A 71087-nucleotide genomic window follows, 5' to 3' on the forward strand; every position below is an offset into this window, starting at 1 on the left:
AAAGAATAGTTGATGGCGTCCCCAGTGAACATGGTTATCGCACAACAAGCAACTTAATAAGAGATAAAGTGCATAAGTACATATTCAATACCACAATAGTTTTTAAGCTATTTGTCCCATGAGCTATATATTGCAAAGGTGAATGATGGAATTTTAAAGGTAGCACTCAAGCAATTTACTTTGGAATGGCGGAAAATACCATGTAGTAGGTAGGTATGGTGGACACAAATGGCATAGTGTTGTTTGGCTCAAGGATTTGGATGCATGAGAAGTAATCCCTCTCGATACAAGGTTTAGGCTAGCAAGGTTATTTGAAACAAACACAAGGATGAACCGGTGCAGCAAAACTCACATAAAAGACATATTGAAAACATTATAAGACTCTACACCGTCTTCCTTATTGTTCAAACTCAATACTAGAAATTATCTAGACCTTAGAGAAACCAATTATGCAAACCAAATTTTAGCATGCTCTATGTATTTCTTCATTAATGGGTGCAAAGTATATGATGCAAGAGCTTAAACATGAGCACAACAATTGCCAAGTATCACATTACCCAAGACATTTATAGCAATTACTACATGTATTATTTTCCAATTCCAACCATATAACAATTTAACGAAGAGGAAACTTCGCCATGAATATTATGAGCTAAGAACACATGTGTTCATACGAACCAGCGGAGCGTGTCTCTCTCCCACACAAGCATGATGTAATCCAATTTATTCAAACACAAACAAAAATAAGAAACATACAGACGCTCCAAGCAAAGCACATAAGATGTGACCGAATAAAAATATAGTTTCAAGAGAAGGAACCTGATAATTTGTCGATGAAGAAGGGGATGCCTTGGGCATCCCCAAGCTTAGATGCTTGAGTCTTCTTGAAATATGCAGGGGTGAACCACCGGGGCATCCCCAAGCTTAGAGCTTTCACTCTTCTTGATCATAGTATATCATCCTCCTCTCTTGACCCTTGAAAACTTCCTTCACACCAAACTTCTCATAAACTTCATTAGAGGGGTTAGTACATAATCAAAAACTCACATGTTCAGAGGTGACACAATCATTCTTAACACTTCTGGACATTGCTCAAAGCTACTGGAGTTTAATGGAACAAAGAAATCCATCCCACATAGCAAAAGAGGCAATGCGAAATAAAAGGCAGAATCTGTCAAAACAGAATAGTCCGTAAAGACGAATTTTAAAATGGCACCAGACTTGCTCAAATGAAAATGCTCAAATTGAATGAAAGTTGCGTACATATCTGAGGATCATGCACGTAAATTGGCTTAATTTTCTGAGCTACCTACAGGGAGGTAGACCCAGATTCGTGACAGCAAAGAAATCTGGAACTGCGCAGTAATCCAAATCTAGTACTTACTTTTCTATCAACGGCTTAACTTGGCACAATAAAACACTAAACTAAGATAAGGAGAGGTTGCTACAGTAGTAAACAACTTCCAAGACACAAATATAAAACAAAATACTGTAGCAAAATAACACATGGGTTATCTCCCAAGAAGTTCTTTCTTTATAGCCATTAAGATGGGCTCAGCAGTTTTAATGATGCACTCATAAGAAATAGTAATTGAAGCGAAAGAGAGCATCCAGAGGCAAATTCAAAACACATTTAAGTCTAACATGCTTCCTATGCATAGGAATCTTGTAATTAAACAAGTTCATGAAGCATAATGCAACAAACATAGAAAGATAAAACAAGTGTAGCTTCAAAAATTTCAGCACATAGAGAGGTGTTTTAGTAACATGAAAATTTCTACAACCATATTTTCCTCTCTCATAATAACTTTCAGTAGCAACATGAGCAAACTCAACAATATAACTATCACATAAAGCATTCTTATCATGAGTCTCATGCATAAAATAATTACTCTCCTCATAAGCATAATCAATTTTATTAGTAATAGTGGGAGCAAATTCAACAAAGTAGCTATCATCAAATATAGGAGGCATATTGTAATCATAATCAAATTTATCCTCCATAACAGGTGGCACCAAAAGACCACTATCATTATAATCATCATATATGGGAGGCAAAGTATCATCAAAGAAAATTTTCTCCTCAATGCTTGGGGGACTAAAAAGATCATGAAAACCAGCTTCCCCAAGCTTAGAACTTTCTATATCATTATCAACAATGGTGTTCAAAGCGTTCATACTAATATTACTACCAGCATGCAAATAAGATTCCATAGGTTTTTTAATTTTCGCATCAAACAATCCATGTTTTAAATCAGGAAATAGAATAAGAAGCTCATTCTTGTCCATTATGCCAAACTAGTGTAAACAAGAAACAAAAAGTTGCAATTGCAGGATCTAAAGGAAATAGCTTCGAGTACTTACAGTGCCGGAAAATAGCTTAGTAGCCAAGGTCCGGAGTGTGAGTACCTTTTACCTTTCCTCCCCGGCAACGGCGCCAGAAAAGTGCTTGATGTCTACGGGAGCCTTTATTCTTGTAGACAGTGTTGGGCCTCCAAGAGCAGAGGTTTGTAGAACAGCAGCAAGTTTCCCTTAAGTGGATCACCCAAGGTTTATCGATCTCAGGGAGGAAGAGGTCAAAGATATCCCTCTCAAGCAACCCTGCAACCACAAAGCAAGAAGTCTCTTGTGTCCCCAACACACCTAATACAATAGGTGCACTAGTTCGGCGAAGAGATAGTGAGATACAAGTAATATGGATGAGTATGAGTGGTAATAGCAATCTGAATAAAATATGGCAGCGAGCAAACATGTAACAAAACAGTGAACAAACGGAGATTCGATGCTTGGAAGCAAGGCCCAGGGATCCTGCTTTCACTAGTGGACACTCTCAACAATGATCACATAATAGGACTACTCTACACCCTCTTGTTGGATGATGAACACCATTGTGTAGGATTACACGAACCCTCAATGCCGGAGTTAACAAGCTCCACAATATTCAATGTTCATATTTAAATAACCTTAGAGTGCAAGATAGATCAACACAACCAAACCAAGTACTAACATAGCATGCACACTACTACCATCACACTATGAAAGGAGGAATAGATCGCATCAATACCATCATAGTAATAGTTAACTTCATAATCTACAAGAGATCACAATCATAGCATAAACCAAGTACTTCATGATGCACACACTGCCAACATTACATCATGGAGGAGGAATAGACTACTTTAATAACATCACTAGAGTAGCACATAGATGATATTCAACTTGATCACAAAGAGAGAGAGATGAACCACATAGCTACAGCGGAGCCCTCAGCCCCGGGGGTGAATTACTCCCTCCTCATCATGGAGGCAGCAATGGCGGTGAAGATGGCGGTGGAGACGGCGGTGGAGATGGCTCCGGGGGCAATTCCCCGTCCCGGCAGGGTGCCGGAACAGAGACTTCTGTCCCCCGAATTGGAGTTTCGCGATGTGGCGGCGCCCCTGGAGTCTTTCTGGAGTTTCGTCAAGCGGTGTCGAAGTTTTAGGTCACGACGGCTTAAATAGGCGAAGAGTCGGAGTCGGAGGGGCCACGGGCTGCCCAAACCATAGGGGGGCGCGGCCCCGGGGGGGCATGTCCCCCTTCTCTGGCGGTTCTCGTGTGTTCTGGATGCTTCCGGTGAAAATAGGAACTTGGGCGTTGATTTCGTCCGATTCCGAGAATATTTCGTTACTAGGATTTCTGAAACCAAAAACAGCAGAAAACAGGAACTGGCACTTCGGCATCTTGTTAATAGGTTAGTTCCAGAAAATGCACGAATATGACATAAAGTGTGCATAAAACATGTAGATAACATCAATAATGTGGCATGGAACATAAGAAATTATCGATACGTCGGAGACGTATCAATGGTAGGACTAATGTTGATCCTAATAATGTTCCGTTAGCTTCGTTGGCTGCTCAAAAAGAATATGTTGATGTGAATTTCATTAAGAATAACAATTACAGTAACTTTATGCCATATCGTGCTAATGGTAACTCTTATGGTAGATATGTTTCACCTAATGAAGAAAAGATGTTAGAAATTGAAAGATCCACTAAGAGCTTTATGCAATCCCAATATGAGCAAAATAAATTGTTTACTAAAACTATGAATGAACAATCTACCTTGTTGAAGAATATAGGAAATCAACTTGAAAATTTGAATATGGAGATCTCTGGGTTGCAAACTAAACTTGCAAATGCTGAAAACCGAATCTCATACATGTCTGCGTCACAATCTTCTTTAATTAATAAAATGGCTGCTAAACCTGAGGATATTGATAATAAAATTGTTACTACAGCAAATGCCATCCAAGTTAGAATTAATGAGAAAATAAGATTGATGGCCGAATTGCATGCTAGGTGGGAAAGAGAAGAAAATGAAAAAGAAGATAATATAGCTAAAGTTTGGGCTATTACCACCACTAGTAATGCTAATGCTACACATGTTGCTGCACCTCCTACTATTAATGGTAAAATAATTGGTGTTGGCAATGTTTTCACTTCAAATGCAAAGCGCGAAAAACTGCCTGAAATTGCTAAAACTGCTGAAACTGCCTGTGATAAAACTGCTGAAATTTTTTCCAACATTGGGGATGATGATCCATTGCTTTAGATTATAATGGTTTGGATTTTGATGATTGCCACATCTCTGAAGTTATAAAGTTCTTACAAAAACTTGCTAAGAGTCCTAATGCTAGTGCTATAAATTTGGCTTTCACGAAACATATTACAAATGCTCTCATAAAAGCTAGAGAAGAGAAACTAGAACGCGAAACTTCTATTCCTAGGAAGTTAGAGGATGGTTGGGAGCCCATCATTAAGATGAAGGTCAATGACTTTGATTGTAATGCTTTATGTGATCTTGGTGCAAGTATTTCTGTTATGCCTAAGAAAATTTATAATATGCTTAACTTGCCACCATTGAAAAATTGTAATTTGGATGTTAATCTTGCTGATCATTCTACAAAGAAACCTTTGGGGAGAGTTGATAATGTTCGCATTACCGTTAATAATAACCTTGTCCCCGTTGATTTTATTGTCTTGGATATTGAATGCAATGCATCTTTTCCCATTATATTGGGAAGACCTTTTCTTCGAACTGTTGGTGCTATCGTTGATATGAAGGAATGTAATATTAAATATCAATTTTCTCTCAAGAAAGGTATGGAACACTTCCCTAGAAAGAGAATGAAGTTACCTTTTGATTCTATTATTAGAATAAATTATGGTGTTGACACTTCGTCTCTTGATAATACTTGATACACACTTTCTGCGCCTAGCTGAAAGGCGTTAAAGAAAAGCGCTTATGGGAGACAACCCATGTTTTTACTACAGCACTTTGTTTTTATTTTGTGTCTTGGAAGTTGTTTACTACTGTAGCAACTTATCCTTATCTTAGTTTTGTGCATTGTTGTGCCAAGAAAAGTCGTTGATAGTAAGGTTCATACTAGATTTGGATTACTGCGCAGAAACAGATTTCTTTGCTGTCACAAATCTGGGCAAAATTCTCTGTAGGTAACTCAGAAAATTATGCCAATTTACGTGAGTGATCCTCAGATATGTACGCAACTTTCATTCAATTTGAGTATTTTCATTTGAGCAAGTATGGTGCCTCAATAAAATTCGTCATTACGAACTGTTCTGTTTTGACAGATTCTGCCTTTGATTTCGCATTGCCTGTTTTGATATGTTTGATGGATTTTTCGATTCCATTGACTTTCAGTAGCTTTGTGCAATGTCCAGAAGTGTTAAGAATGATTATGTCACCTCTGAACATGTATATTTTGATTGTGCACTAACCCTCTAATGAGTTGTTTTGAGTTTGGTGTGGAGAAAGTTTTCAAGGATCAAGAGAGGGAGATGATACGACATGATCAAGGAGAGTGAAAGCTCTAAGCTTGGGGATGCCCCGGTAGTTCACCCCTGCATATATCAAGAAGACTCAAGCGTCTAAGCTTGGGGATGCCCAAGGCATCCCCTTCTTCATCGACAACATTATCAGGTTCCTCCCCTGAAACTATATTTTTATTCCGTCACATCTTATGTGCTTTGCTTGGAGCGTCGGTTTGTTTTTGTTTTTTGTTTTGTTTGAATAAAATGGATCCTAGCATTCTTTGTGTGGGAGAGAGACACGCTCCGCTGTTGCATATGGACAAATATGTCCTTAGGCTTTACTCATAGTATTCATGGCGAAGTTTCTTCTTCGTTAAATTGTTATATGGTTGGAATTGGAAAATGATACATGTAGTAATTTGCTAAAATGTCTTGGATAATGTGATACTTGGCAATTGTTGTGCTCATGTTTAAGCTCTTGCGTCATATACTTTGCACCTATTAATGAAGAAATACATAGAGCATGCTAAAATTTGGTTTGCATATTTGGTCTCTCTAAAGTCTAGATAATTTCTAGTATTGAGTTTGAACAACAAGGAAGACGGTGTGGAGTCTTATAATGTTTACAATATGTCTTTTATGTGAGTTTTGCTGCACCGCTTCATCCTTGTGTTTGTTTCAAATAAGCCTTGCTAGCCTAAACCTTGTATCGAGAGGGAATACTTCTCATGCATCCAAATACTTGAGCCAACCACTATGCCATTTGTGTCCACCATACCTACCTACTACATGGTATTTCTCCGTCATTCCAAAGTAAATTGCTTGAGTGCTACCTTTAAACAATTCAAAATTTATTACCTCTGATTTGTGTCAATGTTTTATAGCTCATGAGGAAGTATGTGGTGTTTATCTTTCAATCTTGTTGGGCAACTTTCACCAATGGACTAGTGGCTTCATCCGCTTATCCAATAATTTTGCAAAAAGAGCTGGCAATGGGATTCCCAGTCCCAAATTAATTAATAAAAATAGACACTCCTCCATGGTATGTGATTGTTGGACGGCACCCGAAGGATTCGGTTAGCCATGGCTTGAGAAAGCAAAGGTGGGGAGGAGTGTCATCATAATAAAACTAAAATAAAAAGGCACTCCTTCATGGTATGAGATTGTTGGCAGGCACCCGAAGGATTCAGTTAGCCATGGTTTGTGAAAGAAAGGTTGGAAGGAGTGCCACACAAAAATAAAATGGGAGCCGCTCTTTGAAGGTTTGTCTGGCAAGGGGGTTAGAGTACCCACTACCATTCGTTGACAACAACAAACACCTCTCAAAATTTTACTTTTATTGCTCTCTATATGTTTTCAAAATCAAAGCTCTAGCACAAATATAGCAATCGATGCTTTCCTCTTTGAAGGACCATTCTTTTACTTTTATGTTGAGTCAGTTCACCTATCTCTCTCCACCTCAAGAAGCAAACACTTGTGTGAACTGTGCATTGATTCCTACATACTTGCATATTGCACTTGTTATATTACTCTATGTTGACAATATCCATGAGATATACATGTTATGAGTTGAAAGCAACCACTGAAACTTCATCTTCCTTTGTGTTGCTTCAATACCTTTACTTTGAATTATTGCTTTATGAGTTAACTCTTATGCAAGACTTATTGATGCTTGTCTTGAAGTACTATTCATGAAAAGTCTTTGCTATATGATTCATTTGTTTACTCATGTCATTTACATTGTTTTGATCGCTGCATTCATTACATATGCTTTACAATAGTATGATCAAGGTTATGACGGCATGTCACTCCAGAAATTATCTTTTTTATCGTTTACCTGCTCGGGACGAGCAAAAACTAAGCTTGGGGATGCTGATACGTCTCCGACGTATCGATAATTTCTTATGTTCCATGCCACATTATTGATGATATCTACATGTTTTATGCATACTTTATGTCATATTTATGCATTTTCTGGAACTAACCTATTAACAAGATGCCGAAGAGCCAGTTGCTGTTTTCTGCTATTTTTGGTTTCAGAAATCCTAGTAAGGAAATATTCTCGGAATTGGACGAAATCAACGCCCAGGGGCCTATTTTCACACGAAGCTTCCAGACGACCGAAGAGTCAACGAAGTGGGGCCACGAGGTGGCCAGGAGGTAGGGCAGCACGGCCCAAGCCCTGGCCGCGCCGGCCTGTCTCCTGGGCCCCTCGCGACGCCCCTTGACCTGCCCTTCCGCCTACAAATAGCCTTCGTCGCGAAACCCCTAGTACCGAGAGCCACGATACGGAAAACCTTCCAGAGACGCCGCCGCCAATCCCATCTCGGGGGATTCAGGAGATCGCCTCCGGCACCCTGCCGGAGAGGGGATTCATCTCCCGGAGGACTCTACGCCGCCATGGTCGCCTCCGGAGTGATGAGTGAGTAGTTCACCCCTGGACTATGGGTCCATAGCAGTAGCTAGATGGTTGTCTTCTCCCCATTATGCTTCATTGTCGGATCTTGTGAGCTGCCGAACATGATCAAGATCATCTATCTATAATGCTATATGTTGTGTTTGTTGGGATCCGATGAATAGAGAATACTATGTTATGTTGATTATCAATTTATATCTATGTGTTGTTTATGATCTTGCATGCTCTCCGTTATTAGTAGAGGCTCTGGCCAAGTTTTTGCTAGTAACTCCAAGAGGGGGTATTTATGCTCGATAGTGGGTTCATGTCTCCGTGAATCTGGGGGAGTGACAGAAACCTCTAAGGTTATGGATGTGCTGTTGCCACTAGGGATAAAACATTGATGCTATGTCCGAGGATGTAGTTATTGATTACATTATGCGCAATACTTAATGCAATTGTCTGTTGTTAGCAACTTAATACTGGAGGGGGTTCGGATGATAACCTGAAGGTGGACTTTTTAGGCATAGATGCATGCTGGATAGCGGTCTATGTACTTTGTCGTAATGCCCAATTAAATCTCACAATACTCATCATAATATGTATGTGCATGGTCATGCCCTCTCTATTTGTCAATTGCCCAACTGTAATTTGTTCACCCAACATGCTATTTATCTTATGGGAGAGACACCTCTAGTGAACTGTGGACCCCGGTCCAATTCTCTATACTGAAATACAATCTACTGCAATTGTTCTACTATTTTCTGCAAACAATCATCTTCCACACTATACATCTAATCCTTTGTTACAGCAAGCCAGTGAGATTGACAACCTCGCTGTTTCGTTGGGGCAAAGTACTTGGTTTGTGTTGTGCAGGTTCCACGTTGGCGCCGGAATCCCTGGTGTTGCGCCACACTACATCTCGTCGCCATCAACCTTCACGTGCTTCTTGACTCCTACTGGTTCGATAAACCTTGGTTTCTTACTGAGAGAAACTTGCCGCTGTGCGCATCACACCTTCCTCTTGGGGTTCCCAATGGACGCGTGTCGAACGGAAAGACAACACGTCAACCACGCACATCAAGCAAATTTCTGGCGCCGTTGCCGGGGACCTGAAGAAAAGTTACATCACAGGGATCTCTAACTCCCACGTCAACTTTGCGCCAGCAGTCCTCCTCACGGAGGCAGACGGCCGACGCACTGATACATCTCCAACGTATCGATAATTTCTTATGTTCCATGCCACATTATTGATGTTATCTACATGTTTTATGCACACTTTATGTCATATTCGTGCATTTTCTGGAACTAACCTATTAACAAGATGCCGAAGTGCCCGTTGCTGTTTTCTGCTGTTTTTGGTTTCAGAAATCCTAGTAACGAAATATTCTCGGAATTGGACGAAATCAACGCCCAGGGTCCTATTTTGCCACGAAGCTTCCAGAAGTCCGAAAAGGAGACGAAGTGGGGCCACGAGGCAGCCAGAGCATAGGGCGGCGCGGCCCCTGCCCTGGCCGCGTGGCCCTGTCATCTGGGGCCCTCGTGCCGCCTCTTGACCTGCCCTTCCGCCTACAAATAGCCTCCGTTGCGAAAACCCCAGTACCGAGAGCCACGATACGGAAAACCTTCCAGAGACGCCGCCGCCGCCGATCCCATCTCGGGGGATCCAGGAGATCGCCTCCGGCACCCTGCCGGAGAGGGGATTCATCTCCCGGAGGACTCTACGCCGCCATGGTCGCCTCCGGAGTGATGTGTGAGTAGTCTACCCCTGGACTATGGGTCCATAGCAGTAGCTAGATGGTTGTCTTCTCCCCATTGTGCTATCATTGTCGGATCTTGTGAGCTGCCTAACATGATCAAGATCATCTATCTGTAATTCTATATGTTGCGTTTGTTGGGATCCGATGAATAGAGAATACTTGTTATGTTGATTATCAAAGTTATATTTATGTGTTGTTTATGATCTTGCATGCTTTCCGTTACTAGTAGATGCTCTGGCCAAGTAGATGCTTGTAACTCCAAGAGGGAGTATTTATGCTCGATAGTGGGTTCATGCCTGCATTGACACACAGGACGATGTGACAGAAAGTTCTAAGGTTGTGTTGTGCTGTTGCCACTAGGGATAAAACATTGATGCTATGTCTAAGGATGTAGTTGTTGATTACATTACGCACCATACTTAATGCAATTGTCTGTTGCTTTGCAACTTAATACTGGAGGGGGTTCGGATGATAACCTGAAGGTGGACTTTTTAGGCATAGATGCAGTTGGATGGCGGTCTATGTACTTTGTCGTAATGCCCAATTAAATCTCACTATACTCATCATGATATGTATGTGCATGGTCATGCCCTCTTTATTTGTCAATTGCCCAACTGTAATTTGTTCACCCAACATGCTGTTTATTTTATGGGAGAGACACCTCTAGTGAACTGTGGACCCCGGTCCAATTCTCTTTACTGAAATACAATCTACTGCAATATTGTTCTACTGTTTTCTGCAAACAATCATCTTCCACACAATACGGTTAATCCTTTGTTACAGCAAGCCGGTGAGATTGACAACCTCACTGTTTCGTTGGGGCAAAGTACTTTGGTTGTGTTGTGCAGGTTCCACGTTGGCGCCGGAATCCCTGGTGTTGCACCGCACTACATCCCGCCGCCATCAACCTTCAATGTGCTTCTTGGCTCCTACTGGTTCGATAACCTTGGTTTCATACTGAGGGAAACTTGCCGCTGTACGCATCACACCTTCCTCTTGGGGTTCCCAACGGACGCGTGTTGAGCGCGTATCAAGCAGCTTTTTCTGGCGCCGTTGCCGGGGAGATCAAGACATGCTGCAAGGGGAGTCTCCACAATCCAATCTCTTTACTTTGTTTTTGTCTTGCTTTATTTTATTTACTACTTTGTTTGCTGCATTATATCAAAACACAAAAAAATTAGTTGCTAGCTTTACTTTATTTATTGCCTTGCACTCTATATCAAAAACACAAAAAAAAATTAGTTACTTGCATTTACTTTATTTAGTTTGCTTTATTTACTACTGTTAAAATGAATACTCCTGAAAATACTAAGTTGTGTGACTACACTAGTTAGGCATAATGGACAACAATGAGCTTCTTATTCTATTTCCTGATTTAAGACATGGATGGTTTGATGCGAAAATTAAAAAAACCTATGGAACATATTAGTATGAATGCTTTGAACACCATTGTTGCTAATGATATGGAAAATTCTAAGCTTGGGGAAGCTGGCTTTGATGAGCATGATATTTTTAGTCCCCCAAGCATTGAGGAGAAAATTTACTTTGATTATTACAATATGCCTCCTATATTTGATAATGAGAATAATAATGATAGCTACTTTGTTGAATTTGCTCCCACTACAACTAATAAAATTGATTATGCTTATGTGGAGAGTAATGATACTTTTATGCATGTGAATAAGAATGCTTTATGTGATACTTATATTGTTGAGTTTGTTCATGATGTCTCTGAAAATTATTATGAGAGAGGAAAATATGGTTGTAGAAATTTTCATGTTACTAAAACACCTCTCTATATGCTGAAATTTTTGAAGTTACACTTGTTTTATCTTCCTATGTTTGTTACTTTGCTCCTCATGAACTTGTTTATTTACAAGATTCCTAAGCATAGGAAGCATGTTAGACTTAAATGTGTTTTGAATTTGCTTCTTGATGCTCTCTTTTGCTTCAACTCTTATTTCTTGCGAGTACATCATTAAAACTGCTGAGCCCATCTTAATGGCTATAAAGAAAAGCGCTTATGGGAGACAACCCATGTTTTTACTACAGTACTTTGTTTTTATTTTGTGTCTTGGAAGTTGTTTACTACTGTAGCAACCTCTCCTTATCTTAGTTTAGTGTTTTGTTGTGCCAAGTAAAGTCGTTGATAGAAAAGTAAGTACTAGATTTGGATTACTGCGCAGTTCCAGATTTCTTTGCTGTCACGAATCTGGGTCTACCTCCCTGTAGGTAGCACAGAAAATTAAGCCAATTTACGTGCATGATCCTCAGATATGTACGCAACTTTCATTCAATTTGGGCATTTTCATTTGAGCAAGTCTGGTGCCATTTTAAAATTCGTCAATACGAACTGTTCTGTTTTGACAGATTCTGCCTTTTATTTCGCATTGCCTCTTTTGCTATGTTGGATGAATTTCTTTGATCCATTAATGTCCAGTAGCTTTATGCAATGTCCAGAAGTGTTAAGAATAATTGTGTCACCTCTGAATATGTTAATTTTTATTGTGCACTAACTCTCTAATGAGTTGTTTCGAGTTTGGTGTGGAGGAAGTTTTCAAGGATCAAGAGAGGAGTATGATGCAACATGATCAAGGAGAGTGAAAGCTCTAAGCTTGGGGATGCCCCGGTGGTTCACCCCTGCATATTCTAAGAAGACTCAAGCGTCTAAGCTTGGGGATGCCCAAGGCATCCCCTTCTTCATCGACAACATTATCAGGTTCCTCCCCTGAAACTATATTTTTATTCCATCACATCTTATGTGCTTTTCTTGGAGCGTCGGTTTGTTTTTGTTTTTGTTTTGTTTGAATAAAATGGATCCTAGCATTCACTTTATGGGAGAGAGACACGCTCCGCTGTAGCATATGGACAAGTATGTCCTTAGTTTCAACTCATAGTATTCATGGCGAAGTTTCTCCTTCGTTAAATTGTTATATGGTTGGAATTGGAAAATGATACATGTAGTAATTGCTATAAATGTCTTGGGTAATGTGATACTTGGCAATTGTTGTGCTCATGTTTAAGCTCTTGCATCATATGCTTTACACCCATTAATGAAGAAATACATAGAGCATGCTAAAATTTGGTTTGCATATTTGGTCTCTCTAAGGTCTAGATAATTTCTAGTATTGAGTTTGAACAACAAGGAAGACGGTGTAGAGTCTTATAATGTTTTCAATATGTCTTTTATGTGAGTTTTGCTGCACCGGTTCATCCTTGTGTTTGTTTCAAATAAGCCTTGCTAGCCTAAACCTTGTATCGAGAGGGAATACTTCTCATGCATCCAAAATACTTGAGCCAACCACTATGCCATTTGTGTCCACCATACCTACCTACTACATGGTTGCAATATATAGCTCATGGGACAAATAGCTTAAAAACTATTGTGGTATTGAATATGTAATTATGCACTTTATCTCTTATTAAGTTGCTTGTTGTGCGATAACCATGTTCACTGGGGATGCCATCAACTACTCTTTGTTGAATTTCATGTGAGTTGCTATGCATGTCCGTCTTGTCTGAAGTAAGAGAGATCTACCACCTTATGGTTAAGCATGCATATTGTTAGAGAAGAACATTGGGCCGCTAACTAAAGCCATGATCCATGGTGGAAGTTTCAGTTTTGGACATATATCCTCAATCTCAAATGAGAAAATTATTAATTGTTGTTACATGCTTATGCATAAAAGAGGAGTCCATTATCTGTTGTCTATGTTGTCCCGGTATGGATGTCTAAGTTGAGAATAATCAATAGCGAGAAATCCAATGCGAGCTTTCTCCTTAGACCTTTGTACAGGCGGCATAGAGGTACCCCTTTGTGACACTTGGTAAAAACATGTGCATTGTGATAATCCGGTAGTCCAAGCTAATTAGGACAGGGTGCGGGCACTATTAGTATACTATGCATGAGGCTTGCAACTTGTAAGATATAATTTACATGATACATATGCTTTATTACTACCGTTGACAAAATTGTTTCATGTTTTCAAAATCAAAGCTCTAGCACAAATATAGCAATCGATGCTTTTTCCTCTATGGAGGACCATTCTTTTACTTTCAATGTTGAGTCAGTTCACCTATTTCTCTCCACCTCAAGAAGCAAACACTTGTGTGAACTGTGCATTGATTCCTACATACTTGCTTATTGCACTTATTATATTACTCTATGTTGACAATATCCATGAGATATACATGTTATAAGTTGAAAGCAACCGCTGAAACTTAATCTTCTTTTGTGTTGCTTCAATGCTTTTACTATGAATTATTGCTTTATGAGTTAACTCTTATGCAAGACTTATTGATGCTTGTCTTGAAGTGCTATTCATGAAAAGTCTTTGCTTTATGATTCACTTGTTTACTCATGTCATATACATTGTTTTGATCGCTGCATTCACTACATATGCTTTACAAATAGTATGATCAAGGTTATGATGGCATGTCACTCCAGAAATTATCTGTGTTATCGTTTTACCTACTCGGGACGAGCAGAACTAAGCTTGGGGATGCTGATACGTCTCCAACGTATCGATAATTTCTTATGTTCCATGCCACATTATTGATGTTATCTACATGTTTTATGCACACTTTATGTCATATTCGTGCATTTTCTGGAACTAACCTATTAACAAGATGCCGAAGTGCCGATTCTTTGTTTCTGCTGTTTTTGGTTTCAGAAATCCTAGTAACGAAATATTCTCGGAATTGGACGAAATCAACGCCCAGGGTCCTATTTTGCCACGAAGCTTCCAGAAGTCCGAAGAGGAGACGAAGTGGGGCCACGAGGCAGCCAGAGCATAGGGCGGCGCGGCCCCTGCCCTGGCCGCGCGGCCCTGTCATCTGGGGCCCTCGTGCCACCTCTTGACCTGCCCTTCCGCCTACAAATAGCCTCCGTTGCGAAAACCCCAGTACCGAGAGCCACGATACGGAAAACCTTCCAGAGACGCCGCCGCCGCCGATCCCATCTCGGGGGATCCAGGAGATCGCCTCCGGCACCCTGCCGGAGAGGGGATTCATCTCCCGGAGGACTCTACGCCGCCATGGTCGCCTCCGGAGTGATGTGTGAGTAGTTGATACGCCTCCGACGTATCGATAATTTCTTATGTTCCATGCCACATTATTGATGTTATCTACATGTTTTATGCACACTTTATGTCATATTCGTGCATTTTCTGGAACTAACCTATTAACAAGATGCCGAAGTGCAGTTCTGTTTCTGCTGTTTTTGGTTTCAGAAATCCTAGTAACGAAATATTCTCGGAATCGGACGAAATCAACGCCCAAGTTCCTATTTTCACCGGAAGCATCCAGAACACACGAGAACCGCCAGAGAAGGGGGACAGGGCCACCAAACCACACCCCGGCACGGCCAGGGGGGGGGGGCGCGCCCCCCTATAGTGTGGGCCCCCCAGAAGCCCTCCTGCGCCGCCTCTTCGCCTATTTAAAGCCCCTGGATCGAAAACCCTGATACGTTCGACGAAAACCACAGAAACCTTCCAGAGCCGCCGCCATCGCGAGGCCAAGATCTGGGGGACAGGAGTCTCTGTTCCGGCACGCTGCCGGAGCGGGGAAGTGCCCCCGGAAGGCTTCTCCATCGACACCGCTGCCATCTCCACCGCCATCTTCATCACCGCTGCTGCTCCCTTGAGGAGGGAGTAGTTCTCCATCGAGGCTCGGGGCTGTACCGGTAGCTATGTGGTTCATCTCTCCCATGTACCTCAATACAATAATCTCATGAGCTGCTTTACATGATTGAGATTCATATGAGTTTGTATCACAATTTATCTATGTGCTACTCTAGCAAAGTTATTAAAGTAGTTCTATTCCTCCTGCACGTGTGTAAAGGTGACAGTGTGTGCACCGTGTTAGTACTTGGTTTATGCTATGATCATGATCTCTTGTAGATTGCGAAGTTAACTATTGCTATGATAATATTGATGTGATCTATTCCTCCTACATATGCATGAAGGTGACAGTGTGCATGCTATGTTAGTACTTGGTTTAGTCTATTGATCTATCCTACACTATAAGGTTACTTAAATATGAACAAATTGTGGAGCTTGTTAACTCCGGCAGTGAGGGTTCGTGTAATCCTACGCAATGCGTTCATCATCCAACAAGAGTGTAGAGTATGCATTTATCTGTTCTGTTATGTGATCAATGTTGAGAGTGTCCACTAGTGAAAGTCTAATCTCTAGGCCTTGTTCCTAAATACTGCTGCGTTACTCTTTGCTTGTTTCTTGTTTCAACGTGTTACTACTGCTGCAATACTACCACCATCAACTACACGCCAGCAAACTATTTTCTGGCACCGTTGCTACTGCTCATATATATACCACCTGTATTTCACTATCTCTTCGCCGAACTAGTGCACCTATTAGGTGTGTTGGGGACACAAGAGACTTCTTGCTTTGTGGTTGCAGGGTTGCATGAGAGGGATATCTTTGACCTCTTCCTCCCTGAGTTCGATAAACCTTGGGTGATCCACTTAAGGGAAAACTTGCTGCTGTTCTACAAACCTCTGCTCTTGGAGGCCCAACACTGTCTACAGGAAAAGGAGGGGGAAGTAGACATCAAGCTATTTTCTGGCGCCGTTGCCAGGGAGGAAAGGTAAAAGGTACTCACACTCCGGACCTCGGCTACTAAGCTATTTTCCGGCGCCGTAAGTACTCAAAGCTATTTCCTTTAGATTCTGCAATTGCATCTTTTTGTTTCTTGTTTACACTAGTAAGGCATAATGGACAACAATGAGCTTTTTACTCTATTTCCTGATTTAAGACATGGATGGTTTGATCCGAAAATTAAAAAACCCATGGAACATATTAGTATGAACGCTTTGAACACCATTGTTGATAATGATATAGAAAGTTCTAAGCTTGGGGAAGCTGGTTTTCATGATCTTTTTAGTCCCCCAAGCATTGAGGAGAAAATTTTCTTTGATGATACTTTGCCTCCCATATATGATGATTATAATGATAGTGGTCTTTTGGTGCCACCTACTATGGAGAGTAAATTTTGTTGTGATTATACTATGCCTCCAACACTTGATGAGAATAATAATGATAGCTACTTTGTTGAATTTGCTCCCACTACAACTAATAAAATTGATTATGCTTATGTGGAGAGTAATAATTTTATGCATGAGACTCATGATAAGAATGCTTTATGTGATAGTTATATTGTTGAGTTTGCTCATGTTGCTACTGAAAGTTATTATGAGAGAGGAAAATATGGTTGTAGAAATTTTCATGTTACTAAAATACCTCTCTATGTGCTGAAATTTTTGAAGCTATGCTTGTTTTATCTTCCTATGCTTGTTACTTTGCTCTTCATGAACTTGTTTATTTACAAGATTCCTATGCATAGGAAGCATGTTAGACTTAAATGTGTTTTGAATTTGCCTCTTGATGCTCTCTTTTGCTTCAAATACTATTTTTTGCGAGTGCATCATTAAAGCTATTTGAGCCCATCTTAATGGCTATAAAGAAAAGAACTTCTTGGGAGATAACCCATGTGTTATTTTGCTACAGTACTTTGTTTTATATTTGTGTCTTGGAAGTTGTTTACTACTGTAGCAACCTCTCCTTATCTTAGTTTTGTGTTTTGTTGTGCCAAGTGAAGCCTCTAATCGAAGGTTGATACTAGATTTGGATTTCTGCGCAGAAACAGATTTCTATCTGTCACGAATCTGGGCTGTTTTCTCTGTAGAAAAATCAGAAACTTATGCCAATTTACGTGAGTGATCCTCAGATATGTACGCAACTTTCATTCAATTTGAGCATTTTCATTTGAGCAAGTCTGGTGCCATTTTAAAATTCGTCAATATGAACTGTTCTGTTTTGACAGATTCTGCCTTTTATTTCGCATTGCCTCTTTTGCTATGTTGGATGAATTTCTTTGATCCACTAATGTCCATTAGCATTATGCAATGTCCAGAAGTGTTAAGAATGATTGTGTCACCTCTGAATATGTTAATTTTTATTGTCACTAACTCTCTAATGAGTTGTTCTAAGTTTGGTGTGGAGGAAGTTTTTAAGGATCAAGAGAGGAGTATGATGCAACATGATCAAGGAGAGTGAAAGCTCTAAGCTTGGGGATGCCCCGGTGGTTCACCCCTGCATATATCAAGAAGACTCAAGCGTCTAAGCTTGGGGATGCCCAAGGCATCCCCTTCTTCATCGACAATATTATCAGGTTCCTCCCCTGAAACTATATTTTTATTCCATCACATCTTATGTGCTTTGCTTGGAGCGTCGGTTTGTTTTTGTTTTTGTTTTGTTTGAATAAAATGGATCCTAGCATTCACTTTATGGGAGAGAGACACGCTCCGATGTAGCATATGGACAAGTATGTCCTTGGTTTCTACTCATAGTATTCATGGCGAAGTTTCTTCTTCGTTAAATTGTTATATGGTTGGAATTGGAAAATGATACATGTAGTAATTGCTATTAATGTCTTGGGTAATGTGATACTTGGCAATTGTTGTGCTCATGTTTAAGCTCTTGCATCATATGCTTTGCACCCATTAATGAAGAAATACATAGAGCATGCTAAAATTTGGTTTGCATATTTGGTTTCTCTAAGGTCTAGATAATTTCTAGTATTGAGTTTGAACAACAAGGAAGACGGTGTAGAGTCTTATAATGTTTTCAATATGTCTTTTATGTGAGTTTTGCTGTACTAGTTCGTGCTTGTGTTTGCTTCAAACAACCTTGCTAGCCTAAACCTTGTATCGAGAGGGAATACTTCTCATGCATCCAAATCCTTGAGCCAAACAACACTATGCCATTTGTGTCCACCATACCTACCTACTACATGGTATTTCCTGCCATTCCAAAGTAAATTGCTTGAGTGCTACCTTTAAACAATTCAAAATTTATCACCTATGATTTGTGTCAATGTTTTATAGCTCATGAGGAAGTATGTGGTGTTTATCTTTCAATCTTGTTGGGCAACTTTCACCAATGGACTAGTGGCTTCATCCGCTTATCCAATAATTTTGCAAAAAGAGCTGGCAATGGGATTCCCAGTCCCAAATTAATTAACAAAAATAGACACTCCTCCATGGTATGTGATTGTTGGACGGCACCCGAAGGACTCGGTTAGCCATGGCTTGTGTAAGCAAAGGTTGGGAGGAGTGTCATCATCATAATAAAACTAAAATAAAAAGGCACTCCTTCATGGTATGAGATTGTTGGCAGGCACCCGAGGATTCGGTTAGCCATGGTTTGTGAAAGAAAGGTTGGAAGGAGTGCCACCCAAAATAAAATAAAATGGGAGCCGCTCTTTGAAGGTTTGTCTGGCAAGGGGGTTAGAGTACCCGCTACCATTCGTTGACAACAACATACACCTCTCAAAACTTTATTTTTATGCTCTCTTTATGTTTTCAAAATCAAAGCTCTAGCACAAATATAGCAATCGATGCTTTTCCTCTATGGAGGACCATTCTTTTACTTTCAATGTTGAGTCAGTTCACCTATTTCTCTCCACCTCAAGAAGCAAACACTTGTGTGAACTGTGCATTGATTCCTACATACTTGCTTATTGCACTTATTATATTACTCTATGTTGACAATATCAATGAGATATACATGTTACAAGTTGAAAGCAACCGCTGAAACTTAATCTTCCATTGTGTTGCTTCAATGTCTCTACTATGAATTTATTGCTTTATGAGTAACTCTTATGCAAGACTTATTGATGCTTGTCTCGAAAGTACTATTCATGAAAAGTCTTTGCTATATGATTCAATTGTTTACTCATGTCATATACATTGTTTTGATCGCTGCATTCACTACATATGCTTTACAAATAGTATGATCAAGGTTATGATGGCATGTCACTCCAGAAATTATCTGTGTTATCGTTTTACCCTTCGGGACGAGCAGAACTAAGCAGGGATGCTGATACGCCTCCGACGTATCGATAATTTCTTATGTTCCATGCCACATTATTGATGTTATCTACATGTTTTATGCACACTTTATGTCATATTCGTGCATTTTCTGGAACTAACCTATTAACAAGATGCCGAAGTGCCGGTTCTGTTTTCTGTGTTTTGGTTTCGTAAATCCTAGTAACGAAATATTCTCGGAATCGGACGAAATCAACGCCCAAGTTCCTATTTTCACCGGAAGCATCCAGAACACACGAGAACCGCCAGAGAAGGGGGACAGGGCCACCAAACCACACCCCGGCGCGGCCAGGGGGGGGGGGCCGCGCCCCCCTATAGTGTGGGCCCCCCAGAAGCCCTCCTGCGCCGCCTCTTCGCCTATTTAAAGCCCCTGGATCGAAAACCCTGATACGTTCGACGAAAACCACAGAAACCTTCCAGAGCCGCCGCCATCGCGAGGCCAAGATGCAGGGGACAGAGTCTCTGTTCGGCACGGCTGCCGAGCGGGAAGTGCCCCGGAAGGCTTCTCCATCGACACCGCTGCCATCGCCACCGCCAGCTTCATCACCGGTGCTGCGCCCATGAGGAGGGAGTAGTTCTCCATCGAGGCTCGGGGCTGTACCGGTAGCTATGTGGTTCATCTCTCCCATGTACCTCAATACAATAATCTCATGAGCTGCTTTACATGATTGAGATTCATATGAGTTTGTATCACAATTTATCTATGTGCTACTCTAGCAAAGTTATTAAAGTAGTTCTATTCCTCCTGCACGTGTGTAAAGGTGACAGTGTGTGCACCGTGTTAGTACTTGGTTTATGCTATGATCATGATCTCTTGTAGATTGCGAAGTTAACTATTGCTATGATAATATTGATGTGATCTATTCCTCCTACATATGCATGAAGGTGACAGTGTGCATGCTATGTTAGTACTTGGTTTAGTCTATTGATCTATCCTACACTATAAGGTTACTTAAATATGAACAAATTGTGGAGCTTGTTAACTCCGGCAGTGAGGGTTCGTGTAATCCTACGCAATGCGTTCATCATCCAACAAGAGTGTAGAGTATGCATTTATCTGTTCTGTTATGTGATCAATGTTGAGAGTGTCCACTAGTGAAAGTCTAATCCCTAGGCCTTGTTCCTAAATACTGCTGCGTTACTACGCTTGTTTCTTTGTTTCAACGTGTTACTACTGCTGCAATACTACCACCATCAACTACACGCCAGCAAGCTATTTTCTGGCACCGTTGCTACTGCTCATATATATACCACCTGTATTTCACTATCTCTTCGCCGAACTAGTGCACCTATTAGGTGTGTTGGGGACACAAGAGACTTCTTGCTTTGTGGTTGCAGGGTTGCATGAGAGGGATATCTTTGACCTCTTCCTCCCTGAGTTCGATAAACCTTGGGTGATCCACTTAAGGGAAAACTTGCTGCTGTTCTACAAACCTCTGCTCTTGGAGGCCCAACACTGTCTACAGGAAAAGGAGGGGGAAGTAGACATCAGTAGTCTACCCCTGGACTATGGGTCCATAGCAGTAGCTAGATGGTTGTCTTCTCCCCATTGTGCTATCATTGTCGGATCTTGTGAGCTGCCTAACATGATCAAGATCATCTATCTGTAATTCTATATGTTGCGTTTGTTGGGATCCGATGAATAGAGAATACTTGTTATGTTGATTATCAAAGTTATATTTATGTGTTGTTTATGATCTTGCATGCTTTCCGTTACTAGTAGATGCTCTGGCCAAGTAGATGCTTGTAACTCCAAAAGGGAGTATTTATGCTCGATAGTGGGTTCATGCCTGCATTGACACCGGGACAAAGGATGTAAAGTTCTAAGGTTGTGTTGTGCTGTTGCCACTAGGGATAAAACATTGATGCTATGTCTAAGGATGTAGTTGTTGATTACATTACACACCATACTTAATGCAATTGTCTGTTGCTTTGCAACTTAATACTGGAGGGGGTTCGGATGATAACCTGAAGGTGGACTTTTTAGGCATAGATGCAGTTGGATGGCGGTCTATGTACTTTGTCGTAATGCCCAATTAAATCTCACTATACTCATCATGATATGTATGTGCATGGTCATGCCCTCTTTATTTGTCAATTGCCCAACTGTAATTTGTTCACCCAACATGCTGTTTATTTTATGGGAGAGACACCTCTAGTGAACTGTGGACCCCGGTCCAATTCTCTTTACTGAAATACAATCTACTGCAATATTGTTCTACTGTTTTCTGCAAACAATCATCTTCCACACAATACGGTTAATCCTTTGTTACAACAAGCCGGTGAGATTGACAACCTCACTGTTTCGTTGGGGCAAAGTACTTTGGTTGTGTTGTGCAGGTTCCACGTTGGCGCCGGAATCCCTGGTGTTGCGCCGCACTACATCCCGCCGCCATCAACCTTCAACGTGCTTCTTGGCTCCTACTGGTTCGATAACCTTGGTTTCATACTGAGGGAAACTTGCCGCTGTACGCATCACACCTTCCTCTTGGGGTTCCCAACGGACGCGTGTTGAGCGCGTATCAAGCACCAGGGCACTCCACCCTGGCAAGGCGTCCTCCGCGCCGCCGCCCCCAAGAAAGAAGCGTGCGTCTCTGCAACCCGGCCACCTCGCCGCGCCACGCCGACGCCACCAGGGACCATGCGCTCGTCCCCAGCACAGGAGCGGCGGTTGATACGCAGGGCACTCCACCCTGGCCGCGCATCCTCCGCACCGCCTCCCCCGAGATGGGCACTAGCGCCGCTGCCACCTGGCTGCCCCGTCGCGCCCTACCTTTCCCGTCCTTGTTGCCTGCCCGGTTGAGGGCTAGAGCTCATCCTCGAGCTCCGTCGTGCGTCGGCGACGACCTCCGAGAACCACGCCGCCGACCGCTCGACACACAAAACCCACCCGCGCCGCCCCGAAGACGTCTCCTCCCGCGCGAGAGGAACCCGTCAAGGGCACGCCGACCCTGCCCGCCGCCTTAGTCGGCCGGGCGCGGCCGCCACCGCCGCGCCGGCGGCAGCAACGGCTGGAGGGAGTAGATCGGTGCCTCTCGACCCTGCCCGCCGCCTTAGTCGGCCGGGCGCGGCCGCCACCGCCGCGCCGGCGGCAGCAGCGGCTGGAGGGAGTAGATCGGTGCCTCTTTTTGTTAGGTTTGGTGGCGGCGCTGGAGCGGCCCGCGCGAGCCGCTTGAGCGTGTGTCTTGAGAACATGTGTTCATGAAGATGAGTCTGCGCTTATTTGTAAGCATTGCATTTGGCTTTTCATGACAACCTAGGGCCTCTTTGTATTCTACAGAGATGAAAATAAGAACGCAGAAATATCAAAACGCAATATGAGTCGAGAGAAATGCTTGCTAATTAAGAAAAATAGTAATTTTGGATGGAAGAAAGGAAAAGTATACCCTTTTTAACTGAAACAGAAAAAGTATTCATGTAATCAAAAAAAAAAACTTAGAATGCTTACTCTATTTAATGGAGGAAGCAAAGAAAACACAGTGCCCTAAAGCGTTTAGGTCACTCTTCTACTCCCTATGTCCCATATTAAGATGTTTATTTTAATTTTTATTAAATAATAATAATAATAATCCAAATTCGTGTTTGTGAGGACTTGAATCTGAGTGGATGGGTGTCCACTTCCCTAACCAAGTGAACTATGCCCACTTCTTATATTAAGATGGTATTGCAACAAATATACTCTTATGTTTGTTGTACTCCCTCCGGTCGTTTTTTAATTGACTCAATTTTAGTACAACTTTGTACTAAATTCGAGTCAATTAAAAAAGACCGGAGGGAGTAATAAAATTTTATAATGTAGGATGGATGGAGCAAAGATTTAGTTGGATCTTCTTTGCTCTTAACCGTACTTATAATCATCCAGCATGTGTTTGATTACTTACATCATTTTAGCTATGAGGACTGTGAGTCGTGTTTGTGACAGCACAAGTGTTAAGGATATACCAAATGGGTATTAGAAGTGACCCGATATCATATTGGCAAGTCTGGATGGCCAACAGATGGCAGCACAGTTGCTGATGTACAAGCAGGATATCCAATAAGGATGATGGAAGGCGGCGTGCCACCACCTTACGCAAGACGACACCTTGGAGGACATGCCACCGTAGCTATGTATTAGTCTATGACTCTGTTACCGATCCGGGTTGGATTCTCCATGTAACCATATAACTGTGCAGCTATATAAGCCGGCTTACGGGAGCTCTTAGGGCGAGATCTACAATCACAATATTGTAATCGCGCACTTATTGCTATAATAGTGAACTTAAGGCACGAAGTAAGATCTCGCCACCATCGTGAGATCTGAATTTGGGTAACTCGTGTCTCCCATCCTAGTGACTCCCTGCCTCGCGCACCCCTCTCTCCCTGGCTTTAGGTACCCCTCATTGCGTACTCGGCGACACAACCATGACATTGAGTCCTAAGCATACCACAGTGGCCCAGTTGCAACTATACATGAGATATTGTTGGTTGCCTCCATTTGAAAAAACAAGACTTACTTTTGGTTTTCTTGCGTAAGATTGAGCATGGTTACTCAAAAATAAAATTAGATCGGACCTTTGTTGCATGGCCATTCAAGTGTGGCATTTTATTAAAACAAGTATTGCATGCCTTTTATAAGAAATGGGCGTACGGGACATCAACTTCCGTTTAATTTTTCAAATACGAAAAATCCAAATTTGCGAGTGAGTGAACTTGAACACATGTGTCTAGGTTATACACCCACTCCCCTTGTCATTGTATTATCGACGAGTACGCCGTGAGGGATACCTCATATATAGCGGGGAGAAGGAGAGATGGCGTAAGCCATGGAGAGTCCACGACGGCAAGACACGAGTTACCGGGGTTCATATCTCACAACGCCAGCAATATCCTACTTCATGCTACAATTCACTATAAGGGCAACAAGTGCATGATTACAATGAGGGGTTGCATTATGCCCTAAGGGCTCCCATAGGTCGACAGTCGGCTGTCGACTTAAAAAGGCACTCGGACCTAGGGTCACAGCGGAGAGTCCAAGCTGTGAATTCAACACAAAATCCTAGGCTAGCATGACAGATCGTAACTTGTACACCATGTTTCCACCTAGCCTAAGGCGGCAAGGGTCTCACCTTCCGTAGTACTAGCCGGATGTCCACCTTAGTCCATCAGCAATTGGGCCGCCTGATCATGCCATAGGTCCGCCACCTATGTGGACCGCCCGGGCTTGCCGGTTAGCACCATCGTGGATATACCTATTTTGCATATCCCTAACAATAGCCACCGGAGTTCTTCAAGACCCTTCATGTCCCCTTTTTTTCGCAAATTATAATTATGTCTTGGCTCGTCAGAAAGGTCCAAAGGATCTCGAAGAGCTCCAATAATCGCCAATTTTTATCCGCCATGACTCAAGGCGGAATCATGAATTTCTCATTCAGATGTGCTCCCAACGGTCATATGCTTCCAGGTTATTGTTTTTTTTTTCGTTGAGACCGGAGGGGAGGTTGCTCTTTAGCGGATCAGGGTTGTCTCGGCCTGCCGAACCCATAGACCGAGTCATCTCGGAGCCCATCCCAACGATACCGGCCCAAATGCCCAGAGCGAACCCCAAACCAGCGTGGCACATTCGGTCGCTCCCATTGGCCAGGCCACGGCACCACGCCGCGTGGGTCCCACCCGTCCCTTCGAACCCGCACCTCCCACGAACTTTCCTCTCCTTCCTCCCGAAGCAAGCAACCGAGCTACACGCGTCCGTATATAACCGCCGATCGGAGTACACCGAGGCAAAAAGATCTCACCATCACATCTCCCCTCCGCCCATGGACGCCGACCTCGACCTGGACGCCCTCCTCGCCTCCTTCGCCGGCGAATCCGATCTCCTCGTCCCGTCCCCGCCCGATGCGGGGGCGGGGTCGCCGGAGTCGGTGACCTCCCGGGCGAGCCCCGCCGGCGGGGAGGCGCTGTCGGAGATCGAGAGGTTTCTGATGGACGAGGAGGCGGCGGCGGCGGAAGGGGTGGAGGGCGTCAGCGTGGACGAGTTCTTCGACGCGCTGTTCGACGGAGGGGAGGGGGGCGAGGCTGGGGGCAGCACGGATGGGGACTCCGGGAGGGTGGAGGATGTGGTGGAGGTGGTGACCCCGGAGACGGAGGCGGAGGCGGAGGTGGTGGAGACGCCGGAGACGGAGGTGGATGGCGATGATCCTATCAGCAAGAAGAAGAGGAGGTATGCTGATTTTTAATTTGTCGTACCAGCATATCATCTGATACTGGGGGGATTTCTTGTGATATTGCCTCTCTGTAGAGCTTACGAATTTGCATCGGATTATCTAGGGGTGGTACTTAGGTTCCAATTGAATTAGTTATCTATAGATTCAATTACCTAAGTAACCTAGATTATGCCATGCTCTTCCGCTTTCAGACATGTGTCCTTCAGGCGAGTGTACATTTTCATAACAGTAAAATCACAAAATTGTCATAACTGCATCACTTGTCAGTTGCGATGTGGGGGTTTGATCCCTGGGCTAATACGACCTCAGTTGTACACACACCTCTTGCTTAATCTGTAACCTTTTCTTGTTGAAAGAAGCACCCATGTTTTAGAGTTAGAATTTTTTTCACAAGATAGGAACTACCCAGCACTCTCTTTGTTTAACAACCGGAGATGTTTGTGTCTTCAGTGTCAAGTGTAATTGCGCCATATAGCCTAATAAAAGTTGCATGTGTGCTGAATTTGTCAGGCAAATGAGGAACAGGGATTCTGCCATGAAGTCGAGGGAGAGGAAGAAGTCATATGTGAAGGATTTGGAGACGAAGAACAAGTACCTTGATGCTGAGTGCCGCCGCCTCAGCTACGCGCTTCAGTGCTGCGTAGCTGAGAACATGGCACTGCGACAGAGCATGATAAAGGATAGGCCCGTTGGTGCTCCCACAGCCACGCAGGAGTCTGCCGTACTCACCGGTAAGAAGATGCATCGACATATATGCTTCACCATAAGCTGAATGAACAAATTATCGCGTGCTAATATGTTACTATGATTGCTCAACCATGCTGACGAACAACTAGCATCTTACATTGCCTTGTGCTCATGCCACTTGAAATCATGGATAGTATGAATTGTTCAAGCTAATTAGGTTATGGAACCCTCATCCACTCTGCAGATCTTGTTACTGTTGGTGATACCTGACCATTTACTCTGTTCTGTACAAAGGATGTATTCCTTTTATTAATCACACCTGCTTAGCTTGCATTTTCTTACTCTGGGCTGGACCGCTCACCATTTACTGATAGAAGTTTGAACTGCATCTAGGATTACTACAATCTTGCATGATGGTCTAAATCATTACCCCTGTGCTAAATGAAGTTGTTTCCTGTTTGCAGAAACCCTGCCGTTGGTTTCCCTGCTTTGGCTAGTGAGCATCGTGTGCCTATTCCTAATGCCCGGTCTACCCAACCGAAGTCCGGTGGCTCCAAGGAGCGCCGAAAGAGAACTCGTGATGGTAGCCGGAAAGCTAAGCAGTGATAAACCAGAGACTTTGGAGCTTCTGCTTCATGGAAGGCGGTGCAGGGGCACGAGGGCGAGGATCAAGCTAGATACCTCGCCATTGCATGCAGCAGCAGCTTGCTAGGCTAGTGAGACCTTCTTTGCAAGTTCCCAGAATGTAGTGTAATTAGCAATGCTTATTATGTGTGGTTCTCTTGCCGCCACCGTGGCTTTATCCAATATCCATGGACCATGTTTTTTTCTCTCTTTTTTCTCCTCCTGTTCAATGATCTTCTAATCAAAGGCTAGTTTTGAAATCTGGCCGTAAGTATTTCTTTGTCTCAGCATAAGTTTGGGCACATGGGTTCTCCCGGATTATGCAGTTATGTGAAAATAAGGCAAATTTCTACTGAATTTCTAGGGAAGTTCTCAGAGAGTACATGGGTGAACTCACAAGGTAGTAGTCACAAATTTACAAGTGCATCTCCACGCTATTGGACTCCAGAGACCAACATTGTTCTTGGTCCTTGATTGAGTGGCCTCATGTACTGGTATTTCATACCTAAAAGCTTGTCGTTGATGTCGATACAAAGTGTCATTTTTTTAGCATAACAACCAACGTCTACAGAGATAAGTACGACCCTCGTTCATGGCTGAACACAGCCTCACGAAACTCAGCCTCACGAAACTTCTGCTTCTGAATGCTAATCTCCTTGAGAATCATCCCCCATCGGGCCATCGGTGGTTCTCCAGTGATCAGTTTAAAAAATATAGAAATAAAAACACATATATATAGTATCAGCCATAATTCAAAGTACCGGCTACCAAAACGCTGCCAAGTCTAGCCACACATATTGTAACGCCTCATGAAATGGCGCCTCAGGCGCTCCTGTTGTTCAAAAAAAAAAAAAAAAAATGAATAGAATGGAAATCAAATGGAAGATGGCTCATCCACCGTTGGTACTGACTCTTCCATGGACAATGATCCTTCCAACGTTGGAGTTGATGCTGGTGTTGGCGCCACCATTGGCAGTGGTGCCCTCCTTCGTTGCAAGATGGTATCCCGCTGGTCCATATACCACTCCTTCACCTCAAGGTCCATGTTCGGTGTGTCGTCCGTCAAGATCACGAACTTCTCTTTCATTTTCTTCGCCGCAACTCGTTCCTTCTCGAGCTCGATCTTCAGATCTCGCTTCTCCATCATGACCGCCCACCTTTGCATCACTCTTGAGATATTTGGAGGTCTTGTTCGATGTGACCTCAACGAGGAAATTGTTAACCACCGATTGCACCCTCATGATGCTACCGCCACAACAACGAATGTCTTTGCCTTCTTGTTCCTATTGGGGCGTCCCGCCACCCCTTGGAGGGTCCATCTTTTCCATTGTTCTCGAGCGTCCTCCGAACGGCCCTGCATTTCTCGCAATCCTAGCATTTTTTTTAAGGAATGCATTAAGTTGGCACGCTGAAACATGTTTGGCGCGGTCTTCAGCTTCAGCTTCGCTGCCTGTTGTGGCATGACGACAAACAATGTGTGTCGGCAATGGGGACATGGGATGTGTGCAAACAGGAGTGACTGCGAGATAAAGGAAAGGCGGAAGAAGAAATGGGAGGAAAGAAGAAAAGGGAAAGTGAAATAGTTTCCTGCTGTGCCACTAACATGGCTAGCCTAGCCAGTGTTGCTGTAACAACCTAGGTTTTGAGACAAACGCGGGGTAGATTTAGAAAAGGGCTGTACATTTCATCGCACAATAACACAACTAACCATAGAAAATATATACTGTACATCACCTCTAGCCCGCTTAGGATACTCTGATACACCTATCGCAGGACTGATGATCGATGAGTTATTTCGTTTGGCTGTTTCAGAAATATATAATCCAGAAAAAGACGACGTGTATACACACAGCTAGTGCCTAGTGTGGCCCGTGGTTTGGAATCATGTCGGTTGGCAAACACTCTGCACTACTCCATTCGTCCACAAATAAGTGGATATCTAGGCCTAAACTTTATCCACAAAAGAGTGTACTCCTATCTTCTCAATGCACTTTAATTGCTTCTCTTTTATCGCACGGAAATCAAATCCAATAATATTGAGCATATATTATCCTTGTTTTCTACAAGCATTTAGTTCATTGGAGGTAAACTAATTAAAGAGGGGAGATGCACCTTCCTAATGCATTTTTTACTTCACTTCATAATGTATCTTAAAATTTGTGGACGGAGGAGTATGTCCAGTGAAGTGCCACGAGCCCACGACATATCCATGTCTGGCACCCCGCATCGATCTAACACAAGGATATAAAACTGCACCGCACCGATCGATAGTTGAGCTCCAACAGTTCATGGCCTCTGACCATGAGCGCCTCCGCGCTCTCAAGGCCTTCGACGGCACCAAGGCCGGCGTCAAAGGCCTGGTCGACGCCGGCGTCACCGCCGTCCCCTCCATCTTCCACCACCCACCCGAGCCCCTCCCAGTCGACGCCGAGCGTCATCACTTCGCCATCCCGGTCATCGACCTCGCTGGCGCCGAGCGAGCCGAGCTGGTCGCCCAGCTGAAGGCAGCAGCGGAGACGGTGGGCTTCTTCCAGGTTGTGAACCACGGCGTGCCGGAGGGCCTGCTCGCCGAGATGCTCGCGGCGGTGCGGAGCTTCATCGAGGAGCCGGCGGAGGCCAAGGCGCCGTACTACACCAGGGACTTCGGCCGGCGCGTGCGGTACCAGAGCAACTTCGACCTGTTCCAGTCGCCCGCGGCCAACTGGCGCGACAGCCTGTACATGGAGATGGCGCCGGATCCGCCGGCGCCCGAGGAGATCCCGCCGGCGTGCAGGGGCGTCGCGCCGGAGTACGTGAGGCTCGTGCGGGAGCTGTACCGTGCGCTGCTCGGGCTGCTCTCCGAAGCGCTGGGCCTCCGGCGAGGGTACCTTGAGCAGGACGCCGCGTGCCTGGACGGGCTCAACTTCGCAGGCCACTACTACCCGGCGTGCCCGGAGCCGCACCTCACGCTGGGCACCACCAGGCACTCCGACCCCAGCTTCCTCACCGTGCTCCTTCAAGACGCCGTCGGCGGCCTCCAGGTCCTCGTCGACGGGAAGAAGTGGGTGGAGGTGCCGCCGGTGTCGGGGGCGCTGGTGGTGAACGTCGGTGACTTCCTGCAGCTGGTGTCAAACGACAGGTTCAAGAGCGTGGAGCACCGCGTGGTGGCCAGCGGCGTGGGGCCGAGAATCTCGGTGGCATGCTTCTTCCGGACAAGCGGCGCGGCCGCGTCCACGAGAGTGCTGCGGCCGATCGTCACCGGCGGTGAAAGCGAGGCGCGGTACAGGAGTACCACGGTGGAGGAGCTGCTGCGGCACTACAGGGCCAAAGGCCTCGACGGCACCTCTGCGCTCCAGCACTTCAAGCTCTGAAAGTCTAAATCTATCCGCCTGCAAAGAATAAATAGAAAATGTAATCGAATTCACTATTCTGCTTCTATTTTTTTTTGTAGGAGATGTCGCATCTCCAGTATTAACCGTTGGTCATGCTTCTTTTCTTCCGGTATTCTACATGTTGAAATTACCAAAACGCTTGTAGATGCCGAAATGAAGTACCCATTCCAATGAATAAAATGAATAAGACTGTTCTTGTTTTACGTGTTTTTTCTTTGACTAAAAATTACTATGAATACATAGAGATTGCTGGTTTAAAACTAGCATCATTAGAAGTATTTTTCAATATGAATCTAAGGATATCAGTTATGTATAATATAATCAAGATTTTGTTACTCAATTTGTTTGGTCAAAACTCATCTTAAAATACGTGTGCGCCTTATCCATTGAAACAGAGGTAGTATAAACTATTGTCTGAATAGCAAAGTTTCATGTAGTACTTCCTCCTTTCCAAATTAAGATACCTATAGTTTTTATCGAAGTCACATTTCAAAGTCTGATTGTCAACATTTATAGTCTTAAATTAATATTGTTAGAATCATCATCAAATATATTTTATATTATTTACATTTGGTATTATTGATGTTGATACATTTTATCTATATAGTTGATCAAACTTTGAAAGGTTTGACTTTGACCAAAATTTATTTTGAGAATGAGGGAGTATATGTCTTCCGCGGGTCAGCCTTTTTCTCTTCTCGAATCCTACATGTTGAAATTAGCAACAATGACATAAAACCCTTGTAGATGCCCAAATGAAAAAAAAAACTCCGTCCGTTCCTGAAGGCCACTACCTTTTCATGTCAAACTTTGACTAATAATTAAGTCAATCAAATAGTGTGAGTTATAAGTCATCCATATATTGGAAAGTTATTTGAAACATGCGTCCAATCATATACTTTTAGATGGCATGTAACTTATATTTAGTTGACTAAATTATTAATCAAAATTTGCCTCAAAGAATAAAGTGGCCTTGTATTCCCAGAAGGAGAGAGTATAAATCATGTGTTGAATGAAATATGATTGTTGTGTTTGCTGCCACGTAAATAGTCTGTCTTCATCACATGTGGTCATACTTGGTGGTCCTTGGGGATCACAAATTAAGACCATGTTTGTTTGAAACACAATAATTTGAAGAAATTTACAAACTTCGGCCTAGTGGAATAGCCGCGGGGTGTGTGGGTGGGATGGGTGGGGGTGGGAGGGGGAGGGTGCAAGCGGCGAACCAAGGAGGGAGGATAGTAGGCATCTAGATCATCATCGATGGGCCTTGTCATTCACGAGCGGAGGGGTAGTGTAGCCAGATCTAGCGGTTTGGAGATGAAAGAAGGACGGCTTTGCCAATTGCTAGTGGGAAATCACTTCCGGTGGCTTTTCTAGCGGCTGCCAGTTAATCCTGCATTATTTGTTAACTGCACCGTTGACAATGAGTTTTAAGACCACACCATTATTTTTTATGAAACATCAGAAATCCTGCATTCCCAATGGCGGATAGGGGTTAGTTTTTTCGACTATTAATTTGTAAACATCACCCTTTTGTAATATAATTCATTTTAGCAAACTAAAATAGTTTGCTAAAAAGGTTCATATTATGGAACGAAGATAGTACACGTTAAATGATTCCCTACATGTCAAATTTAGCAACGATGGCATAAACACCTGTAGATGTTCAAATAGAAAAAGTATAAACAATGTGCAGACAGAGAAACTTTTAGTTTTACTACCTCTGTCCTAAAGTAAGTGTCTCATTTTTTTAGATATAGATATATATATATATATATATAGATATATTTTAATTATAGATACATCCATATCTAAAAAAATTAAGACACTTATTTTTGGACGGAGGAAATATGCATGAAGAGTCGCCTTCATCGCCTCCAGTGTTATTTTGAGGTCCGTGAGATCACAAATCAAACGCCACTCGCATGACTATGTTTGTTCTTTTTTCTTCAAATTAAGTCAGCTTTAGGTCCCGATTTAATTCATAATGAAATCAAAGGTTCACTCGCATGACTATATTTGCTGAGAGGTAGTACATTTTATACTTGTGTCGTTCCATAATTCTTGTCGTGACAAAATTATAGAAATACGGAGAGAGTACAAAACATTGGCCTATGACGTGGCCGCATCGGAGCAGGGGCAATTCACAGATTCAGGTGGCCCTAGGTTCGTTCTAGTCTTCTAGAACTGTCCCAGGGACCCAAGATGACTTCAAGTTTACTGCTCCCGTGTTCCGTGTGCTCGCCTCCGCTGTTGCCTGCTGATCTGTTGTTGCAATTTCCTTTCCCTTTCGCTTCCCCGCTCCTTCCACAGCTACTACCAGCAAGGCAGCAGCAAGCGTCAGACTCGAGCTCCACCGCCAACTCAACTCCCAGATCTCCCATCCCCACCCACCGCCGATGAGCTCTGCCGCCGCCGCCGCCGCATCCACATAGCCGGACCGCACCACCCACCCTAATGTCGTCCTCCGCGAGCGACGCCGATGCCGATCCCCTCGGCGGCGCCTCCCCGGCCGCGCGCGTGCTCGGCCGCGCCCTCGACAAGGTCATCAAGCACTCCTCCTGGCGCAAGCACTCGGCGCTCGTCTCCGCCGCCAAGTCCGCCATCGACCTCCTCTCCTCCGCCCCCACCCCCACCTCCACCCCCACCCCCTCCCCCATCCCCACCCTCCCCGCCCCGGTCGCCTCGGCGGCGCTCCAGGCTCTCCTCCTCGCGCTCGATCCCGGCTCCCCGAAGGTCGCCTCCCCCGCGCTCGACTGCGTCACCTCCCTCCTCTCCCTCCGCCTCCTCCACGGCGACGTCACCCCCGCCTCCCCGTCCCCGCTCTCCGCCCTCTTCGCCGCGGCCCTCGCCTGCGCGGGCCTCGGCGACGAGGCCCTCGAGCTGGCCGCGCTGCGCGCGCTCCTCGCCTTCGCGCGCTGCCCCGCGGCCCCCGTCCGCGGGGACTGCCTCGGCCAGCTCCTCAGGGCCTGCTACAACCTCTACCTCGGCAGCGCCAGCGGCGGGACCCAGCTCTGCGCCAAGCTCGCGCTCGCGCAGGTGCTGCTCCTCGCCTTCGCGCGCGTCGAGGCGGATGCCATGGACGTGCGCGTGCGCACTGTTTCGGCTGCCGACATGATGGACCTCTCCGACCGCAGCCTCAACGACTCCAGCGTCGTGCAGGCCGCGCAGGCGTTCATTAACGAGGCCATGGAGGGCAGCGACGAGCCCGAGGAGGCTCCCTCGGAGGCGGCGTCTGGGCCGGCCGAGGGGGAGGACGAGGGGATGAGCAGGATCAGGGAGGATGGGCTCGCCTTGTTCAAAAACCTATGCAAACTGTCCATGAAGTTTGCCACGCCCGATAACCCGGACGAGCCCCTACTTCTCCGGGGGAAGGTGCTGTCGCTCGAGCTACTCCGGATGGTCATTGACAATGCAGGGCCGTTCTGGAAGACGAGCGACAAGTATGTACACGCATACCTATATATGCTTCTTCTCATTATATACTTCACATGAACTCAGTGCATTCCCTATTTCCTTCGAAGTTATTATTCCACTGAGTTTTGATGTGCCAAAAATGGTAGGGGAGGGATGTTAACATGGAAAATGTAGACAACTACACTTGCCAACAGCGAGAGTGTTTGTATTTTTTCCGGAAAATATTGTGTTACATTTTCGGATATAGATTACATCTGCTCATGTTGGCTATGCGTAGTCTGCTTGATTGACTGCCCTTAGCCCTTAGGGTGTTGAAAGAAGGTTCTAATCGAACCAGGGGAAATAGTTATTCATTTTACACTAACTCTGCCACCCTGGTTGAGGTTAACGAAAGAATATGAACTGCTTCACTGGTCGGCGGTTTCCACGGTTTGTGTTCAACCTGTGGTTGGACACCCCTAATTGCCATATAAGTTGGTCACATGAGGATTTGTCTGACAAAGGAGATTTTGTTTCTGGATTTGGCTGTGTTTGGATCATATATTTGTAGCTATATGTCATGCAGGAATTCGTGATCATACTAAATTTTAGAGCTACTGATGCTAGATTTTCTTTTCTTTTGTAACTAGAATGTAATATTCATGATAGTACAGAAAGGCAGTGCTTCTGCCGGTTACTCGAAAAAGAAAAGATGCTATTGATGGATAATGAACAAGTTTATACAGCTGGAATTTCCGAATGATGTACTACTAGTTACTTATCACTTGATTAGCTGATGCCTGCCTGCATTGGAGTTATATTTAATCCAATTCGTTGTGGTTCTTCCAGCAAATAATGCATGAACAAAGAACATCATTAAGGGCACCAAGCAGGTTGGTGAGAACTGAGAAGTGAATGTAATAGCTACATAGCCTATGCGTGTAACAGTCGATGTAGAGACAGTGCTTAAGTTTGGCGATGCCACTTTGGCAGTGGGCACTAACAATAATAATCTAAGTTAGTCTTTATTCATACGGAAATATTTCATCTAATCATTCTAAAAGAAGTCCACACTTGAAGCTGGTTAACTAATCTGATCATTTCATGTAGGAACGTTAATTGAGTATGTAGTTCAACAGATAAGAACATCCCACTAATATCATATTTTTTTGCTCTGCTGGTGCAGGTATGTTGAAGCAATTAAGCAGTACCTTTGTCTATCCTTATTGAAGAACAGTGCCATGTCAGCTATGAGCGTTTACCAGCTTTTGTGCTCCATTTTTATGGGTCTTTTGTTAAGGTTTAGATCTGCTTTGAAAGAGGAAATTGGAATATTTTTTCCTATGCTTGTTCTGAGAGTTCTTGAAAATGTCCTTCAGCCTAGTTTCTTGCAAAAAATGACAGTTCTGAACTTTCTGGAGAAGATCTGTAAAGAACCTCAGGTTACTATCGATATCTTTGTGAACTATGATTGTGATGTTGATGCACCAAACATTTTTGAAAGGTATGCTAGTTTTATTCTTCACGCACTGTTCTTAAGATTCATTGCTATTCTGTATCAAATATACCAAAATAGTCTGTACAAAGGGCACAGTTCTACATGTGCAACATCTACTGACAAAAATATGGCATTCTTTCTAATTTTAAAATCGTTCTTCACAGGATTGTCAACGGACTTCTAAAAACAGCTTTGGGTGTCCCTGATGGATCAACAACGACACTGACTGTGGCACAAGACCAAACTTTTCGGATTGAATCTGTGAAGTGCCTTGCCACTGTTATTAAGTCAATGGGTTCATGGATGGACCAGCAACTGAGAATTGGTGAAAGTTCTGAAGTACTAAGTTCAGTGGACAATCATAACAGCCAAAATGGAGAAGAAGGGACAGGAATGGATCATGACATGCAATCTGAGTCTAGTAGCTCTGATGTGTCTGATTCTTCCACACTCGAGCAACGGCGTGCTTATAAAATAGAACTTCAGGTGTAAATGATTGCCTACTTTAAATCATTTATGTTCTAGGTAGGCATTGTTTCTGTTAAAGAAATTCTGATAGGTCTATCCATTGTTTCACAGAAAGGAATTGCCCTGTTTAACAGAAAACCGTCCAAAGGTATTGACTTTCTCATTCGAAGCAAGAAGATAGGCCAGTTGCCGGCAGATGTGGCTTCTTTTTTGATAAGCACTGCTGGCCTAAATGCAACAATGGTTGGAGACTATTTGGGTGAAAGAGACGAGTTTCCCCTCAAAGTGATGCATGCTTATGTGGATGCACTAAACTTTGATGGGATGGATTTTGGTGAGGCAATTAGATTCTTCTTGCAAGGTTTCAGGTTACCAGGGGAAGCACAGAAAATTGACAGAATCATGGAAAAATTTGCTGAACGCTACTGCAAATGCAACCCAAATGTTTTTACCAGTGCAGATACCGCTTATATTCTTGCTTATTCCGTGATCTTGCTAAACACTGATGCTCACAGTGTCATGGTGAAGGATAAGGTAAGTCAATTAAGATCTGCCAGTGTTATCGTCTGGGAGTGGCCTCACTTAATTATGGAGACTTTGTTGTGCAGATGTCTAAGGCTGATTTTATGCGCAATAATCGGGGAATTGATGATGGGAAGGATTTGCCTGAAGCTTACTTAAGTACATTGTACGACCAAATTGTCAGCAATGAGATCAAAATGACTGCTGATTCTTCGGCCGCACAAACCAAGCAAACCAACAGCATGAGTAAGCTTCTAGGCTTAGATAACATCATCAACTTTGTCAACTGGGGACAGGCAGAAGACAAGGCGCACGGGGCAAATGACTTGCTCATTAAGCACATACAGGACAAATTTAAAGCAAAACACGGGAAATCAGAGTAAGATCAGCATCTTTTTCTCTTTGTTACGATACGTATATATTGAATGAGACTTTATGAACTTAAGCGGCTTGTGCATGATGCAGGTCCGTGTTTTATGTTGTTGCTGATGCAACAATTTTAAGGTTCATGATGGAGGCCTGTTGGGCTCCTTTGATGGCTGCATTCACAGTGACTCTAGACCAAAGTAATGATAAGGCTGCTACATCTCAGTGTTTAAAAGGATTGAGATCTGCGGTGCATGTCACCTCTGTCATGTGCCTGCAGACACAAAGAGATGCTTTTTTGACATCCATAGCCAAATTCACATCCCTCCATTCTGCTGCAGACATGAAACAAAAAAACGTTGATGCTGTTAAGGTAGGAGGCACTGAAACTGTATTTCTTTTGTGGAATTTATTAAATGGTTTTCTATATCAGTTTTACGAAACTGTGCATATTAGATTCCTGGATCTTTGGAACTTATATTTTAGTTTATTACCAGCAAAGGCCTACTTTCGCCACGTCTCCTGCAAAATGGTTGCATTGGGTGCAAATTCAGAAATTCCATATCTTATGACAACACTGTGATGAAAACATCTGGTGTTTTTACCCTTTCGGTGTTTCAGTGCTCTCCTTGAAAAAATGAAACATACAAACTTTAGACACGTTGTACAAGGGTCATAATTGCAACCATCCACTGATCAAGTACAAATACTGCTGCTGCAGGTCTTGTGCAATTGAAACTTCTAGGGAATATGGTAGAACTGCTGACTTGAGCAGATTGGAATTTAAACCATCCAAAAGATGATTTTGCAGATTATTTATGATGCTATTTTTCGAAAAAACAATCCCCATTAAATATGCCAACCTGTACCTACTTGTGTTGAATAATCCTTTTTGTGAGGGTATATTCAATATTGGAGATACAAACCAGTCTTGTTCGTTAATGATGTACTTTACCAGTAAGCAGCTAGGCATATTCAGACTGTTTCAAAGTTGCTCAGTGATATATTTACTTTTTTTTTCTTCTTCTAAACAGGCTATAATTTCCATCGCAATCGAAGATGGAAATTATTTGCAGGAAGCTTGGGAGCACGTATTAACATGTTTATCACGGTTTGAACATTTACATTTGCTTGGAGAAGGGGTGCCTACTGATGCTTCATTTCTTACAGTACCTATCGTTGAGTCAGAAGGAAAAAACCAGATATCTGCTTCTGTTGTACCTCCAAAGAGAGCCAATGCTCTTCAGAATCCTGCCATGATGGCTGCTGTTAGAGGGGGTTCTTATGACAGCACTGTGGCAAAAACCAGTGCTTCAGATATGGTTTCTCCTGAACAGATCAATAATTTCATATCAAACATACATTTGTTGGATCAGATAGGCATTGTTGAGTTAAATCACATATTTGCCCACAGTCAGAGGTTAAACAGTGATGCCATTGTTGCTTTTGTGAAAGCTCTTTGCAAGGTCTCAATGACTGAGTTGCAGTCTCCGTCAGATCCTCGTATCTTCTGCCTTACAAAAATAGTAGAGATTGCGTAAGAAAATCTTAAGACCCACTCACAAAACTAATCATTTTAAGTACCATGCAGCAGCCGTGACTCAGTACTTATACTCTAATTCTCGATTTTTTTGTGTGCAGGCATTACAATATCAACCGCATACGCTTGGTGTGGTCTCGAATTTGGAAAGTTCTGTCAGAATTTTTCGTTTCTGTTGGATTACTAGAAAATCTTTCTGTTGCAATATTTGTAATGGACTCTCTGAGGCAGCTGTCAATGAAGTTTTTGGAAAGAGAAGAACTGGCAAATTACAACTTTCAAAATGAGTTCCTTAAACCCTTTGTGGTTGTTATGGAGAAGAGTGATGTTCCAGAAGTACGAGAGCTCATTGTTCGGTGTGTCTCACAGATGGTTCTAAGTCGGGTTAACAACATAAAATCTGGCTGGAAGGGTGTTTTTACGGTATGTATTGCTTCATTTGGTTAATTGTTAGTTTACTCAGAATGCCTTGGATAAGTTCTCATCTTGAGGTACCGTGGCTTGTCCAGGAAAGTTATGAAGTTAACCTGACAATCTTATGTCATTCATTGTTTTTTTGTCAATGTACAGGTTTTTACTGCTGCTGCAGCTGATGGTACGAAAAGTACTGTCCTAGTGGCATTTGGGACTATGGAAAGAATTGTCCGTGACTACTTTCGATACATAACTGAGACAGATGCCACAACATTTACTGATTGTGTCCACTGTCTTATTGCATTTACAAGTAGCCAGTTCAATAGCGAGGCCAGTCTCAATGCTATTGCATTTCTCCGATTCTGTGCTGTTAAACTTGCCGAAGAAGGGTTTGTTTGTCAGGATAGGCCTAGTACCGACATGTTAGATGGAAATGCCACTCTGAACAAGAATGATTCTGTTTCCTTCTGGGTTCCTCTCCTTGCAGGTACAGCATTAGTTTCTTATTTGCAAAAGGCTAGTTACTTTTATCACGCAGTGTGAACCTTGCTAGATGAAAATATGAAGGTACAGACGTTTTTTTTAGATCGATCAATTGTCATATTAATGTTTTTTTCCTTTGGGTTTCCCTTGCCTTTTCAGGTTTAGCCAGATTGACAACTGATCCGAGGCTTACTATTGGGAAAAGTGCTGTAGGCGTGCTTTTTGACATTTTGAAGGATCATGGACACCTCTTCTCGCAGTCCTTTTGGACTAACATATTTGAATCTGTCATTTATCCTCTATTTAGCAGTCAAATATCTAGGGTCAGTGATCGGACCTTAACATCAAATGGTACCGAGGATGAGTTTTCAACACTTGAAACACAAACATTGGCGGTGAAATCTTTAGTGGTTGTATTTGTCAATTTCTTTGAGGTGACGCGGCCAGAACTTGCTAGAATTGCATCTGTTGTCACGTATTTTATCAGAAGTCCATATAAACATTCTGCTACCATTGGTGTATCTGCTTGGATGCGTTTAGCAGAGGGAGTTGGTAATAAACTGTCAAAGGAGGAATGGAAAGATATTCTTCTATGCTTCAAAGAATCGTCGTCACATACCTTTGTTGTATTCTCTAAAATTGTAAGGATGATGCAAGACATTGACATTCCAGATAAAACAGAATCTTATTCAGAAACCGATCAGTATTCAGATCAAGAAAATTATAGTAATGATGAAGAGGAAGCTAATATGGAGACAACTTCTTACGCTATTGTCAAACTGAAGAATCATATGGCCCTACAACTCTTAGTTGTTCAGGTACTTATTTTTTGTTAATTACATCATGCACATTATCTTGCCTAGGACTACAAGGACTAGCAACTTATTTGTTGTTAATTTCATCATGTTCAGTCACGCATCTAATCAAGTAGCGAGACTCGGTTCTCATGTACATAATCTTGCTAAGACACACATACTTGTACGTGCTTTAAGTTTAGCTCAGAGATCTTACGTGAATGGTAAAAGTGCAAAAATATGTAGAACTACGAGCATCTTTTACACAGCTTGAATGATCCTGGCCCACTTCCTACACGTGTGCCTTGGAATCTGATACGGAGTAGTGTTTTGTGGTTAGGCCTAGTGGGTTTGTCCACAATTAAGGCACCAACTTTTGAAAGAGCAGAGGGGGTGAGTTGTTAGGACAACAGAGGAAGTTGATAGAGATATTTAAAGGGCAGTTTTCTTCTACATAGAGGTATCGATGCCAGTTTTCTTGTCAAAGTAAGCTCTAAAGGCTTATTAAACATCTTCCTTTGCTGGATATAATAGCTAAAATCTCGTGCCAAAGTGATCTAGACAAGACAGTCTTTTCATCCAGTCTTCCCACATCATACTCAGTTTTTTCCTTTTACACAGGGCATTATTAAATTGTATGAGGAGCAGGGAAAATATCTTCATGCGGAGCACATTAGCATTCTTTTGGAGATGATATCAGCGATTGCAACACATGCAAGTGAAGTGAGCTCCGATTCCTTATTACAGATGAAATTCCATAAGGCATGTTCCCTTTTGGAGGCATCTGAGCCAGCAGTTGTCCATTTTGAGAATGAGACATACCAGAGCTACCTCAAGCTTCTCCAATCTCTGCTCCATGGGTATCCATTCTTATCGGAAGACATGAAGATAGAGTCAAGAATACTTGATGCTTGTGAGCAAATACTGCGGACATATCTAAAGTGTGCAGGGCATGGACAATCTGATGAAGCTTCTGACAGTGATCCAGCTTTGCATCGCGTAGTGCCACTGGGCCCTGCCAAGAAAGAGGAACTGGCTGCTAGGACTCCGTTGGTTCTTCAAGTGATGCAGTTACTGTCTAACCTAGAGAAGAAATCGTTTAGGAGAGTACTGCCCCGCTTTTTCCCTGTGTTCGTTGATCTGATTCGCTGTGAGCATAGCTCAGGAGATGTTCAACATGCGCTGTACACAATCTTCAGATCATCAATAGGTCCCATGATACAAGTATAATTGCACACTCCCATTCAGCAAGGTGTACAATTGTTTGACTCCATTTTGACGACTAGTCCAATAACCTACAGTGGACCATACATACATTTGGGTATCCTGGTTGAGGCCTTTCCTTCAGGGTCCTAGAGTTCAAGGTGAAAATTCTCACTAGTTCCGACCAACTTCCATGATGTGGTATACATATGTTATTCAGCTGAGAACTAATCATTGTATGTCTTAACTTATTGCAGTGCCATATTACTTGTCCAGATATCCGGCAGAAAGAAAAGTATCCTTTTTGCCTACATTCACTTCGAACAATGAGTTGCATCGGCTGGATATGACTTGGCACTTTTGTGAGCGTGGTATGTGCTGAGGTAATTAATTCATGTCCTTGTGATGCGGAAGGATTTCGTGCTCCCATTCCATCAATAGCATTTCCCTTAAACTTAGGGCAAACTGTACATAGTAATGTTGTCCCAAGGCATTGGCTGTGCTACTAGAGAAATCCATTTGAAGCTACGATTGTTTTGTAATATCCTATTTCCCCCACACAATACGATTTTATCAATGGTAGGTTGTGTTTGTAATTCTTTTTTGTCCATATATAAATGGACGACAATAGTACAGGAAATAGTTGTTGTTTGGTCATGTAAATGGATGAAAATACTAGCTGTTGTTTAGGCAGATGAGCTATGACGACCTTTGATTTTTTTTTTTTGACATGACCTTGGATAAATTCTTAAGAACATGCACGCCAGTTAAATTCACAGCCTAAAAAATGCCCATCTGTCTGATGTGAAGGTTGTCAAAGTACGACCAATCTTTGGATTTGAATCATTGATAAGCCCTTCTATCTGAAATCACAGCTTACCATGCAACAATATCTCTTGAATCCTCCATAAAACGATGCTATTATCTAAAGTGTATTCTCTCTACCCGGATACAATTCGTACTCTAGCATCTATTTCATGTATTTTTTTTCATTTATGCTCTCAACATGTACAACATGTAGACGATCACCATTCTTCCATGTGTTGCAACTTGCAACAAATCATATTATTTTACAGGGTAGAATTGGCCTTATTTACTTACACGCTGCATGCAACTGATATACAGTTTGAGTTTAGAAATAATAATTTACACAGCCAACCGAAGACACTATGACTATGACACCGAAAGACCTGTACAACACATGCAGATATGCTACGAAGAAGACTGAGAATGGGTATACACAGCATGAACCAGATGCAGCACTTAGAAAGAATTGAGCTGTTCTACGACTTAAAACCCTACATGAGCTACTACTACTATACACAGGTTGGACGTCCGGACTCCTTTTCCGACGTCCAGTTTGGTCCATGCACAGACCACCAGCTATCAGAATTCCTGGCAGGGGATGGAGAATGTACAAGACAGAAGACACTGACAGAAGCAGAGCAAGAGTGGCTTCAGTCTCCAGCTCTCACTTGCTTCCCGCCCCATCCAATGGAGCGGTTTAACATTCACATTATAAGCATTGCGGGTAACCATGGATCAAGGATAACCTGAAATAAGAGTTAAGAAACAATATAATTCAGCCCATGCAGCCCTTACGATAAAAGGATTGGCACATTAAGATCAATGTCGTGACCAACCTTTAAAAATGCAAAAGAAGACAGTTTGCAAGAAAAGAAGCATGCCGCCCAATTAGCAGTACTGCTGCTCTTAGTCCTGCTGCAGAGTAGGGAGGATATCCTGCAACATGGAAAGCTATATTTTAAGTCTGACAACAAGGGACTGTAGTTTTGACAAGGTAAAAACACACCTCAAATTTGTCACCGTTTTTTTTTTTGTCATCCCGACATTTGCTCGGAGATGTTGTTTGGCGGGAACTGTGGTGCACGAGTAGGGAGCAAGACCTGTTGCTGAGGACGTGGGGCTCCTGTTTCCACACATGAGGCACACATTAAAACTTCGACGAATACAACATGGTTGGGTTGACATAGTAGGTTTAATTCACCCATCACCAATCGATTTCTTGCCTGGAGGATATTGCTGTTGAACTGTTGATGCGCGAACATTTGCAGCATTCTGATTAGATAGTGGAAGAAGGTGACCTGGTACATAGCCAGGTGAATAAGAATGATCACTTGGCACAGGTTGGCCGAACTGCCCATATGGGTAAGCTGCTGGGCCTACAGTTCTGGGACCACCATATACTGGGACATACTGTTGTCCAACATATGGACCATAGGCATTCTACAAAACTAAAAATATAATAAATTAGTGAAAGCAAAAAGTAAAAAAAAAAAAATTTGTGGACGAGTTCTCAACCTGTGGGTACAAGTATTCTGGTCCATACGTTGATGGCCTGCAATGACAAAAACAATGTATCATTACTTGCAGCAGCCAGGCTGTTCACTTGGAAATAAGAAGATATTCTAGCACCACAACATTATATACACTACAATCATGTAAAGTATAAATTCCAGACTAGCTACAGCTTTAATCAGTGTGCCAGACAACCTAACAGATCACAGCATTAGCTGTGCATGATTTTGCCAACAATGCATCGAATGAACTTGTTAACCTACCCATAAGGAGGATACACAAGAGCCTGTGAGTAGTTGTAGGGGGGTTGCTGATATGTTGGGCTTGGTACATACATGCTCCCTGGAACCGCCGCACCTCCGTTGTATGGCATGACCGGCCTTACAGGTGCTATTACCACATTACAAAGGAGGAAAATTATCAAAAATTATGAATATACACAAGGCACACGCATAAACCAGTAAGCACTTTGTAACAATATGGTTTTACTAGAGTCCTGCTTGCCAAATGACGAACATAGAAGAACCCGATTAAAACTTAATTGGGGGATACATTTTGGGGGTGTCCATTGACCACGGAGCTACATCTTAACATATAAAGCGGCCCATTATATTGCATTTGTCCTGGTCTGCATATTTGATTTTTTCTTGAGAGAACTAATACTGATTCAGTGTGACCATTATTTTTCAAGCTAATTTTAAATATCTTTGAAAACTTATTGCCAACTACACATCTTATTCTCTCCTATTTAAAGAGTGACAGCCCAAGAATGAAGTCTTAATTGGCACATACATTTTGGAAGTGTCCATTGACCACGGAGCTACATCTCAACATAGAATTCGGCATTCTATTGGATGTGTCCTAGTCTGCCTATTTGATTTTTCTGTGAAGTAATACTGATTCAGCACAACCATTATGTTTCAAGCTAATTTTGAATATCTTTGAAAACTTATTGGTAACAACAAATGTCTATGCATTCCATCAGAGATATTCAAAGAAAAATCAGAAAAGATGTTTACGTTTGGACACATTGTTTATCTTTGTGACCATTTACATCTTTCATCGGACTACGAACTATGCAAAAGATGTCCAAATTGTAGACGAACAGTTTCTTATCCAAAAACCAACATGATTGTCCCACGCTTTCTACTACCCACCAGCTCATGAGTAGTCCACTATCTGTTACCTAATCGTCCTTTCATTCGAGTCGTGCACTAACTCTACCACTCATCCAATCCCCCACAAACACGACTGGCATATGACTAGTAGCTCTCAAGCTACTTTCTTTTGTCCAATTTTTAGAACTAACTTCTTTTCATAGTTGATCCCATAATTCCTTTAGCAGTTTAGCCCTCTGACATTGAAAAATTGGGCGAGGAACTACGCATCAACTAAATCAGTATTGTAAAGTCGCTTTTATTTTCTTCTACTGCGAGTTACAGACTGTTAGCAGTTAAAAACATATAGGAAAGACCAACTCTGAATTCATAGAAAATGATAGGTTATGATAACTCTGATACACTGGCAATAGACATTGATTTTAAAATTAAACCCAATGGGCAAAATGTTAAGCCACGAGAAAGAAATTTATATACATTTGACAGTTCACAAAGTTGTAATTAGGACGATAGAAAACCAGGTCAGAGGCTTACAAAAAGGCACAGCTGGGCCAGGTCGCCCCAGGATGGCAAGATTACAGTTCGCACGCCTCCCGTCGATTACTGGATAGGGATCCATGCAGGCCATCCTGGCCGAATCCGGGTCCCGAAAGGTCACCTGCACACGCATCCACATCCACACAGAATTAAGACGAATTCACATCGTGACACAACTGAACACTTTCCCCTCGATTTCCTCCCCCCAAACCGAATTGCTAGTGCATTCCCTTCAAATAGTTCCGCAATTCATGAGGAAATACCTAAATTTTACTCCGATTTTGGAGGTATAGAAATTTCCCAAGCAGCCGAAATATGTTTTTAACAAGGATAACCTCAGGCCTCGTGAGAAGCAAATTTGGGGATGAATCCCCGTGCTAAAGTCGAACTATTTCCCCTGCTTCTATCCAGAGCAACCAGTTTCCCAATTTTTCTGCAGAACCCCCAAATTTGGACTGTCCTCACCACCGTTTGAAGTCACGGAACTCCCAATTGAACCCCAAACCCCCTGATCCGCGACAAATACATGGCACACACAAATCACAAACTCTAGACCCGACCCTCCCCGTGATCCCGAAATAGCAAGCGGAGCAGAGAGATGAGGAGAAGCGTGCTCACGAATCCGTATCCCTTGGACCTCCCGGTGGCGCGGTCGGTGATGACGACGGCCTCGAGGATGTCCCCGTAGACCTCGAAGTGCGCGCGCAGGCCCTCGCTGCGGGTCTCCCAGGCGAGGCCGCCCACGAAGACCTTGGTGTAGGTGGTGTCCCCGTAGGGCCCGCTGAGGTAGTGCAGCGCCGGCGTCCCGCCCCCGCCCCCTCCTCCGCCCCCGCCTCCCCCCATCACCGCCGGCGACCGCTGCGGCGTCATCATCCCACGCGCATGCGCTCGCTCGCGAACCCTAACCCTAGGTCGCCGGCCGCGCGAGCTAGCTAGCTGACTACTAACTGACAGCCCAAACACAGCGCGAGGCGTGTCGCGTTGGGATTAAGGCAGTGGCTAGCTGCTAGCAGCCGGTATTATAGCGGCGCGGCCGGTGGTAATCGGAGAAGCGGTTAGTTAATCTGGCGGGAGAGGGGAGGGGAGCTGGAAGTTGGTGCGAAGGGAGAAGGATCACGCGCGGAGCGGAAGAGGACAAGGGTGGCCAACTGGGGGGTGGTTTGGGCTTTTTGTGGATGGGACGGGACGCTTGGGGGGAAATGGCTGGCATCCCCGCTCAACTGATGCTTTTGCTCCCGCGCCTCAGCATCTTCTGCGCTGCGGGGCCCCTGTTCAGGTCTCCAAATCTGTTTTGGGGCTGAGACCAGCAGGGCTTCCACTCGTGCCCTAAAACAAAATGGCCAGCCCTAGGCATCAGAGCATCTCCGCCCTGAGCCTAGATAGATACTCTACGAGATCATATTGTAGTTGAGCGTGAACATTGCTGCCATGAATCCCCGTACACATGGCGAGGAAATCAGCAAACTCTGGAGGCATCTGGTGATCAACCTCCGCAAGACGTCCCTAACACTCGTAGGGACCAACATGCCTGGCTCGAGTCCCGCGGTCATTCCCGATGATCATACTGTGCATGATCACACAAGCTTGCATCAGCTCCCACAGTTGGTCCTGAGACCAGGAAAGAGCAGGATGCCAAACAATAGCAAATTTAGCTTCAAGCAGACCAAATGCTCACTCGACATCCGTCCGCCTAGTGCTCAGCAAAGTGGCAATTCTTCTGACACGTTGGTGCGGGGACTGTCTTGTCAAATGTCATCCATGTTGGATAGATACCATCGGCTAGATAGTAGCCTTTGGTGTATTGGTTGACATTGACCTCATAGTTGCATGGTGGAGCATCACCTTCCACAAGTTTCGAGAACACCGGAGAGCACTGCAGCACGTTGATGTCATTATGTTCTTCCATGACCAATGCATAAAATTGATGCTTTCAAGCATTCCAGGAAATCACTCTCGCTGCATTCTGTGCCATGATCCTAGCAGTATCTACTTCGGTTGGCCCTCTCAAATAGTACATGTCAAACTTCCCTACCACGGCTCGGTAGAATCAGTACATGCACTCAATGGCAATGGACTCACTCGCGCGAAGGTAGTCGTCTTGTGCATCGGAAGGTGCTCCATATGCAAGCATCCTCATGGCGGCGGTGCATTTCTAGTTCGACGAGAAGCCAGCCGCGCCAACGACATCGTACTTCAACCTTAAGTAGGGGTCGAACTCTCTCACGCCATGAAGGATATCCATGAACAAGTCCTTTCTCATCCTATATCGCCGCCGAAAATTGTTGGCATGTGTTGCATTGTCTGAAAAGTAGTCGTTCTACATACACCTAGGCAAAGTTTGGGCCGGGTCGGGCTTAAAAAAGCTCGGTGGTAAAAAGTCTGGCCTGAGCCCGGCCCGCCCCGACTATCGGGCCTGTAATTTAAGCCCGAACCTAGCCTGACCAGGCTAAAATACGCAAAATGAAGGCCTGAGCCCGGCCCTGCCCGACGTTCAGGCTCAGATTTCAGGCCCGAGCCTGACCCGGGATTTTCGGGCCAGTTCGGGCTGGGCCATCCGGGCCGTGTTGCCCATGCCCAGCTGTAGTTCTACAACATAGTATGACCCTCCAACCTCTGCCAGGGCTTCAAATTTTTTTCTTCCCGGCCTTGAACCTCCACGGCGCGGCCTCTTCTTCTCCTCGGCTTCATCAAGCATTTTTTGAAGGCAAGCAATGATCGCCAAGTGCTCGTGATCGTCGTTGTCGTAGGCTACTTCGTCAACACTCATTTGTTGGATCATCTCGTCGTCCTATCCATGTCTATGACACAAATCAATAGTTAGAAATCCGCGGTGGCAATGGGGACAACGAATGGCGATGGGCGGCGCCTACCAAATGTTAAAAAACATTTTGGTATATATTAATTTTTTCATGGTAGAGGATTTCACAAAACCATTATCTTGAGCATCCATGGTGGAGGTGCACTAGCCCATAGTGGGGCGAGCAGCAGGTTGCAAGGTCAAGGACGAGCAACAGGCGGCAGCCGGGGAGGCGCGAGGCGTGTGGTGGTGTGGCGATTGTTGGCGACCAGTCAGGCGAGCCCGATCTAGGTAGCATGCTGGCTCGATCTGGGCCACATGGACCCAATCTAGGTCGTGCGGGTCGTGGCTGTTGCACGTACCTCGTCAACCCTGGGGGTTATGGCTGGTTGTGCTATGATGGTGGGCACCATGTTGCATATGTCGATGATGCGTCTGTCGTTTCGTACTGTGGTGGAGGTTGTCTTAACTAGCTTCGTTATCACTAGGCGGCGGATGGCGACATGTGGGGCTCTTCGTTGTCATCTAAGAATAAAGGTGTCAGTCCTCGGGTTTCTCTCGCGACAAGATGAAGATCTGTTGGATGCTTGTCCTCCTTGATCTTGTCGGAGTGCGAGTTCCGGAAGGCTCTGAAGACGAACTCACTTGGGCAACTCATGCCTGGAGATTGCTGGATCAGATGACATTCGGTCGTGCGTTCTGACCGCGTGGTTTCATAAGGAGCGGCGCGAAGATGTGCCATATGTTGTCATCGTGGGAAACGTATTTTTTTGGTTCCATTGTGAAGTCGGAGACGGAGAATGGCATGGAAGACATGCTTTGAGGACTGGTGCCGATGGTTCGAGGCTTTGGGTCGAAGGTGAACTTGCTTTCTGTTTCGGGCTTCATAGCAAGGACATGCGTGTGAGGGCGTCAACACATGAGAAGTTCAATGTCCTACCTTTCAGGGCGAAAACCGAAAGTCTAGCCTTAACTGATTGTGCCTGGGTATTGTTTTGAGAGCGGTGATTTTCTTTTGGGTGAAAACCTACGATCTATAATCGGGTGATGACGATGCTTGTGCATTGCTTTCTTCTTGAAGACCTCATATAGGGAGAACTTGGACTTTGTGTTGTCTTGGTGTTGTTTGTGTTACTGTTGTAAGGACTAAAATATTACAGCGGATTTTTTTTCTTTCATCTTGTGCATCCATACTAGCAGCGTTGTTGCAGATGCTACATGTAATGGACATCTTCATGATATTAATACGTTTCCTTCTACTAAAGAGAAGACAACCAGTCCAAACATGAGCGTGTCTCTTTGATAGCAAGAAGTGGACGGATTGTGCTAAATTGAACACACGGAAGGAACATGAGCTGACGGCAATCGAGAGGCTCTGTAGCGAAATCTTCATGGTCCACGCCCGTCCTACTCGCGCTAAAGAAGGGGAGGACGAGTTCCATTAAAGTTTCAGAAAATGGACAGGGGCTCCGCTCGACCAACGGACATGACCGATGCATTCTTATCCACAGGGAATGGAGGCACACCCAACACTTGAGCTGCTAGCTCGTGTTGTGGCGGTGACATGTGCGGCATGCACATTTAGCATTATAAACTTGGAGAAAAAAATGATATGTTCTGCCAAGCAGCATGCGAGTGAGTAGCTTTATTGTGTGCAAAAACCTTTAATACCATCTCATCCGGGAGGTTTATTCGGCCATATTGGTGCTCAGAATGAATTTTCGAGTGGAGTGATCGATACATGTCAACTCTCGGTGTAGGGTAATGGAAAGGAAGATATGGTGCGAAGCGCTGCTGCTGTCACACCATGGTTCCGGCTCCACCTTTTTTTAATCTCTTTTGGTGGCAATATAATTTGCTGGAGGAAGGATGGAAGAAGATGATACGCGGTCACGTCGACGCCAACCTCGAAGGCTTTACGAGGAGATCAAGGTTGGCATATACGAACGCGTGTAAATATTAGCATAAATAACTTTTTAATGGATGTTCAATATAAAATAATCTTACCTCGAAAATAATTTGATGAGTAACACTCCGCTGGCCTAGGGCGGCATGCTCTATAGCATGCCTCCATGGTTAATAAATAGTGCTACTTGGAGGTTTAGAATGGCTCCAAGCACTTCGTTTGGTTGCCTGCATCTCCCTTGGCTCGCATCGGGCCAGCAATTTTCCGTCCGTTTAGTTGCCTGAGCCGAGCCGCGTTCTTGCATTAACCGGTACTCAAAGCACCCCTGGGATAGGCCTGGAGGAACGCCCGAAATGGCAGTTTCTCTAGGGCCAGGCCCGTTGCGGCCAGAAGGCTGCACGCGTGGGGAAGGGAGGCGGAGACGCCGCGTCCCTTCGGGAACAGCGCCATAATTAGCCTCACCGTTCCCCTCTCCTTCCTCTCACTCGCGACCACACTCTCACCCCCCAAACTGTCACATCACCCAGCGGTTCCCCTCCCGCCGACCAATCCTCCGCACCGCCGCACGGATGAGCACCGGTACCGGAGGAGGAGACATCGGCGAGCAGCACCGCGACATCGGCCGCAATCTGCTCCGCAGTCTTCATCGCCATCTCGACTTCGCCCGCGCCCTTGAGCTCGTCCTCGGCCGGAACAATGGCGGTAACGACCTCTCCTTCTCACATTCGTACTCGTTCTGGCAGAACATGTCATTCTCGGGCATTTCCGATGACATGCACATTAGATATGTTAGGGTTTCCATTAGGATAGCGGTCGGATTGACGTTTGCAAGGTGTTCGTCCCCATTTCTTGCTGTTCTTGTCCAGTTCTTGCTTTTCAAGGTCTCGATTTGCTTAGATCCGTTACTATAGTGTCGGATTGCGGTAGATCCTTCCTAGACCGGGCTTTGGATTGCTGAAACTGGTAGATCTTACTGTGCATGCATAGAGGCGAATGTTTTTTGTGCTCGGGTTTACCATGTTGTCATTATTGTGCGAAAGATTAAGCCGAGTCGCGCTAGTTTCTTCTGACGCAAGAGGAGTGGGAGGACTTGAAGAAGGAAGTTGCAATGCTTAAGAATATGCAGAGAACACAAGCACAAGTGATGAGAGCTAAGAAACAGGAATGTGAGGCAGAAAAAAAGGATTTGGAGGCTGAGAAGAGAAAGCTAGAGTATGACATATACGATCTGCTTCAAGTGAACTTTGAAATCAAGGACAAGCTCAAGAGGATCAGAGCTACTTGTGACGAGTGATGAATGTGATGTAGATGTACTGTACGAGAATTTGTCATGTGGCCTAAGTATAATTTGTAATGTACCCTAAGTACCACTCGTAATGTACTCAATTTGAAGTGCTACTTGTGTTGTTTCTTGATTGAACTAGGCCAATGATTATAACCTGGGATCATAGTATGAGAAGATGATTGATCAGAACCTATGACATGACTTAACATGACCAAGCCATTGGTTCTGTTCAAACATCTCCTACATATGTTCTTATTGTATGAGGCCTCTGATACCCTGCTTTGCATGTTTCTGCTTCTTCAGTTCTGCATTGGCCAATGATTCAACTATGGCACAACGGCAGGCATGGTACTGCCCTCAAACTTAGTCATGTGTGCCATATTACTGGCACACTAGACTTAGTTTGGGGACAGTCCCTTTGCCTGCAGAGTGATCCTACATATGAGGCCTCATTTTCGTATGTCTGGTGCATTGGCCAATGATTCAACAAAGGCACAATGGAAGGATAGGTGGTGGCCTCAAACTTAGTCATTTGTGCCACTGTCGTAGCACACTACACTTAGTTTGTGGTCACTCCCTATGTCTGTCGTGTGAGCAAATGTATGAGGCCTTACTAATGTTATCAATGTCCATTTTCATCTACACTACTTTTGAGCAGGCACACCTCTAATTGCTTGTGTTGTTCTGGCAAATTGAGAAGATCATGCTTGTGTTACCTGCCGAGGTTCCCGGCGAGGGACCGACGAAGAAGCGTCGTGGAAGGCCGGCTAAGGTCGGCCACTTCCACGAGGAGCCAGGGCCGGACCACTTCCTCAAAATCATCTTCAAGCCCACCTTCGACCGGCTCATGATCCATAATGCTTTCGTCAAGTGGTTCGGAGAAATCCCTTCCAACATCATCGTCACCACCAACACCGGATGCAACTCGAGGATGACTACGAGGAGAGAAGGCGATGACGCATTCATCGACCAGGGATGGACGGCCTTCGCCGTCTCCCATCAGCTGAAGGTAGGCCAGTTCGTCACCTTCAGGAAGGTGTCCTCCTTGGAGTACAGTGTGGTCATCTTCGACAACACCTGCACTGAGGTGGTGAGCAGGTGCCCGTACCATGGCGATGACACCAGGTGCGTCGTCTTCGAGCACCATGTCTGAAGCTAACCTGGTACCAGGTCGTGTCAAGTGTGTTGAACTATGATCCTGTCTGTCGTGCCTAGAACTATGATCGTGTCTGTAAAATATTGTGTCGTGAACTTGTGTCGTCTATGATCACTGCTAAGTTCTCTATCGTCTATGATTATGTTCTTACTTGTGCTGTTGACCGCTGGTAACCTCACCAATGAAGGGAAGAGGTTACCAGAACCGGATTATGGGTTGCAACCAAACAGCAGAGACGCCGTTCTGGGCTGCTACAAGGCCTACCAAACGGCCAGAGCTCAAATCTCCACGGGGCCGAGAAATCTCCGCCACCAAACAAAGTCACTTTTATTGCCCATGGCCCGTCTTGAACACGCACGGGTCCTTTCCGCTGCGCCAGTGACGCAGGAAATCGGCCCAGACAACCAAACACGCCCTTAATTACAAGAATGTAGGTGTGTCGAACAACGCTGGTACTTGAAGCCGAGCTGGTGTGCAAAATAGGTATCAACACCTCACTAGCCATCCGGGCTAGGCTTGGTTCACTTGTTAGCATGCTCAATTGCATGGCTACATGGTTTAAAGCTTCATGAGCATGACTTGTAGGGCCAGGGAGCCAGACTATTGATCATGACTCCTTGGCTAGAGCGTCATGCTATGAAGGGGAAGTGCCGCTCCTGCTGGCACACCCCTGTTCAGGCTACGCCTGTTTATATCTTTCGCAACAATAATTTGTTGGAGGAAGGGCGTAATGAGACGACACACGATCACGTTGGACGCTTGGGCTTTTCGAGGAGATCAAGCTTGGGGCGATCATGTGTGAATTTTGGCAAAAATATTTTATGAAAGTTCAACATAAAATAAACTTGCCTCGAAAACAATTTGGTGAGTAACCCTTTTCATGACGTCGTGGCCTAGGGTGGCATATGCTCTATAGCATGGCTCCATGGTTCATGTTGGCATGTTAAATTTCATGGCTGATGGCTCTGTGCCGTCAGGGTGTCATGCTACTAAGTATTACTCCTTGGGGACAAGAGTTATGCATAAGAGTTTTTTTAATATTATTATTTAAATAGGGCTATTGTGCCAAATTTCCAAGCAAAGTTTATCTTTGTTCGAAAGTTTTGGGTGCGTGCCTGCATTCGGGATGGAATAAAGCATCGACCCACATTGTTCCACACTTGTAGATGGTACTTTCGGTGCTAAAAGGTAATTACAGCGTACAAAATCATGTAAATAAAAAAGTTATCTTTATCGAAAAAAAGTTATTAAATTTTATGCAACAACATATTTAATTAATTACTCACTTCTATGCAAATTATGTGTCGCTGATTACTATATGGATGGGAGGGGATAGCTCTTTTCTGCAAGTTGCTTGAAACTAATAGGCGTGGTAAACTGGGCCGGGCCACGGAAGAATGCCTGGGCCGCAAGCTCGGCCGCCCGCTGGGTGGCATGGATCCAATCCCAGTAGATGTAGCCATCACGGTTCTCACATATTCTCGAGGTTGGCAAGCAATCGCCCTCCGCACCCAGCTTCCCGCTCCCGCAGCACGCGCTAGCCGTGTCAACGAAACCTGCGGCCTGCGGGTGAGCGATGATGTCTAGCCTGTGGGCGAAGTTGTCGGCGAGCGAGTAGGCGAGGCCCGGGAGTTTGGGCGCTAGGCCGCCGGCGAGGAAGGAGCTGAGGGCGCCATTGAACCCCACCACGAGCTCGTTTAGGCCATTGTCGCACGCGCCGGTCGCTGTGTGCGCGCGTACCCGAGGGATGCACCCGGTTGCGCCCGCGTTGATGATCCCGATCTTCCTCGCACCCATCGTGTACAGATCCTATACATATGATTGGTTAGAAGCGGTTAGCTGTTTGATCTTTTGGACTACTATATTCAAGCAATAACCGTGATGGTGGCGGAGTAGTTGGACATGAGGCTGTCGTAGAGCGCGGCGGCGTCGCTCTGTGTCGCCGACTTGTTCTTGGCTTGCTGCTCCAGCACGAACTGGTACAGGTCGTTGCTGCCGATGCCGAGGATGAAGAAGGATCTGGCGAGGTGGTCGCTCACAACTTGGGATCCTTCCTTGGCCTCCATCGCCAGTTTTGACAGATGAAAGTACTTGACCTGCTTCGACAACGGGATGTTGTTCCCGGCGTTCTGCACCCAAATTTCCAGATGAATAATATCTCTCTCGATCTGGCTTAACTTAATAGTTTGGTACTAATATACTACAGTACCAATTCTTTGTAAGTAGTAGCTAGCACTTACCGTTGAATCGAGAATCCCAGCTCCGGCGGAAGCGTAGCTTACTCCTCCATGTAGAGCACTCCGGACCAGCTGACGATGATGCGCTTCCAGGGACAGGTACGCCGGAGGGCTCCTCTTGAACCCCAGATTTTTTGCTGCATGATGAGTTACAGAAATTAGTACATCATCATTTCTCCACGAATTGATATGATCGGCTGATCAAAAGCACGTGCATACGTACCGATGTAGTCGGCGATGTTGTAGCCATTGCTGTACCTTCCGGTGGGCATAGGTCCTCCGGGGAAGTCGACGCCATAGAAGGGCCTGAGGGCATTTGGGACACTTTTCCCCAGCAAGTAGTTGTTGTTGCCCACGTCGAGTGTCGAATCCCCCAGCACATAAATCGCTGGCACAGCTCTTGCGCTCTTAAAAGAAGGCTGGAACCCGGCGACGGCACAAAGCACCATGATAATGCCAGCAACAACACCCTTCATGGCCTTGTTAAAAGATGGCTAGGGGGAGCTTAACTCTAAAGCTTCTGTACAGTATTTAGCTATTTAATCAAGTACTCAGCACTGATTGAAATAAGGTAGTAGCTAGGCAAGAGGCAGCTACTTATAGGCCCGAGCTAGTTTTGGGTCGACCCTACAAAGGTCCTTATCGTCAGGTACAATAGTTTACAGATCATCTTCAGGTGAGTGCTGAACCACCGCAAAAGTAGGAAAATAAACGAACACACAAGCGGACTCATACAGTACTATGTACAAATAAAACCAAGTGTCTCGCTTTATTAGTCTCTTAATAAGGTTAGCACCCACGATTACTCGGTTGGAGCGTCTGCAGTCTCCCTGACAACTGTTGAGATCGTCCTTTCCATCATTTGATATTTTCGTTTTGGTTGGTTTGAGATAGCTTATCACATGCACCACGTGATGCATCATTTGATATTTTGGTTTAACAACTAACGTACTTATTCCTCAGCTGACGGAGGTGTGATGCCCCGACATGTCCGTTGGTGAAATGATACTTTTGAAATACCTCTTTTGGTTCAAGAAGAAGTGATGCATGCATCTTTCTAGTTCAGTTAGATGATGCCTTTTGGCCCTTTGTATGGGGCAGTTACTATGTTAGCAAGCCTTGTAATATCACTCAGTTTCACTGCCAAGTGCCAGCCTTTCTCTTAGGGTGCTATATTTTGGACTTCCATATATATATGCATGTAATGGATACTTTAAGTTGGATGTGTTGATCATGGTATATGCTTTCTCTGTCAGCTTGAGTTTGACAGTTTGTCTCACAATTTATGTGTGTTTTCGATGCATAAGATCATCTGGAAAGTCTTGAACTGGAATATTAGGGGTCTTAATGACCCAGCTAAATGGACACTCATTTTTGATAAAATTCGAGAGAGTGTCATGTTATCTTTTTGCAGGAATAAAAAAGGGAACATGTTGACATCACATTCCTCAGACAGTTCTGTCCTAGAAACTTTGACTCATTTGCCTTCTTTCCTTCTGTTGGCCGATCAGGAGGTATCATAACTATTTGGGATAGTTTAGTATTTTCTGGAGCTGAAGTTTTCCAGAATAAATATGCCCTCTCAGTAAAGTTTCATGCCACCAAATATGATACTTATTGGACTTTGACCAATATTTATGCTCCTTGTACTGATAATAAACAATTACAGTTCTTGCAGTGGATGCATGACTACATATTCCCTTAGCTGAAAATTATATGATGGTTGCTGATTTTAATCTTATTAGATCACCACAAGATAGTAACAGATCATGTGACAATATTAATGAAATGATTTTTATTCAATGAGACAATTAGTCATCTTGGTTTAGTTGATATCCCCCTTAAGGGAAGAAAATATACTTGGAGCAACATGCAAAATACTCCCTGCTTCAGAGACTGGATTGGTTTTTTTTTTCTTCCGGCTTGGACTGAAAATTTCCCAAATACTATGGCTGCTCCTCTTGCTATGACCACCTCAGACCATGTCCCATGTGTAATTTCTATAGAAACTGCCATCCCCAAGTCTCGGGACTTCAGATTTGAAAATCATTGGTTAAATATGAAGGATTTTTACCATTAGTTCAAGGAGCTTGGACTCAGTCTATTCATTATGCAGATGCAGCTAAGAGAATCGCTGCTAAGTTTAAGATTTTCGCAAAGATCTTAAGACATGGGCTAGAAAGCTATCATCCATTAAGAAAGATATAGCTGATTTGGATTCACATCTCCCTCATGGATGCCATTGAAAATTTCAGAGACCTCTATGCTATGAAAATTTCATTCTGAGCTGCCATGAAAAGGCACTTTGCCACTCTTCTGCAAAAACAATTGTCCTACTAGAAACAGAGGGGGGAAATTAAATGGGTGACTTTGGGGGATGAAAATTCTATGTTATTTCATTCTACGGCCTCAAGTCAGAAAAGAAAGAATCATATAGCTACTATCACTGATACCTCTGGTGCTCCTGTAAGTGATCATAATTCTAAGGCCACTTTGCTTCTACAAGCCTATAAGGAGAGTCTGGGACAGACTGAGAACACTGCCTCTATCTCTCCCTTTGCACATTTGTTGCATAATGACATTGATCTTGCTTTTTAGAAGCCCCTTTCACTCATGATGAAATTGATGCATTCATTAAGGATTTTTCCCAATAACAACTCTCCAAGGCCTGATGGGTTCAATGCTGAATTTCTTAGAAAATGTTGGCCTATCATCAAGAAAGATTTCTATGATCTTTTTGATCAATTCCATCAAGGCAATCTCTGTCTCCAGAGTATAAATAGTTGTTACATTACTCTTGTGCCAAAGAAAGATAATGCTGAGACTGTGCATGACTTCAGACCAATTTCTCTCTTGAACTGTACTCTAAAGCTAATCACCAAGCTACTAGCTAATAGGCTCCAAACTATCATCTGGAGCATCATTCACGAAAATCAGTATGAATTTATCAAGTCTAGAACTATACAGGATTGCTTAGCCTGGGTTTATGAGTACCTGCATTACTATCATAAATCTAGAAAGGAGGTTGTAGCGCTCCCTCAAAATTGACTTTGAAAAGGCATTTGATAAAGTGAATCACTCTTTCATTTTGGCAGTACTAGAGGCTAAGGGTTTTGGACCAATTTGGTGCTCCTGGATTAAACAGATACTTGATTCAGCAACCTCTTCTGTTCTCCTAAATGGCATTCCTGGATTCTTTTTTCAGTGTAAGAGAGGGATAAGGCAGGGTGACCCCCTTTCACTTCTGCTTTTTTTCCTGGCTGCTGATGTGCTTCAGTCTCTTGTTAATGAAGCAATGGTTGATGGTCTTCTCACTAGACCTCTGGCTTTACAATGCTCCCCTTCCTTTCCTATCCTGCAATATGCTGATGACACTCTTATCATTCTTCAGGCAGATGTGCAACAGCTTAGGCATCTATAGCAGTTGCTTCAGGTTTTTGGGGATGCTTCTGGCTTGAGAGTCAGTTTTTTTTTTTTCCAAATCCAGCCTAATACCAATCAATGTTGCTGAGTATAGGGTAACTCTTTTCACTACATCACTTGATTGTCAACAAGGGAGTTTGCCCATCACCTATTTGGGGCTGCCTTTAAGCACAACTAAGCCTAGAAAAGAATTTTTCCTGCCCCTAATACAAATTGTTCAGAGAAGACTACCAGCATGTGCAATGTACTTGAATTATGGCAGTAAACTCAGGATGGTTAATTCAGTTCTTTCATCTCTACACATGTTCTATCTTTTCTCTCTCAAGATTTACCAATGGGTGATAGATGAAGTTGATAAATATAAAAGGCATTGTCTCTGGAGGGATAAAGGTTTACAGAAAAAATCTCCTCCTCTGGCTGCATGGGAGTTAGTCTGCAGGCCAAAAGATCAAGGGGGATTGGGGGTTCTTAACCTTTCTGTTCAGAATGATTACCTGCTTATGAAACATATGCATAAATTCTACAACAAATCTGACCTGCCTTGGGTTAAAATGTCATGGGAATTATACTATTCGATCTCCCTACCTCCTGCTAGAACAAGAGAAGTCTCTTTTTGGTGGAGAGATTGTTTAAAGATGCTCCCAGCCTTCAAAAATGTGGCTGTGTGTGATTTCATCCAAGGAAATTCTATTCTTCTTTGGTAGCATAAATGGGTTGTTGCTCCTTTAATGAAACCTGGCCTCATCTTTATTCCTTTTGCAAGGATGAGGACATTTCTATTAATCAAGCTCTTATTGCACAAGAGGTGTCTAATCTATTTCATCTACCTCTTTCCGAAGAAGCTCTGCCACAATTTCACCTTTTTCAAGCCCTGCTTTTGAATCTTGAACCGGCTGCTGGTTCTGATGTTTGGACAGTTTTCGGGAATTCTGTAAGCACTAAGGCATCTAAAGTGTATAAATCCCTCACGGACTTGGGTGGCTCTGTACCAACCCTGAAATGGATGTTGTCAGCAGAAGCACAAAGTTTTCTGTTGGCTTTTGATTCATAATCGTCTCAATACAAGAGCAATGCTGCAAAGGAAGAATTTTTTTCATGGAAAATTATTCTTGCATTCTCTGTGGCCAAGATGAGTTGGAATCCAGATACTACTTATCTTTTAAATGTCCCTTTGCTAAGATGTGTTGGCATTTTCTTTTCCTAGATTGGACACCTCCTCAGCAAATGGATATTCAGAGTATTATCACAAGTTTAAAATTGTCCCGCAAAGTACCTTTTTTTCATGGAATTGATTATGCTGACTACTTGGGATATTTGGACGACTAGAAATAATTTCATCTTCAAAAGCATTGCACCTAATATCTACAGATGTAGAAGAAAATTCAAGGAAGGTATTTCTCTTCTTCTGCACAAGGCTCCTAGAAAGTCTTATGTTGTTCTCCATACATGGGTTGAGAGATTTTGATAATACTGGATTTTTTTTTCTTTCTTCTCGTTTTAGGTCTATGGCCTTCTAGATAGCCAGCCATTGCTTATCTCTAGCAATTGCTTCTCATGTACATAAACTCTTTAAAAAATTATAAATATACATAGTGGGGAAACCCACTGATTTGCCTTTAAAATACCCCTTTTAACACAAAATCTTCTAGAGGGATTATTGTATTCTCCGTTTCATCAAACAATGGAATGGATGATGAAACTGATTTGCGTATAACATCCTCTTTATAAGATCGGAAAACTTGACCCCTAAGCATCTCTAACACTGGTACTATAGTTGTCCATCTATTGTTGATTCTTGGATAGACGTGTTTAACGAGCATGAACATCAAACAAATTAAGCATTATTCATATAATCATACAATCTGATATCACAGCTCAGCTAAGATGCGGTTTTTCCCTACTCGTTATCATTTCTCACAATGGATTTGTATTTTTGATCTTGTTTTGATCTACTATAGAGCGATGGCGTCCAACTTGTAGTGGTGCATTATGAATAAAAAGAACGGCTGCAAGTTATAGGCAACACGACCGTAGCTTTATGCTGAATTAGCAATTTAGCAGCTGGCTCATGCATGCGTGATTCAGTGAGCAATTTAACCAGCACAAGTGCCCACGAATTGCACAAGGATCGCTTCCAAATGTGTTAGATATCTTTACTATTATATTTCAGTTGGTCGTACGTCATACAACGCGTTTGGTGAAGGAGATTGGGACTATCCCATCCATCCAAACTAGATCTGATGGTGATGGTACGTAGCATCCTCACTCAATAGTTAGATTAGCTAATTACGTTGGCCTGCCACCGATAAGTGGAAAAGTACCGATTCGTCATATTAGAATATATGCAACAAAAAAGAAGGGCCTTGTAAAAAAAAACGAAAAGAGAAGGGCAGCCCATCGTGACCTCCTCACAGGATCCCTAGAACAGGTCTCGCCGCCGCCACCCCCACCCCTACCATCTCACGGACTCAGTCATGCCGAGCGAGACCCCCAACGACCGCCGTCAGAAATCCACCGCGCTCGACCAGGGAAGTTCAAATGCACTTGCTGTTGGAGATATGCCCAAGAGGCAATAATAAAATGGTTATTATAATATATCTTTGTGTTTATGATAATGTTTACATACCATGCTATAATTGTATTAACCGAAACATTGATACATGTGTGTTATGTGAACAACAAGGAGTCCCTAGTAAGCCTCTTGTATAACTAGCTTATTGATTAATAGATGATCATGGTTTCGTGATCATGAACATTGGATGTTATTAATAACAAGGTTATGTCATTATATGAATGATGTAATGGACACACCCAATTAAGCGTAGCATAAGATCACGTCATTAAGTTATTTGCTATAAGCTTTTGATACATAGTTACCTAGTCCTTATGACCATGAGATCATGTAAATCACTTATACCGGAAAGGTACTTTGATTACATCAAATGCCACTGCGTAAATGGGTGCTTATAAAGGTGGGATTAAGTATCCGGAAAGTATGAGTTGAGGCATATGGATCAACAGTGGGATTTGTCCATCCCGATGACGGATAGATATACTCTGGGCCCTCTCGGTGGAATGTCGTCTAATGTCTTGCAAGCATATGAATAAGTTCATAAGAGACCACATACCACGGTACGAGTAAAGAGTACTTGTCAGGAGACGAGGTTGAACAAGGTATAGAGTGATACCGATGATCAAACCTCGGACAAGTAAAATATCGCGTGACAAAGGGAATTGGTATCGTATGTGAATGGTTCATTCGATCACTAAAGTCATCGTTGAATATGTGGGAGCCATTATGGATCTCCAGATCCCGCTATTGGTTATTGGTCGGAGAAAGTTCTCACCCATGTCCACATAGTTCACGAACCGTAGGGTGACACACTTAAAGTTTGATGTTGTAATGGTAGAACTTGAATATGGAATGGAGTTCGAAGTATTGTTCGAAGTCTCGGATGGGATCCCGGACATCACGAGGAGTTCCAGAATGGTCCGGAGAATAAGATTCATATATAGGAAGTCATTTTATAAGTTTGAAAATGATCCGGTGATTTTACGGAAGGTTCTAGAAGGTTCTAGAAAAGTCCGGAAGGAATCACTAAGGAAGGAGGAGTCCCGGAGGGACTCCACCTCCCCATGGCCGGCCAACCCTAGAGGGGAGAGTCCAAGGTGGACTCCACCTAAGGGGGCCGGCCACCCCCCCACATGGAAGGGGGGAATCCCACTTGAGGTGGGAGTCCCACCTTGGGTAGGTTTCCCTACTACATGGAAGGTTCTTGTGTTGGGGTTTTATTCGAAGACTTGTAGTCCAACACTTGGGGATCCACCTATATAATGAGGGGCATAGGGGAGGGGGCCGGCCACCACAAAGCCCTAGCTTGGCCACACCCCCTAAGTGGCCGGCCACCACTCTCCCAAACCCTAGCCGCCCCCCTCTCCTCCACCTCTCCCGCACGCTTAGCGAAGCTCCGCCGGAGTTCTCCATCGCCACCGCCACCACGCCGTCGTGCTGCCGGATTCAAGGAGGAGCTACTACTTCCGCTGCCCGCTGGAACGGGGAGAAGGACGTCGTCTTCATCAACACCGAACGTGTGACCGAGTACGGAGGTGCTGCCCGATCGTGGCACCGTGATCAAGATCTTCTACGCGCTTTTGCAAGCGGCAAGTGATCGTCTACCGTAGCAATAAGAGCCTACTCTTATAGGCTTTGGAAATCTTCAAGGGTGAGTCTCGATCATCCCCTCGTTGCTCCCGTCTTCTAGATTGCATCTTGGCTTGGATTGCGTTCTCGCGGTAGGAATTTTTTTGTTTTCTATGCAACGAATCCCTACAGTGGTATCAGAGCCAGGTCTATGCATAGATGGTTGCACGAGTAGAACACAATGGTTTTGTGGGCGTTGATGCTCTTGTTGTCTTTAGTTTGAGTATTTTGCATCTTTGTGGCATAGTGGGATGAAGCGGCTCGGACTAACTTTACATGACCGTGTTCATGAGACTTGTTCCTCATTCGACATGCAACTTGTATTGCATAAGAGGCTTTGCGGGTGTCTGTCTCTCCTACTATAGTGAAGATTCAATTTACTCTTCTATTGACAACACTAGTATCACCGTTGTGGTTCATGTTCGTAGGTAGATTAGATCTCTCTCGAAAACCCTAAACCACGTAAAATATGCAAACCAAATTAGAGACGTCTAACTTGTTTTTGCAGGGTTTGGTGATGTGATATGGCCATAATGTGATGATGTATATGTATGAGATGATCATTATTGTATTGTGGCAACCGGCAGGAGCCTTATGGTTGTCTTTAAATTTCATGTTGAGTAGTATTTCAAAGTAGTTGTAATAGTTGCTACATGAGGTGAACAACCATGAAGACGGCGCCATGGACCTTGACGCTACGCCGACGATGATGGATATCATGCCCGTTAATGATGGAGATCATGTCCGTGCTTTGGAGATGAAGATCAAAGTGCAAAGACAAAAGGGCCATATCATATCACATATGAACTGCATGTGATGTTAATCCTTTATGCATCTTATTTTGCTTAGAACGCGACGGTAGCATTATAAGATGATCCCTCACATTAATATCAAGATAATAAAGTGTTCTTCCCTCGTATGCACCGTTGTAACAGTTCGTCGTTTCGAAGCATCTCGTGATGATCGGATGTGATAGACTCAACGTTCACATACAACGGGTGTAAGCCATGTTGCACACGCGGAATACTTGGGTTTGCTTGACGAGCCTAGCATGTACAGACATGGCCTCGGGACAACGGAAACCGAAAGGTTGAACACGAGTCATATGGATGATATGATCAACATGTTGATGTTCACCATTGAAGCTACATCATCTCACGTGATGATCGGTTTTGGTGTAGTGGATGTGGATCGTGTACCACTTAACAACTATGAGGGATGTTGTATTAAGTGGGAGTTCATTAGTAATTAGATTAAAACATGAACTAATTATCATAAACATAGTCTAAGTAGTATTTTGAATTAATTTTGTAGTATTGGCATCCGTTTTCTACCATGCGCTAGTCTTGTAATTGAGATAGAAATACTGTTAAAATCTGACAAGAAACTTTACGGATTGGTACCGTATTGTTAAAGAATCAAGAATTGATTAACTCCTATTGCAAACTTTTAGTAAACCTCACATTGTTGATTCAAAGAGCTATGGTTTCAATTAGTACCTAAAGTTATCTTGTCTCCGTGAAACTTGAAGTTCAAATATGTTTGAAAAGTAAGGAGCTGAAAATTTAGTTTTCAGAAATAATCAAGGTATGAGATATATGTGATATCTAAGACCTTATTGCAAGATGATAGAATATAATTTGGTGAGACTACATAAACTCATAAGTTTTATGGGAATGTACGAAGGTTGAAGACGCAAGGCGTCCCAATCCTCCAACTATTGGGGCACTAACGATATTCGCATATCCATGAAGTGATCGTCCTTAGTATGCACCGTTGCTAAGACTCGTCGTTTCGAAGCATCACGTGATGATCGGGTGTTACAGATTCTACGTGTGCATACAACGGGTACAAGCCAGATTTGCACATGCGAATACTGAGGTTAAAACTTTACGAGCCTAGCATGTATAGACATGGTCTCGGAAAGTCATCATGATACGATGGATAAAATTATGAGTGAAATTGTTCATCATATTACAAGGTTACTAATAGTGAAATCCGGAACACTTGTCATATGATGATCAACTTCAAAGTAAGAAACTCAAGGTTATTGGTATTTGACCAACAAACCTAGAAGTTATTGATGTTGAAGTGTCTTTCTGAATAATGAGGAAAGCTAAAAGAGAAACTACAAAAAATTATTGGCAGAAAGATAGAAAAGACTAGAAAGTCTAGCTCAGGTGTATATAAATGATATACATGTTATGAATATATTCCTCGTTTGGTCACACAATGAAATTCTTGGGTATTTGTACCATATTGGTTGGTATGAAGTATCATACAAAACAACGCAATACAAGAATACAATGGCCTAAGTGACTGATAAGGAATATGATAGGAATGCACATCTGGAACAAAAATAAAGTGTTATTATGTTCGTCGTTGGTATTCTATCTAGCCCTTAGAATTTATAATAAAGAACTTAATAATTGTTATTTTGCTCTGGTCAGATGAAAACAATGAGTTGTTCAAATTATGACATTACTCCATGTACGTGAAGGAGATATGCCCTAGAGGCAATAATAAAGTAGTTATTATTTATATCTTTATGTTTATGATAAATGTTTATATATCATGCTATAATTGTATTAACCGAAACATTAGTACATGTGTGATATGTAGACAACAAAGAAGTCCCTAGTATGCCTCTTAACTAGCTTGTTGATTAATGGATGATTAGTTTCATAATCATGAACATTGGATGTTATTAATAACAAGGTTATATCATTGTATGAATGATGTAATGGACACACCCAATTAAGCGTAGCATAAGATCTCGTCATTAAGTTATTTGCTATAAGCTTTCGATACATAGTTACCTAGTCCTTATGACCATGAGATCATGTAAATCACTTATACCGGAAAGGTACTTTGATTACACCAAACACCACTGCGTAAATGGGTGGTTATAAAGGTGGGATTAAGTATCAAGAAAGTATGAGTTGAGGCATATGGATCAACAGTGGGATTTGTCCATCCCGATGACGGATAGATATACTCTGGGCCCTCTCGGTGGAATGTCGTCTAATGTCTTGCAAGCATATGAATGAGTTCATAAGAGACCACATACCACGGTACGAGTAAAGAGTACTTGTCAGGAGACGAGGTTGAACAAGGTATAGAGTGATACCGAAGATCAAACCTCGGACAAGTAAAATATCGCGTGACAAAGGGAATTGGTATCGTATGTGAATGGTTCATTCGATCACTAAAGTCATCGATGAATATGTGGGAGCCATTATGGATCTCCAGATCCCGCTATTGGTTATTGGTCGGAGTGAGTACTCAACCATGTCCGCATAGTTCACGAACCGTAGGGTGACACACTTAAAGTTGGATGTTGAAATGGTAGAACTTGAATATGGAATGGAGTTCGAATATTTGTTCGGAGTCCCGGATGAGATCCCGGACATCACGAGGAGTTCCGGAATGGTCCGGAGAATAAGATTCATATATAGGAAGTCATATTCCAAGTTTGGAAATGATCCGGTGCATTTATGGCAGGTTCTAGAAAAGTCCGGAAGAAACGCACTATGGAAGGTGGAGTCCCGGAAGGACTCCACAAGCTTGACCAGCCAAACCCTAAAGGAGGAGTCCCAGGTGGGCTCCACTTAGAGGTGGCCGGCCACCCCACCTCAAGGAAAGGTGGGAGTCCCACCTTGAGTGGGACTCCCTCCTTGAGTAGGTTTCCCACATATGGGAGGTTTTAGTGTTGGGGTCTTATTCGAAGACTTGGACTAGAACTCTTGGGGCTTCCACCTATATAATGAGGAGGAGAGGGAGGGGGGCAGCCACTCTTTGGCTCAGCCTTGGCCGCACCCCTTAGAGGGCCGGCGCCCAACCCCCCTCTCTCCCCAAACCCTAGCTTCTTCTCCTCCTCCACTTCTCCCGCATATGCTTAGCGAAGCTCCGCCGGAGATCTCCACCACCACCGACACCACGCCGTCGTGCTGTCGGATTCAAGAGGAGCTACTACTTCCGCTGCCCGCTGGAACGGGAGGTGGACGTCGTCTTCATCAACAACCGAACGTGTGACCGAGTACGGAGGTGCTGCCCGTTCGTGGCGCCGGAAGCGATCGTGATCAAGATCTTCTACGCGCTTTTGCAAGCGGCAAGTGAACGTCTACCGCAGCAACAAGAGCCTACTCTTGTAGGCTTTGGAATCTCTTCAAGGGTGAGACTCGATAAACCCCTCGTTGCTACCGTCTTCTAGATTGCATCTTGGCTTGGATTGCGTGTTCGCGGTATGAAATTTTTTGTTTTCTATGCAACGTTATCCTACAGTGGTATCAGAGCCGTGTCTATGCATAGATGGTTGCACGAGTAGAACACAATGGTTTTGTGGGCGTTGATGCTATTGTTATCTTTAGTTTGAGTACTTTGCATCTTTGTGGCATAGTGGGATGAAGCGGCCCGGACTAACTTTACATGACCGCGTTCATGAGACTTGTTCCTCGTTCGACATGCAACTTGTATTGCATAAGAGGCTTTGCGGGTGTCTGTTTCTCCTACTATAGTGAAGATTCAATTTACTCTTCTATTGACAACACTAGTATCACCGTTGTGGTTCATGTTCGTAGGTAGATTAGATCTTACTCGAAAACCCTAAACCACGTAAAATATGCAAACCAAATTAGAGGCGTCTAACTTGTTTTTGCAGGGTTTGGTGATGTGATATGGCCATAATATGATGATGAATATGTATGAGATGATCATTATTGTATTGTGGCAACCGGCAGGAGCCTTATGGTTGTCTTTAATTTTCATGTTGAGTAGTATTTCAAAGTAGTTGTAATAGTTGCTACATGAGGTGAACAACCATGAAGACGGCGCCATGGACCTTGACGCTACGCCGACGATGATGGAGATCATGCCCGAAGATGATGGAGATCATGTCCGTGCTTTGGAGATGAAGATCAAAGGCGCAAAGACAAAAGGGCCATATCATATCACATATGAACTGCATGTGATGTTAATCCTTTATGCATCTTATTTTGCTTAGATCGCGACGGTAGCATTATAAGATGATCCCTCACATTAATATCAAGATAATAAAGTGTTCTCCCCTCGTATGCACCGTTGTACAGTTCGTCGTTTCGAAGCATCTCGTGATGATCGGATGTGATAGATTCAATGTTCACATACAACGGGTGTAAGCCATGTTGCACACGCGGAATACTTGGGTTTGCTTGACGAGCCTAGCATGTACAGACATGGCCTCGGAACAATGGAAACCGAAAGGTTGAACACGAGTCATATGGATGATATGATCAACATGTTGATGTTCACTATTGAAGCTACATCATCTCACGTGATGATCGGTTTTGGTGTAGTGGATTTGGATCGTGTACCACTTAACAACTATGAGGGATGTTGTATTAAGTGGGAGTTCATTAGTAATTAGATTAGAACATGAACTAATTATCATAAACATAGTCTGAGTAGTATTTTGAATTAATTTTGTATTATTGGCATCCGTTTTCTACCATGCGCTAGTCTTGTTATTGAGATAGAAATACTGTTAAAATCTGACAAGAAACTTTACGGATTGGTACCGTATTGTTAAAGAATCAAGAATTGATTAAGTCCTATTGCAAACTTTTAGTAAACCTCACATTGTTGATTCAAAGAGCTATGGTTTCAATTAGTACCTAAAGTTATCTTGTCTCCGTGAAACTTGAAGTTCAAATCTGTTTGAAAAGTAAGGAGCTGAAAATTTAGTTTTCAGAAATAATCAAGGTATGAGATATATGTGATATCTAAGACCTTATTGCAAGATGATAGAATATAATTTGGTGAGACTACATAAACTCATAAGTTTTATGGGAATGTATGAAGGTTGAAGACGCCAGGCGTCACAATCCTCCAACTATTGGGGCACTAACGATATTCGCATATCCATGAAGTGATCATCCTTAGTATGCACCGTTGCTAAGACTCGTCGTATCGAAGCATCACGTGATGATCGGGTGTGATAGATTCTACGTGTGCATACAACGGGTGCAAGCCAGATTTGCACATGCGAATACTAAGGTTAAACTTTATGAGCCTAGCATGTACAGACATGTTCTCAGAAAGTTGTCATGAATTGATGGATAAAATTATGAGTGAAATTGTTCATCGTATTACAAAGTTACTAATGGTGAAATCTAGAACACTTGTCATATGATGATCAACTTCAAAATAAGAACCTCAAGGTTATTGGTATTAGACCAACAAACCTAGAAATTATTGATGTTGAAGTGTTTTTCTGAATAATGAGGAAAACTAAAAGAGAAACTGCAAAAGATATTTTTGGCAGAAAGAAAGAAAAGACTAGAAAGTCTAGCTCAGGTGTATATAAATGATATACATGTTATGGTTGTATTCCTAGTTAGGTCACACTATGAAATTCTTGGGTATTAGTACTATATTGATTGGTATGAAGTGTCATACAAAACACCGCAATACAAGAATACAATGGCCTAAGTGACTGACAAGGAATATGATAGGAATGCACGTCTAGAACAAAATAAAGTGTTATTATGTTCGTCGTTGGCATTCTATCTAGCCCTTAGAATTTATAATAAAGAACTTAATAATTGTTATTTTGCTCTGGTCAAATGAAAACAATGAGTTGTTCAAATTATGACATTAATCCATGTATGATGGATAAGTTATTATAAATCTTAATGGTGAAACACACATACATAACACTGACGCTAAAATGCCATAAGGCAAATGATTTGAATTCCACTTATTTGTGGAACCGCCATTTAGGTCATGTTAGAAAGGAACGCATGAAGGAACTCCATGCAAATGGATTTTTGGAGTCATTTGATTTTTGAATCATTTGGCGCTTGCAAATCTTTTCTAAAGAGAATGATTAAAAATACCGTTCATAGGCCAAGAGTTGAACGGGCAACAAACTTAGTGGAAAAATACATAATGATGTATATGGTTCACTGAGCATAGTTGTGTGCGGGAGATTCTTCTACTTCATGAAAACTTTCAACAATGAATTGAGTATATATATGTGGATATATTCGATAAGGAAGAAGTTTGAAACATTTGAATGGGTTCAAATAAATTTCAGCATGAAGTGGAAATCATCGTAATAGAAAAGTCAAATATCTATGATTGGATCATGGTGGAAATATTTGAATTACGAGTTTTAGCGAACATCTAAGAGAGTCATGAAATTGTTCTACAACTCACATTTCTTGAAGTATCATAATGATGATATAGTATCCGAGAGATGTATTCAAACCTTGTTGGATCAATGATGACATAAAATATTGATGCCATTATATTTTGTGGATTATGCTTTAGTGACTACCGCTTTTACACTGAATAGAGCATCATCATGATCTGTTGAAATGACACCATACGAGTTATGGTATGGGTATAAACCCTAATAGTATTTTCTTTAAATTTTGGTCTAAGAGTTTACAAGCAAAATCGGATGAATGTCTTTGTTGGTTATCCCAGAGATTTAATTGGAAATTCTTCCCACGAGGCAAAGACAAAAATGTTTGTCAATGTTTCTTATTTCCGAGAAAATTGTTTCTAGTGAAGTATTTGAGTGGGAGGACAATATAATTAGATAAGGTTTATGAACCTGAGCATAATGATCAGAGTAGCGCAGCATCGGAATTGGTTTCGGAAGCGGCCACGACGATTATGGCTCCCATGACTACAAAGTGTTTTAGCCATGGAGATCGAAGTACATATTGAACCTTGTAGGTATGGTTTACTTTGTGATCAAATAAATGATTTGTGGACAAAGAATTGTTTTTGAAACAATGATAAACCAACTACAAACAAAGAAGTTATGATGGGCCCTAACTCCGTTAAAAATGGCTATACGCCATGAAATCCAAAATAGATGAATACTTTTTGAAAGTAAATGGATCTATAAAATTGATGGACTTGGATGGAATATCCTTGAAGAAGCTCGACTTGTTGAAAAGATTTTTACAACAAAGTTCAAAGAGTTGACTACGATAAGATTATATCTTCCGTAGCAATGCTTATAGTCTATGTGGATTATTATAGTAATCACTACATATTTCTTTTATGAGATATGCTAGTAGGATGGCAAAATACACTACTTAACAGAAGTGTGTATTAAAGGTGTATACAAGATACAACAAATTGATTTGCTAGTCCGTAAAATACTAGATAGGTATACGAACTTCAATTGGATGAAGTGAGTATCACGGAGTTGGAATCTTCACCAGATGAAATAGTCAAAGAGTTTTTGTTTTCATCAGAGACGATGAAGAGACTTGCATTTGCAAGAAATTAAGTGGGAGCGCTGAGACATATTTATAATACTTTATGTAGATGACATATAGCTGGTTATAATGATGTAATTATATACTTGATTAAAAAGGTTTCATTGAGAAATTAACTTCAATGAAAGGATATGGACTGAAACATATCTAGTGTCAAGATCTATGAAGATAGATTGAAACACAAAATAAGTTTAAGTCAAAGTACATAGAATGGATATTGAAATAGTTCAATATAGAAATATTAAGAAAATGTTCTTGTCATGTGAAGTTTTAACAAGACTTGAGTGTATCTGACACTCAATGAGTAAAAACACATGAGTGATTATAAACACATGAGTGATTATAGATCACGAATAATATGTACACAATCAGATGTTCTAT

At 43.2% G+C, this 71087-nt stretch overlaps 5 protein-coding genes across 7 annotated transcripts; 3 read left to right on the plus strand and 2 right to left on the minus strand.

Annotated features, from left to right (window-relative positions):
* The first annotated feature begins 25621 nt into the window (after nt 1-25621).
* Nucleotides 25622-27600, plus strand: LOC127312695 (bZIP transcription factor 50). The gene is made up of 3 exons (XM_051343235.2): nt 25622-26075; nt 26590-26810; nt 27231-27600. Exons 1-3 carry the CDS (start codon nt 25672-25674, stop codon nt 27476-27478), a joined length of 873 nt encoding a protein of 290 aa, XP_051199195.1. The 5' UTR covers nt 25622-25671; the 3' UTR covers nt 27479-27600.
* A 2012-nt stretch (nt 27601-29612) lies between these two features.
* On the plus strand, nt 29613-30964 carry LOC127312696 (1-aminocyclopropane-1-carboxylate oxidase homolog 1-like). The gene has a single exon (XM_051343236.2). It carries the CDS (start codon nt 29679-29681, stop codon nt 30738-30740), a length of 1062 nt encoding a protein of 353 aa, XP_051199196.1. The 5' UTR covers nt 29613-29678; the 3' UTR covers nt 30741-30964.
* Nucleotides 30965-33003: 2039 nt separating this feature from the next.
* LOC127312699 (brefeldin A-inhibited guanine nucleotide-exchange protein 1) lies at nt 33004-42174 on the plus strand. Of its 3 annotated transcripts, none has more exons than XM_051343238.2 (12): nt 33004-34207; nt 35347-35664; nt 35823-36144; nt 36238-36660; nt 36735-37027; nt 37114-37387; nt 38049-38551; nt 38656-38977; nt 39125-39455; nt 39611-40269; nt 40572-40705; nt 40867-40998. In XM_051343238.2, exons 1-11 carry the CDS (start codon nt 33222-33224, stop codon nt 40608-40610), a joined length of 4470 nt encoding a protein of 1489 aa, XP_051199198.1. In that variant the 5' UTR covers nt 33004-33221; the 3' UTR covers nt 40611-40705; nt 40867-40998. The 3 variants fall into 3 exon arrangements, with proteins under 3 accessions (XP_051199198.1, XP_051199199.1, XP_051199197.1); XM_051343237.2 differs by lacking the exon at nt 40572-40705 and adding an exon at nt 41706-42174 and having other exon boundaries at nt 33006-34207; nt 40867-41609; XM_051343239.2 differs by lacking the exon at nt 40867-40998 and having other exon boundaries at nt 40586-40705.
* Nucleotides 42175-42466: 292 nt separating this feature from the next.
* Nucleotides 42467-46585, minus strand: LOC127312700 (uncharacterized). Its single transcript, XM_051343241.2, has 8 exons — nt 46041-46585; nt 45420-45543; nt 44031-44157; nt 43771-43807; nt 43479-43695; nt 43262-43378; nt 43092-43191; nt 42467-43001 (listed from the first exon to the last, which is right to left on the minus strand). The coding sequence occupies exons 1-6, from the start codon at nt 46293-46295 to the stop codon at nt 43290-43292; spliced, it is 849 nt and encodes a 282-aa protein (XP_051199201.1). The 5' UTR covers nt 46296-46585; the 3' UTR covers nt 42467-43001; nt 43092-43191; nt 43262-43289.
* A 7110-nt stretch (nt 46586-53695) lies between these two features.
* Nucleotides 53696-55353, minus strand: LOC127311210 (GDSL esterase/lipase At5g37690). Its single transcript, XM_051341589.2, has 4 exons — nt 55027-55353; nt 54807-54940; nt 54444-54695; nt 53696-54375 (listed from the first exon to the last, which is right to left on the minus strand). The coding sequence occupies exons 1-4, from the start codon at nt 55277-55279 to the stop codon at nt 53881-53883; spliced, it is 1134 nt and encodes a 377-aa protein (XP_051197549.1). The 5' UTR covers nt 55280-55353; the 3' UTR covers nt 53696-53880.
* Nucleotides 55354-71087: the final 15734 nt, after the last annotated feature.

The sequence above is a fragment of the Lolium perenne genome, chromosome 7, assembly GCF_019359855.2.
Source record: "Lolium perenne isolate Kyuss_39 chromosome 7, Kyuss_2.0, whole genome shotgun sequence".
Taxonomy (NCBI): Eukaryota; Viridiplantae; Streptophyta; class Magnoliopsida; order Poales; family Poaceae; genus Lolium; species Lolium perenne.

What these genes read in the sequence shown, in the direction of transcription:
- LOC127312700 (XM_051343241.2), bottom strand. Translation starts at nt 46,295, where the DNA reads ATGATGACGCCGCAGCGGTCGCCGGCGGTGATGGGGGGAGGCGGGGGC. An exon ending in GGTCCAAGGGATACGGATTC is followed by an intron (nt 45,544 to 46,040) that starts GTGAGCACGCTT and finishes ATGCGTGTGCAG; the next exon opens with GTGACCTTTCGGGACCCGGA. An exon ending in CAGAATACTTGTACCCACAG is followed by an intron (nt 43,696 to 43,770) that starts GTTGAGAACTCG and finishes TTAGTTTTGTAG; the next exon opens with AATGCCTATGGTCCATATGT.
- LOC127312696 (XM_051343236.2), top strand. Translation starts at nt 29,679, where the DNA reads ATGGCCTCTGACCATGAGCGCCTCCGCGCTCTCAAGGCCTTCGACGGC.
- LOC127312699 (XM_051343237.2), top strand. Translation starts at nt 33,222, where the DNA reads ATGTCGTCCTCCGCGAGCGACGCCGATGCCGATCCCCTCGGCGGCGCC. An exon ending in GCACCAAACATTTTTGAAAG is followed by an intron (nt 35,665 to 35,822) that starts GTATGCTAGTTT and finishes CGTTCTTCACAG; the next exon opens with GATTGTCAACGGACTTCTAA. An exon ending in GCAAAACACGGGAAATCAGA is followed by an intron (nt 37,028 to 37,113) that starts GTAAGATCAGCA and finishes TGCATGATGCAG; the next exon opens with GTCCGTGTTTTATGTTGTTG.
- LOC127311210 (XM_051341589.2), bottom strand. Translation starts at nt 55,279, where the DNA reads ATGAAGGGTGTTGTTGCTGGCATTATCATGGTGCTTTGTGCCGTCGCC. An exon ending in CAACATCGCCGACTACATCG is followed by an intron (nt 54,941 to 55,026) that starts GTACGTATGCAC and finishes CTCATCATGCAG; the next exon opens with CAAAAAATCTGGGGTTCAAG. An exon ending in ACTACTCCGCCACCATCACG is followed by an intron (nt 54,376 to 54,443) that starts GTTATTGCTTGA and finishes TCATATGTATAG; the next exon opens with GATCTGTACACGATGGGTGC.
- LOC127312695 (XM_051343235.2), top strand. Translation starts at nt 25,672, where the DNA reads ATGGACGCCGACCTCGACCTGGACGCCCTCCTCGCCTCCTTCGCCGGC. An exon ending in ATCAGCAAGAAGAAGAGGAG is followed by an intron (nt 26,076 to 26,589) that starts GTATGCTGATTT and finishes TGAATTTGTCAG; the next exon opens with GCAAATGAGGAACAGGGATT. An exon ending in GGAGTCTGCCGTACTCACCG is followed by an intron (nt 26,811 to 27,230) that starts GTAAGAAGATGC and finishes TCCTGTTTGCAG; the next exon opens with AAACCCTGCCGTTGGTTTCC.